The following is a 71,619-nucleotide window of genomic DNA, read 5'->3' as shown; positions in this document are numbered from 1 at the left end:
CAGCATGAATGATTTATAATGCTTGCTGCCGGCTCCGCAGGCCTCCCTTGGGCTGACTCTGATCTCAAGACCAGGACTGAAGAGGCCCCTGGCCCTGGAGGTTGAGAGAGATGACAGGCCCCTGTCTGGGGATATGCCACCGGAGAAGCCCTGGACAGTGTGGGTTTGAGTGGTTCCTGTTGGGCCCATTCCTCCTCAGGCTGCTCACAAACATCATTGCCTATCCTCCAAAGAACAGAAAGGAGGAGAAGGGCTGCACTGGACAGGTTCTGCTTTGTAGCAGACACTACTCAGAGTGGATAGGAGTTTGCAGTCTTCGTTTTCTGGATGATTCTTTGCAAGGAGGAGTGAAGAAAGAGGCGGTGGCCCTGGCATTGCCATCAGCACCCACTGGGGCAGGGCTAGTCACTCCTGCTTTATGAGCCTTGTTTTTTTGGTTTGGTTTTGCTTGTGTGTATGTGTGTGTCAGTACTGGGGCTTGAGATCAGGGTCTTGGAGCCTCACTTTTCACTCAAAACTGGTACTCTGAGCCAGGTGCTAGTGACTCACACCTGTAATCCTGGCTACTCAAGAGGCTAAGATCTGAGGATCCTGGTTTGAAGCCAGCCCAGGCAAGAAACTCCGTGAGACTCTTATGTCCAATAAACTACTCAAAAAAGCTGGCAGTGGCACTGTGGCTCAAGTGGTAGAGTGCTTACGTTGAGCAAAAGAAGCTCAGGGACAGCACCCAAGCCCCAGGACTGGCAAAAACAAACAAACAAACAACAACAAAAGCTGGTCCTTTACCACTTGAGCCACACATCTCCTTCTGATTTATTTTGGTGGTTAATTAGAGATAACAGTGCTCTTGGACTTTCTTGCCCTGGCTGGTTTTCATCCTCAGATCTCAGCTTCTTCAGGAGCCAGAATTACAGGTGTAAGCCACTTGATCATGAAAGATTCTTGAGAAACTAAGAACATCAATAAGGGTAAGTGGATGGATGGAGAGCATGGGGAGAAGGGGAACATTTCAGAACATTGTGTGTTTACATATTTTGAATTTTGAATATGTGGATACATTTTGTATTGAAAAGCTAAAATAAAAGCTCCTTGGTGAATGGGCATGCTTTAGCCAGTATTCTCCATTCCCCAGGGTTGGGCCACATAGGTCAGGTCTGTGCTGTGGCTGCTGGCCTACAAGTAGGAAGAGGGAGGCTAGTTGCAGGCCCAGGGCAGGAAGACATGATATCAGGTGGTTTACAGGTGTTCAGCCATGAACAACACAGACCAGACTTTTGTTTGTTTGTTTGAGAAATACAGTGGTTGTAACCCAGCATCCTTGCTGTTCTCAGAACCCCTGGTCTCTGGAGCCTTGGTGCTACCTGCTATAAGAGCAGGTTTTCCACCCAGAAGATAGGAGCCTTTGGGATTGAGGTGGGGACAGGAAAAGGCCCTGGTCCTCCATTCCCAAACAATGTCACTGAGGAGGCATGATACCACCCTGTTATCCTAACATCTCCAGTCTGCATGTCACACAGAGGAATAGAAATGAAAAATTAGAGCATAAATATGTTGGCTTGTGTATGGCCAATTGTGTGCATCTATGACCTACATCTATCCTTCCTTCCTTCCTTCCTTCTTCTCTCCCTCCCTCCCTCCCTCCTTCCTTCCTTCCTTCCTTCCTTCCTTTCTTCCTTCCTCCTTTCTCCCTTCCTTCCTCCTTCCTTCCTCCCTTTCTGCCTGCCTGCCTGCAAATATTTTGTTGAATACTTACTGTATTCTGGTCACCATGTGCCCTTGTGTTTCAGCCATGAACAACACAGGCCAGGTTCTATCCTCACAGAGCTTATAGTTCCACAGGAGAAACACACTGGTGGATCAGGGAGAGTCCTGTATCCATCTTGTCATCTCTGGATTTATATATTTTAGACTCAGCTTAAATGCCAGTTTTTGTTTGTTTTACCTATAGAGGAGGTTGAACTGAGAGCCTCATATTTGCCAGGCTGGTACAATACCACTGAGCTGTGGCTCCAGCCCTGGTTTTGCTGGTTAATTTTAGGATGGGTCTAAGCTGAGACCCACCCCCTTTTATGCTCCCTGTCCTTGTTGAGTCCACAGGTATGCACCACCACAGATACCTTCCCTCTGTGGAGACAGTCTCTCAGACATTTCTGCCCAGTCTGGCTTAGATCAGCAGCCTTCCCAATCTCAGCCTCCCCCGTGGCTTGGAATGATGGGTACATGCAACTGTGCATATATCGTTTAGGAAGGAGGTCTCATTAATATACTTGCCCAATTTGGCCTCGAACCCTGATCTTCCCATTCTCAGTCTCTCAAACCAGTAGGATTACAGTCTTGAACAACTTGGGCCCAGCTAAATGTCAGTTCTTGTTGTCAACCTTGCCTGACTTCCTAGTTTGCATGCCTCAGTTTCTCCTTATAATGGTAGAAATGAAGTTGTTTGTTTAAAGCATGAAGGTACTAGGGTTTTTCTCTCTCAAATGACTTATCACTCAAGGCTGGTGCTCTAACACTTGAGCGACATCACCATTTCCAAATCTGGTTACTTGGAAATAAGGGTCTCATGGACTTTTCTGCCCAGGCTGGCTTCAAATGGAATTTCTCAGATCTTAGTCTTTTGAGTAACTATGATTACAGATGTGAGCCACCAGTGCCTAACTTGAAGTAAATTATTTTATTTTTATTTTTTTGACCGTCCTGGGGCTTGAACTCTGAGCATGGGTGCTGTCTTTCAGTTTCTTTTGTTCAAGGCTAGCACTCTACCACTTGAACCACATCTTCAATTCCAGATTTTTTTGAGTAGTATTGGAGATAAGAGTCTCATGGACTTTCCTGCCTGGGGCTGGCTTTGAACCATGACCCTCAGATCTTTAAATGTTTTTGGAAATACATTTAAAATAACAAAAAAAATGGAGAAATAAAAACAATGCAAAGAATGTCTATGTTTGTTTTGCTCCGATGATCCACTGTTAACATTTGACCATATTTGCTTTATCAGGGCTTTTTCTCTTCATCTCTGTATTTGTGGGAGATTGGTTCCAGGACCTCATAGATGAAAAAAAAAAATCTCATATAAAATGTCATAGTAGCAGGTACGTGGTAGACACCTGTAATCCCAACTATTCAGAAAATTGAGGCTTGAATTTGAGTCTTTGAAACCAGTCTGGGGCAACACAGAAAACAATGAACCTGAAAACAACCAACTTGTAAACTGACATAGTATTGGTATATAATACAACATTAGACCATCTCTAGATTATATATAATACCAGGTGCGATGTGAGTATTTAGAAATAACCATTAGGAGAAAAAACAAAACAGGAAAGAAGAAGCCTGTACATGTCTAATACAGATACATTTTTTGGAAATATTTTTTATCTGCAGTTGAAACCAGAGGTACAGATCCTGCAGATATGGAGGTCTGACCACCTAGGCATGCATACACACACACACACACACACACACACACACACACACACACATACCATGTATTATACACACAATCTGAGGACACATTACAGGTGCCATGTCCCTGTACCACTAGCTCTTAAGAACCACCGCCCTCTCTAGGCTCAGCATGCCTGGAGGGCACAGCAGAGGGTCCACCCTGGACCCTCTCCTCTCTGGCAGTCACAAAGACCTGGGCACCTAGGGCACAACCATTAACTCCCTTTTTGTAAAGCTGTTCTTGGAATTTAGAAAGCAAAATGCAAATATTCATCCAGAGAGATGTCCCAGATTTTAAACCCTGCTGAAGACAGCCAGCCCTTCAGTCAGGCTCAGAGGGCATGAATGTGCCTGTGGTATTCTGAGTGTATGTGTACAGAGGGCTGGCCTTGTTTCCCTGGAGCCCCTCTTTGCTGTCAGGCAGCAGGGAAGACCAGAGCCTTGAAGACCACATTTCTGGCTTACCAGCTCTCCTCATGGCTCCCAAGAGGCATGGCAAAGGCCACTGTGGCTGCTGCTATAGCCAGTCGTTGTCCACAGGGAAAGGCTTCTTCGTTGGATGAGATGGAAGGGGGCTTGGGCAGAAACTTGCTTCAAGGAGCAGGACCTATACTCAGGGAGCAGGCCAAAGCTCACCATGTATGGTAAGTGGGTGTTGGTCCTCTCTGCAGGCTCTGAGAGTCATCCGGGTACTGGGAATGATACATTGACTTGTAGGTGGTTGCCAAGAACATTACTGATGCACTTCCCAGGTTCCACTGGCCTCGAGGGGGCCATGGGATCTGAGGAATCCATTGCTGGGCAGGGATGAGATTCAGACCTAAGTCTGAATTCTGAGCTCAGAGCCTGAGAATGCCGTAGTTTTTGTTTGTTTGTTTGTTTGGTGTGTGTGTCTATGTGTGTGTGAGATTCCTGGGGTTTGAATTCAGGGACTGGGCATTGTCCCTAAGCTTTTGTGCTTAAGGCTAGTGCTCTGCCATTTGAGCCATAGGTTTACTTCCAGATGTTTTGGTAGTTAATTAGAGATAGTCTCATAGCCTTTTCTGCTCAGGTTGGCTTTGAACCAAGATCCTAGATCTCAGACTGCTAAGTAACTAGGGTTATAGGTTTTGCTGCCAGCGCCAGGCTTGAGAATGTGTCTTCTTTTTAAAAGTTTTCCCAAACCAGGCGCTGGTGGCTCATACCTTCAATCCTAGCTTCACAGGATGCTGAGATCTGAGGATCATGGTTCAAAGCCAGCCCAAGCAGGAAATTCCCAGTGAGACTCTTATCTCCACTGGAAAACTAGAAGTGGGGCTGTGGCTCAAGTGGTACAGTGCTTGCCTTGAGCTGAATAGCTCAGGCCCAAAGTTCAAACCCCATGACCAACCCCCCCCCCAAAAAAAAAGTTTTCCTAGAGCTAGGGTGCTGGTAGATTATACCTGTGATCCTAGCTACTCAGGAAGCTGAGCTCTGAGAATTATGGTTTGAAGCTAGCCTGGGCAGCAAATCGATGAGACTTTTATATCCAATTAATCAACAAAAAGCCAGTTGAGGTGTGGCTCAAGTGGTAGAGTACCAGCCTTAAGCAAAAAAGCTAAGGGAGAACATAAGGCCAGAAAGAAAGAAAGAGAGAGAGAGAGAGAGAGAGAGAGAGAGAGGGGGAGGGAGGGAGGGAGGGAGGAAGAGAGAGAGGAAGGAAGGAAGGAAGGAAGGAAGGAAGGAAGGAAGGAAGGAAGGAAGGAAGGAAGGAAGGAAGGAAGGAAGGAAGGAAGGAAGGGGGAGAGAGGGGAGGGGAAAGGAAAGGAGGGGAGGGGAGGGGAAAGGAAGGGAGGGGAGGGGAGGGGAAAGGAAGGGAGGGGAGGAGAATGGAAAGGAGGGGAGGGGAAGGGAGGAGAGGGGAGGGGAGGGGAGGGAGAAAAAGTAAAGCAAACTAACTAACTAAAAAAGTATCCTAGGTGACCATCCAGGAACACAGTCTGTCCCAGAGTTTCTCCAGAGTCGGGCAGGGGAGGGGGGCAGGACATGCAGGTGGACAAACTTCAGTTACAGCTGCTTTGGGAGCACTGACTGCTGGTGTTCCAGCTTGGTGAGTGGACAGAGCTGTGGGCAGGGCCAGGCCCTGTCTCTCAGAAGCCACTCTGTGTTTCTGACTCCGTAGGCCCTCTGTGGCAGACCCAAACTACCCCTGCTGCCTCCACGCTGTTTTCCATGGCTCTGTGTGGCTAGTTTATTTTCTTTCACTCAGGTTACCCACATCCCTCTATGGGGTCACTCCACCTCACACTGGTGATTTCTTCTTGAATTTCTAGGCAAACACTGGGACCCTAAGGCCCTGCAACCCCCTCCCCTCCTACCCCCCACCCTCCCCAAGAACAAACCATCTCCCTCCACACCTCCTTAGTGCTCAGCACTGACTCAGGCAGAGAATTCAGGAGCTGAGGGACGAAGGGAGCAGGAGTGGACTGAGGAAAGAAGGCTGCACTAAAGCTGCAATCAAATCCTGTTTCTAATTGATGCCCTACGTCAGATTTTTCCCCAGGGACCATTCCAGGAAAGCTGCTTGTTCAAACCAATCAGAAATACTCTTCCTCCCACCCCACCCCCATCCCTCCGGACTCCTCTTATGAAGGAACTGTGTGCAAATGTGTCCAGCAATATGAACTAAACACACTTTACAGTTGATTCTCGAAGGAAGGAAAGCTATATGCATAGGTACAGAATGCCTCACAGACTTGAAGAGCAGACATCTCTAAATGTCCAACTATGGCCTAGTCGAGATAAAGCAAGGGTCACCTCCTCAAGGAAGGGTACTGGATTTTTCCAGTGAGATCTGGGTCCCCAGCTGCAGTTCTCTACCATGTAAAAAGGGTCTTCTGTGTACAGAGGGGGCCCTGGGCCACAGAAAAGAGCAAAGGCTTTGCACTCACTTCCCAGCTTAGCTCCCACAGGAATGTAGAGGAGCTGCTTTTCCTTCATTTCTTCATGAGTGTAATCGGGTTGTTGCAAGTTTGAGGATTAGCAATGAAGTAGTTTCATGGAGTTCACATTATTTCCATATTTCCTTCCCTAGAGGCCCAGGGAAGGAGTCCACTGGTCTGCCTTTACTTGAAGTTGGGTGTGGTGATGTATCATCTTCTGGCCAGAAGTGCTAGGTGAGCAGCAGGGATAGGTATCTTTTCCAGGCAGAAGCATTCTGAGCAGGTGCACAAATCTCCTCACCCTCTTCCCTTGATGCAATAGCTCCTACTGACTGTGTTGAGAAGCTGGTACCACACATTGGTGTAGCACTGTCAGGCTGACATTAAGGAAGGGATTCCTAGCCCAGAAAAGCAACTTTGAGAAGCTCGTATCTGTGAGAAATGGGCATTTATTGCTTCCAGCCATTGTGATTTGGGGACTTATTTGTTAATGCAGCATTACCTAACTTATCCTGACTAAAACAAGATATAGTGCATGCAGGGAGGGCCTTTAGCTCAGCTCTGATACATAGCACATATGTGATGCACATTTCATGGTTAAAGAAATGTACAAATAAATGTTTAGACATATGAGCAAATAATGGACTAGGAAGTACTTCCAAAGCAGAGCTCACCAAGTGTTTTCACGCCCAGTGTCCATCATGGTCCTGATGACAACTTGAAGTCTACTGGATTTTGTCACTCTCATCCTAAAGAGAAGGAAACAGAGGCTTGAAGCAGGGAGGCACAATTATCAAGACTCTTCTTGCATAGAGGAGGAAGAGTTAGTTATGAGAATTTTCCCTTGCCCCATTGTGGGAGAGGCCAAGAGTCCTTTGTGAGGTCTTCCCCTCCTTTTAGGTGCCCCTCTCCCTCCTGCTGACACCCACCACTCCATGAAGCAGGGAATTTGCCTTTTTCCCAAAAGATCTTCAAAGACTGCTCCCTACAACTGTAAAAGAGTTTGTCTATATATACCACATTTTCTTGATCCATTCATCTACTGAGGAGGCACTGGGTTGGTTCCATATCTTAGCTATGGTAAATAATGCTGCAATAAACAAAGTTGTCCTGGTAGCTTTAGTATGGTCTTGTTTGTGATCATTTGGGTAAATGCCCCAAAGTGGGATTGCTAGGTCATAGGGGAGCTCTATGTGGAGTCTTTTTTTGTGTGTGTGTCCAGTCGTGGGGCCTGAACTCTGGGCTTGGGCGCTGTCCCTCAGCTCTTCAGCTCAAGGCTAGCACTCTACCACTTGAGCCACAGCGCCACTTCTGGCTTTTTTCTTTTTGCTTATGTGGTGCTGAGGAATCGAACCCAGGGCCTCATGCATGCAAAGCAAGCGCTCTATCACTGAGCCACTTTCCCAGCCCCTATGTGGAGTCTTTTGAGGAACCTCCACACTACTTTCCAAAGTGGCTGAACAAGTTCACACTCACACCAACAATGCAGTAAGGTTCCCTTCTGTCCATATCCCCTCCAGCATCAGAAAGAATGACATTGCCCCATTTGTTAGGAAATGGAAAGACTTGGAAAAAATTATATTAAGTGAAGTAAGCCAGGCCCAAAGAAAAATAGGCCCCACGGTTTCCTTATTTGCAATAAATAGTATATGTCTGAGACAAGCAGAAAAGGTCAGATAAGTTGATGTTAGGTGATATGAAACCCAAGATAAGTATTCAAGTGTTTTTTCTTTCATGCAATTGTTTCTAACATATTTATAAGATGATTTCTTTGTTGCTTTGTATGTCCCCCATGGTATAACCCCTGCTCTCACTGTATTTGATGTTGGTATAATTTAAATAGGGATACAGGTGGACCCATTGCAACAATGAGATGTACAAGTCGTTATGTCAAAAAACGAACTTTGGGTGGGGAGGGGAAGGGATGGGAAGCGGAAACAAAGGAGGAGGCAACAATGCTTAATAAGAAATGTACTCATGGGCTGGGAAGGTGGCTCAGTGGTAGAGCGCTTGTCTTGCATGCTCAAGGCCCTGAGTTCGATTCCTCAGCACCACATAAGCAAAAAGAAAAAAGCCGGAAGTGGCGCTGTGCTCAAGTGGTAGAGTGCTAGAAGAGCTGAGGGACAGCACCCAGGCCCAGAGTTCAGGCCCCCACGACCAGACCCAAAAAAAAAAAAAAAAAGAAATGTACTCATTATCTTGCCCATGTAATTGTAACCCCTCTGTACAGTATTTTCACAATTTTTTTTTTAAAAAAAGAGTTTTTGTCAAAGGCCTAGCAATCAGAGGCATGAGCAGTTTTGAGATCAACTAGGCCTACATAGCAAGACCCTGTCCCCAAATAAATAAAAGGAAAAAGTAGGGGAGACAGGTCATTCTAGAAACTAACACAGCACTCAGAGAAAGGAAGTAGAAGAAAGCATTCTGACATCCTGGATCCCTCCAAAGAGAGACACAAAGAGAGAAGCTACTCAGAGTCACTGTGACTCGGATGGTCTCCGATTCACTGCTGATTAGACTATGTAGCTCAGGACTAGCAAGGGCCAAGTTCAAAGGGCAAAGCAAAAATGGAGTTAGGAGAGCAAACACACATCCTAGGATGGGGGTGAGGACAGGTCCAGGACACATGAGGGCCAAGGCTCCCTATTCTGTGGAGTTTGTGTGGGTCTGAAGATAGCACTAGTGGCCACAAGGCCCAGTAGGGTAGGTACTCTGGACTGCAGTTTCCTTTCTGGTAGATACGGGGTTAACACTGAGTTCCTTCACTAGTCCCCAGTTCTGACACTGACATGGCTTTGTGAACTCAACGCCTTTCAATTCTTCATCTGTAGACTGCAGAGCCTGCATCACACCCAGGTTCAGAGCTACCCAGCAAGCACACAATTAGCTCTAGTCTTCAGGACCCAGAGTTCACTCCTGCAGTGCAAATGGGAAAGCTAGGATTCTTTTTCTTTTCTCCTCCTTCTCCCTCCTTCCTCCTCTCTCCTCCCTCCTCCCTCCTCCTCCTCCTCCTCCTCCTCCTCCTCTTCCTCTTCTTCCACTTCCTCTTCTTTTTTGTGCTGGCACTGGGGCTTGAACTCAGGGCCTCGGCACTGTCCCTTAACTTTTTCATTCAAGGCTGATATGCTACCACTTGAACCTTCACGGCTGGCGTTTTAGTGATTAATTGGAGATTCGAGTTTCATAGACTTTCCTGTCCAAGCTGACTTCAAACTTGGATCATCAGATTTCAGCCCCCTGAGTAGCTAGGATTATAGATGTGAGTCACAAGCACTCAGCAGAAACTGAGGCTCTTTTAATAGGTGAGATACTTCCCTAAGTGTCACAACTAGTAAGATGGGGGCCTAAATTCAAATCCAGCTCAACCCGGCTGCCAGTCTTAAGCTCTTACACTGCATATTATTGTTTCCCTTCTTTATAGTTGAGATTCACCCAAAACAACAGTCCCCTTTTGGGGTCACCTTTTGAAACATTGTCCACCTACATCAATAGGGAACTGAGAAGGGCTGGTGATAAGGTGTCATCTCGCTTCTTTGCCCACACAGAATGAGCATGAATACTGAGAGCAGTGGTGCAGAAAGCCTCTTGCCCCCATGTCCTTGCCAGAGACACACATAACCTGTATGTGCAAGTCAGGTTAAAGATTAATTCTGCACCCAAGGGTGCTGTCCAATACAAGCAAAACAAACAGTCCTTGTCTTGAGCTCAGTTGCTGAGCACCAAGCAGAGGGAGTCTAAGCATGTGTCCCAGTATGGTCCTCCCTTACCCAACTGTGCCTCTCCTCACCATGAAGCAGTAACAACACAAGGTGAGGTGAAAGGTCCCCACCAGGCAGGCGGATGCTTCCTGCACCTGCTCAGGCTCCCATACCCAGAAGTGATGCATCTGCATATAGCCGTAGGGTACTACCCACTCTCATTCAAGGTCTTGCAGGCTGTGACTAGAGAGAGACTCCATGTTACAGTGGCCTTTCCAGAGATACAACCCCCATTGCCTTAGCTAGTCCCGGATGGGAGTGGTCTCTTGACAGAGCATTCCAGTTTTCATTCTCTTTACTCCTGGCCTCTGCACTCTGGTTGACAGCTGCAGGCCCTTCACTGATGCTTTGGATCCTCTGGGGGCTGAGGGGAACTGGTGGTGCAGAATGAAGTCTTTGGACATTAGCAAAACATGGTGACAGCACAATTCTCAGACACGATGGGTATCTTCTCGCCTTTCCAACTGAGTTATTCACAGAATTGACAAGAGACCTATTCCCTTCCTTGCCTTAACCCCAGTACTCATTTTATAACCTCAGGGAGAAGGGCATGGTACCTTCCACAAGCCTTGCTTGTTAGAGTACATGACAATTAAAAAGAAAAGAAAAAGGTATCTTCCTCTTAGGTAACTAGCAGTTTGGGCACCACAGTAGCTTTCTGACTGGTGGGTGGTTCTAACACAGGACTGAAACCTAACATAAACCAGACAGACGCCTGGCTAGGCAGCGAGGCCTTACTGGTCTGTATTTACTCATCAACTCATGACACCATTTGTAAATACACTGTTTCTTGCAGAATCTGGGACTAATGGCCAACACCGGAGCCCCACCCCATCGCCTCTCATAGCTCAGAGGCTTTGTTTAAACTCTGCTAGGGTGTCTTGGCCTCACTCATTCCTACAGAAGCCTAATGCCAGCAAGTCAGGAAAGCCTTCTCTGACCAGAATCAGCCATTGGGTCCCTCATCCTCCCCTTTTTGAACCATAGTTATCTGACAGTACTTACATGTTACATACTTAGTTCTTTTAAACATCCATCCTACTGAACACTTTAACTGTTCCTAAGCAGAGAGTATATTTTACAAACTGTAAATCTGCCTTCTAATAGCTGCTCAACAACTGCAGTTTGAATGCATGAGGGGGTGACTGGGTAAAATGCCTTCACAACTGTAAGCCACCTCTTTACTTGATCCTCAAAAGAATAAATATTACTGTCCTCATTTTACAGATGAGGACAAAGGCACAGGCTGCCTCCCACTGGTTCACTCATGTTTAGTCTGGAACAGAAGATTCTCACTGGGAGCCAGTGGTTTGTATCCATAATCTGAGCTACATTGGGATGATCAGAATTCAAGGCCATCTTAGATTTAGGAGACTGAGGTTGTGGTTTGATGCTAGCCTAGGCTGAAAAATTCAAAGGACCCCCTTCCCAATCAATTGTCAGGTATAGTGGCACACCTGTCATCCTAGTTAACATGGGATGCCGAGATCAAGAAAATCAAAGTTGCAGGCCAGCTCAAGCAGAAAAGGTTTATAAGACTGAATCTCAACAGAAGTTGGGTGTGGTGGCTTATGCCTGTCATCCCAGCTGGTACAGGAGCCCTGAAAATAGGTGAATCAAAGCCCAGGCATGTGTCCAGCCCAAAACAAGACCCTATCTCAAAAATAACTAGCACAATAAAGTTCTGGCAGCATGCCTCAGCAATAGAGCACCTGCTTAAGCAAGTTCAAGGCCCCAAGTTTAGAACCCAATACTGCCAAAAAAGAAAGTATTTCTCAGGCTTGAATGTGCATATCAATTTCCTGTGGAACATGGTAAAATATAAATTTTCATTCAGTTGATCTGGAGCAAAAGGAGGCTTAGGATCTACATTTTTATCAAACTACCAGCTAACATCCATTCTGCAGGCACAAGGGCCCCACTTCCAATCCACCTAGCAAACAGGGTGGACTGAAGAAATGCCTAGTTAGTTTCAGTATGTGGTTACAACTGGAGTATTTGAAACTTTAGGGAGGGGAACTGGATAGCATTGTGCTCATCTTACAGATGAGGAAACTGAGGGCTAGCTAGACTAAGTGACTTTTCCCAGGCATCTATCTTTCAGGCCCCAGTTCAGTGTCATCTAGACTGGCACCCCCTGTGTTGCATGCTGGAGGGGATTCAGAGATGAAGGCACCATTTCCTGTCCTCAGAGAGGTGACATGCACGATGCATGTGCTTCAGGGACTAGAACACAAAGCTGAATGGGAAAAGAGCCTGAAGTCCACAGGTGGGCAAACACGGGCCAGCCAGATAAAACACCGAAGCTGTGCCCCAATTAGAACTGGAGAAGGGGGTCTTCTTGAATCAACTCAGTCCCTTTCAAAGAAAAGAGTTGGGGGAGGGTGGGGTGGGGGGAGAATCTCAGTGGCTTTAGGGTTTTCCTTTTAAGCCCTGAACCTCTTCCGTGGAAAGTGCTGCCCTTCCGACCTGTTGATGTAATTGCCATAATTGAAGATTCCAGGCCCCATGTGGGTGGACAGAGCCCCATTCATCCATCAGGTCAGCGAAGTGTAAACCTGCTGAGTCCTTCAGATGCCCTGGCCACAACCTCCCCCTTCCACTCCCCTCTAGCCCTGCCGACTGGGCTCCCCACAAGGCCAGGCCAGCCAGGCCCAGGCTGGTCTCTCTCTCTGGATATGGGAATGGTGCCTAATTAAGGGGTCTCTTCTCATCTCCATGGGGCCGACTTAACGCCTCCTGACAGTAATGAGAGCCACACGTGTGGGGCTGGAGGTGGGAGGGATCGCCTCCCTGCCGTCCTAGCACCCTATTAAACAGCATGTCTCACACACACACACACACACACACACACACACACACACACACACACACACACAGCAGTTTTGCTGCAATTACAATCAGACCTTTACAGCCGCAAGGAACTGCCCCAATTCTGAAAGAGGAAGGAACCAGAGAGGTGAAATAACTTGTCCAAGAGCACAGTGAATCACTGTCACCAGGGCCCAGGTGTCCTGTTGCACCTCACAGCACAGACTTCCCCATGGAGGGTGGGGCCCTCCACTGAAGCCCCCAAGGGGCCCATCCAACGGTGGGAAAGAGAGCAGACAGGCTCTTAACTTGCTATGTGTGAAAGCAACCTGTTTTAGAGGCCCAGAGGCCAGGGCGAAACAGACAAGCACCTCAGGAACAGGTCTGGTAGGGGTTGAGGGCTGAGTGGTCTCTTGGACTCTAGCTAAGCCCACCCATACCTGATCTTCTTGTGCATTCTGCATAAGTATCTATCCCTTTCCCAGCACCTATAGCCCTAACTTCTAGCCTCCGCCACAAGCACCTTAACAAGCTGCTGTGTGCTGAGTCTTCTCTGCTTCTCCACCCTAGGGACTCAGCTCAGTGCCAGGAAATAAGTCACTGGATAGCACAAAAGGCAAGTCAATGTTTGCTCTGACTCTAGGTCCTTTTAGTTCACTGATTCCTCCCAGTTCTCCTTCTAGAGAGAGCCAGGGAAGCCCTCTGAGATGCAAGTATGGCAGGAATGCTGGAAGTAAGTACCATGGACCAGATTTCAGGAAAACTGGAACACTAAAGATAGTGAGCAAGATGTACTCTGTGGTGCATATCTATAGTTCCAGAAATCAAAGGATTCTTCATGTTTCTACTAATGGAACACCTATAATTCCTCAGCCCACACAGAGAGGAGAAATAGGATGAGACTGCCTTATCCCTCTCCCTGTGGGGAAGAGGAGGAGCCTGTGAGTATGAACAGAGTTCACCAGAAGGGGTCACTGAGAAGGAGACACTCCAAGGCAGTCACTGCCTTTTGATCCCTTGACTTCATTGGAGCAAGGCAGTCCCTCCTGTTGTCTGTCTCCTCTTGGACTGCAGTAACACTTCCTCAGAAAGTCAACCTTCACTACATCCCCACCAACAAACAAGGATGGTTTCCTCCTGCAGTGAAAATTCTTCAGCCTTCTAGAAGCAGGCTAGAGCAGCAGGGCCACCTATTCCCCAATGCAGGGGACAAAAGGGAGCTCTCTATTCTTAGAAGCTTGCCCTGCCATGCACGGGTGAGGCTCACAGGTGATATGCACTTGACCAGTGGTCTTGGACTATACTTGGTCACCCCTAAATAGGAATGAGGCTACAGGGCCCTCAGGTCAAGCATAGCCAAGCTATGAGCTTCTTGGCAGCAAGACATCATTACAGAAATGTGTTATAGAAAAATACACCCTAACATAAAGACCCCTTCCCCTCCCTGTTACACACACACACACACACACACACACACACAGTGACAATGGCATTCCCAGGGACAGTTCAGTAGTTTTGCACTGATTTGCAATTAAAGATAAAATATTAATCTCTACCACTTGAGCCACATACCCACTTCTAGCTTTTTATCTGGTTAATTGAAAACAAGAATGTCATGGACTTTTCTGCTCAAGATGAGTTTGACTCGTGATCCTCAGATCATAGCTTCCTGACTAACTAGGATTACAGGTGTAATCCATTGGTACCTGACTTCGATTCATTGTTTTGATCATTTTTTAAACAGAAAATAAAGCAGAAGATTGAAAATTAATCTTGTGTGCTCCTCCTATAAACCATGTCAACAAAAGCTAATGTATCCCTTTGAAAAATAATTCCATACTATGTATGCTCTTCTCTTTAACTAGAATTTCCACTTCCACAAATTTATACTGAGGAAAACAAACTTTAAAAAAAAAAACTGGACCAAGCCAGGCGCTGGTGGCTCATGCCTGTAATCCTAGCTACTCAGGAGGCTGAGATCTGAGGATCGCGGTTCAAAGCCAGCCCCGGCAGGAGAGACCGTGAGACTCCTATCTCTAATAAACCACCAGAAAGCCGAAAGTGGCGCTGTAGCTCAAGTGGTAGAGCGCTCGCCTTGAGCTGAAAAGCTGAGGGACAGCGCCCAGGCCCAGAGTTCAAGCCCCACGACCGACAAAAAAAAAAAAAAAAAACTGGACCAGAGGCATGTCTTGAGAGTAGAGTGCCTGCCCACAAGCTTGAGGGCCTTAGTTCCAACTCCAGACTTACCAAAACAAAAACGGTTATCCTTTAATATGTTGAGAACATCATAGTGCATAAATGATGAAAATGTATGCACTCATTTGAAATGAAGTTTACGAGGAGCTTATTCTTATGGTACAATGTTAAGTGACAGATTGTAAATCAACGTATTCATTGTACATCTAATGATCATAACCATGTCAAATCATAAAGAAAACTAAGAAAAATAAGAATGAGTAGTTAGTTATCTTTTACTTTTTCTGTATTTTTTTCAGTGATCACATATTATCTTGTTACAAAGTAAAAATGAACTTTATTTTTCAGTATATAAGTATACTACCTCATATTTTAGGGTCCAGCCTGGGAGTCAATAAGCCAACATTCTACTACAACAATGAAGAGGTATACTAAGTATATCACCCCAATGAGAGACACCTCACCCCCGTGAGGGAATGCCTCATTTCTACCCAGAGGGAAACTCGAGCTTAGTGAAGGGGCCTTGGAAGCAGCTGGACACTTTCAGCCATCACCATTGAGCTGTGGTTCTCTGAAGTTCCCCACTTCTATTTACCCACCAGTGCTTGATGATAGCTTGTCACCTGTCAGGGGACCAACCAAGACTGGTTGCTATAATCCTTTATGTAGCTGAAGAACACCATAGGTAGTCAATTACATAGCTACTGAATGCTTGGATGAACTTGATATCACTTAATGTAGGAGTGGGAAGTACTAAGAATGAAAACACCCAATGTATAGCTCCAAAGTCCAAGTTTCACCCCCATTCCTCAATGTCTCCTATAGGACTTCTGTGTCCTTCATCTTCTTGTGGCAGAGATAATACCTTATGTACTTCTCCCCTATATCAGATTCTCTTTGGACTTTGGAAGTCAGGATCACAGCCTGGATGTGAATCATTTGAGGTCTAAATTTCTTACCTGCTTTTGACTCCGGGATGGGATTTTGGAGCATGTATATTTTTAAGTCTAGGACACATTTATTCAACATGACACATAATAGGGTACATGGTACTGAAGGAAGGAATGAGTGAATCCAAGACAAATAGCCAGAGTACTGCTGTAGTCTGGCTAGCTGCAGTTTCTGAAGGCAAGAAGGGACTACAGTGGGGCATCAGCAGCTCATGCTGTAATCCTAGCTACTCATCTTTTAATGTTTCCTTGTGTTTGCTTTTTCCAATCTTGTACATTAGGACCAAGAGTCTAGCTTCCCTCTTCCTGTTTAGTAACACTACTCACAAGCACTTTGGGCTCAGCCAGACAATGGAGGCTCACCACTATAATTCTAGCTACTAAGGAGGCTAAGATTCAGGTTCAAAAACAGCCCAGCCAGAAAAGTCCCTAAGACTCTTATCTCCAATTAATCATCAAAAAAGCTGGAAATAGAGCTGTGGCTTCAGTGGTAGAGCACTAGCCTTGAGCAAAAAAGCTAAGGGACAGCACCCCGGTCTTTAGTGCAAGCCAGGATTCTCACACACACACACACACACACACACACACACACACACACACACACACACGTGAACTAATAAATAGATGTAATATAACATAGAATATTTCTCTCCCCCGCCCGCCCCCCCCATTCTCAGTTCCATAAAGGCAACTGAAGTGAGAGCCTTGGGTCATCTGCTAAAGGCCTTTTCCAATGACGCTTGCAAGGAAAATAGTGCCAGACTATTCCTTCCCTGCAGGGAGGTCCCACAGTGAGATCTGGGGGAAAGGAGGGCAGCTGGGTTGCTCTCCTGTGCAGTGAAGCCTTGGGCTGGAAATCCAGGAAGAAAGGGTAATGATGAATTTGGAATTCAGACACAATACACCCCTTCATTCTTTCCTCATTCACTTCTTCCATTCTTAGAGTTCAATACAAAAGACCCTCCCTGTCCCTCATACAAGACCGCCCCTGGCTTAATCAGAGCCTTAAGCCACTATCATTGGCAGTGTTGTAAGCTCAGTGACAGTGACCAGGTTAGGTTAGAATAGTATGATGAAAGAGTCACTGACAGACAGGGCAAGCCGACACCCTGAGAACAGCCGGGGCTATGAGGTCATGTGGTTCAACAGGTAGGCCCTTATGTTTTCTCAGCCCTGACATTCAATGCCCTGCCAGTTACTCAATAACCAGAAATGAGGCGGGGCCCGACAAATTCCTACATCTCCAGGGGGATGCTGGGGGAGGGCCATGCTTCCAGTCTGCTAGATTGTGGGTTTCATCAAGGGCACCCAAGGAGAACCAGCCCTGGAAATCTGTCCTGAGGAGGATGGGTGGCTGAAACAACACATAAGAAAGGCATTCAGAGGCAAGTGGCAGTGCTCCTGTGGAGAGACAGATGACTGCATCCAGCTGCACAGACTACAGTACCTGAGATGTAGTGGGGGTGGAGAAACTCCCCTGGACTGTACAAGTGTTCCAACTCTCAGGTGGAAGGAAGCAGCTAATTCTCAGAAATTTTACTTTTAAAAAGATGAGGGCAGCGTTCAGGGGTACAGCTCCGTGGTACACAAGTTCATTCTCATGCACAAACACCCAGCCCCCCAAAAGATAGGGAGACAGAGGGAGTTCTTGGAACTTTTTCTCCATGAGGGCATTTCTTCATTTTTCTCTTACTCAATACTTGCCACACATGTGACCCAACATGCAGAGACTTACAGCTTTAACCACATGAGATATCATAATTAATACTTAAAAAAAAAGTAAGTACAAGCCAAACATGTTTTCCTTTGAATAGTTCATGATTTTCTTTTTAAGCTTAATGTTAGAGGCAGGGGGATTTAATAGTATACCAGAGATTATTGGCCATAACAATACCACAAACTGGGTGTCTTGACATGATGGAAATGTGTGGTCTCACAGTTCTGGAGGCTGGAAATCCCAAATCCTTTGAAACCTGCCAGGGAGAGCCCCCCTTGCCTCTTTCTCTTTTCTAGTGATAGACAGCACTTGTTGGCTTTCCTTGGCCAACAGATGCATCACTCTAATGTCTGTTTCCATGACAGGACCATCTCCCTTCATGTGTCCATCTGTCTCTGTGTTGCTTCTATTTGTACGAACAATCCTATTTGTCTAAGGACTAATTACATCTACAGTGACCCTACTTCTAAATAGGGTCATGTTCTGAAAGGCTGAAGTCAAGGATTGACTATCACTTTAGCATGACACAATTTAACCCATAACATGTGACAGCTTCTAATAACTAGAACCAGATCAAAAGAAAACACCAAACCTACAGCCTCCATCTAACTCCTGTCCACCTTGGGGAGATCTTTTGCATACACAAAGCTAATGAGAGACTGCCAAGAGCAAAATAAACTATTCATCATTTATCTGTTCCTTCAGCAAACATTTCCTAAGTACCTTTTTAGTGTCCTAAGTATACTAGCTGTGGGTAAGAGAGCTAAGACAATGTCCCTGTTATTGATTAAAAATAATAGAGGGAGCCAGGCCCAGAAGCGCACGCTTTTAAGTTTAGCTACTTGGGAGGCTGAAATAGGAAGGTTTATCGTTTAAGACCAGCCTGGGCAAAAAAGTTCCAAGATCCCATCTGAACAGAAAAAGCTAGTCACAGTGGCACATACCTGTTATCTTAGCTACAGCAGGAAGCATAAATAGAAAAATCACAGTCCAGACTATCTGGGAAGAAGGTGAGATCTTATCTCAAAAATAACAAGGAAGGTAGGGCTGGGAAGTTGGCTCAGTGGTAGAGCGCTTGCCTTGCATGCCTGAGGCCCTGGGTTCGATTCCTCAGCACCACATAAGCAAAAAGAAAAAAGCCGGAAGTGGCGCTGTGGCTCAAGTGGTAGAGCGCTAGCCTTGAGCTGAAGAGCTGAGGGACAGCGCTCAAGCCCAGAGTTCAGGCCCCACGACTGTACCCAAAAAAAAAAAAAAATAACAAGGAAAAGGACTGGAGGTATGGCTCAAGAGGTAGAACACCTTCCTAGGAAGCATGAGTCTAAGTTCAAACTTCAATACTTAAAAAAAAAAAAGATGATTAGAAGGGTGATGTCACACACTTGTAATCCCAGGAGGGGAAAATGTGAGAATTTTTCAAAGACAAATTAACCAGACACTCATGGCTCATGCCTGCAATCCTTGCTACTCAAAAGGCTGAGATCTGAGGATCATGGTTAGAAACCAGGCCAGGCCAGTAAAAAGTAAAAAGCTAGAAACAGAGCTGTGGCTCAAGTAGTAGAACACTAGCTTTGAGTAAGAAAAGCTCAGAGTCAGTACCCAGGCCCTGAGTTCAAGCCCCAGGTCTTGTACCTCCCAAAATAAAAAATTCACCAAACTCCTGCTCATGATAGAGGCCCTGAGTTTAATCCCCAATATTGCTGAGAAAGACAGAAGTACAGACAGATAGACAAGACAAAGAAAGAAAGAAAAGAATATTAGAAAACTCCTTAATTTTATAATTCTTTGCTCACCTGCATCCAGATAGCAAGGAAGCAGTTTAAGGGGCCAAGTACCCCGTCCCAGTCAGCCACAGCAAGAAGCCTCTGTGAAGAGAGAAATAAACACACGATGACTGAAGACAAATGGCTACATGGTGGAGAAGACAAAGTCCTAAAGTCATGAAGACCCATAAGATTCTCAAGCTTGGGGCTGGGAAGGTGGCTCAGTGGTAGAGCACTTGCCTTGCATGCATGAGGCTCTGGATTCAATTCCTCAGCACCACATAAACAGAAAAAGCCGGAAGTGGTGCTATGGCTCAAGCACTTGCCTTGAACTGAAGAGCTGAGGGACAGTACCCAGGCTATGAGGACAGGCCCCACGACTGAAAAAAAAAAAAAGATTCTCAAGCTGGAGAGAACTTTTGAGAGTACCTTGGTTGGGGATTTTCTAATTGAAACACATGGCTGAGGGTAGAGCTCAGGGGTAGAGAACTTGCCTGGACATGACACAAGGGCACATTTTCTATGAGCAAATCTATGAGGATATGCAATACGTATACTAACAAAACCCAAAGGTTACTGCAGAAGATAGAGGTTTGTGAGGCACCCAGAGATTCAACACCACCTAGCCCCACACACCTGGAAGAGGGAACTCCAGACATGGTACAAAATCTTTAGACTACCACCAGGGAAAGTAAGGCTCAGAGAGATGCCTAGGATCAACCCATCAGGGCATACACAATGACTCTACAGCAGAGGCAGAACTGGAACTTGGGTCCTTTCTGATGACTGGGGTAGTATCCTGCACTACTTCTTAGGGTAAAGTGCACAAGAAGACAGACTTCCATGCCTCCTACTCCCCCTTTTCCACCAACAACTCTCCAGTTGCATTTCCTGGCAGGGGACACCATTCAGATGCAGCCCTCCACCTTTAGCTTGTGCTGTTGTTCTCACCCTTGGGAGGCAGTGCATGGACTCAATGACTTTCTGGCTCTTTTCCAACTTACTGAGGCTGTGGGGCCAAATAAGCTTCTAAATGCTGGCTCCATTCTGTAGCTTCCTTTCTCTGTAATCCTCATGAAACCTTCTAAACTCCCTGGGATTTACCCCACTCCTGCAGGCACCTTTCCATCCCACTCTGGAGCAGAAAAATTCAAGGGCATAAGATGCAAACAGAGAGAAGTTCTTTCACAAGTTTGCTTAGAATCCAGCCTTTTCTGATCCATATAAGTGACAGTGCTAAGTCACTGGGGGGAGGCGAAGATGGGGGGGGGGGGGGGAATGCATAGATTTTTCCAGAGAAAGTGAACCCTCTAGATGGCTTACACTGGGTAACAGTTTAGAAACTGATACCCAGTGTTTTTAGTTCAACCCACTCAACACATCTCAACAGAAGGAGGGACCTTCGGAGAAGGCAAGAGACACCCTTCCACATCTGAGGTCACTTTCACCTCCACTGATTAACAAAGACTCACGGTAAACGTAAAGGAAGTGGGCTCTGGAGTCTCCTTCCTGCCAGTCAAAGGTAGAGAAATCTGGAGGAGGGTGCCTAAAGGAGTCATAATGGGCTTGATGATGGTATTTAGCACATCTGAGTTCAAAGAGAAGCTGTTACTGACTAGCTGCTGGACAGTGATCTCCTGCCTATTCTTCAATTTCACAGCTGTAAATTGCAGTCCCCTCAACATCCATTCCACAAGCTCTCAGTGAGTGTCTAGCACACACATACCAGGCTCAGAGCAATGGTTTATTCTGCCCTGGCCCCACACCCCACTGTGAGGGCTGTTATGAGGATCAGCCCATTAGGAGTCTGAAGGTGGCCCCTCAAATGGCTGTGGTGTGTGTGTAAATATTGTCTCTACTTCCATGCTCCTCCTATGAAGTGGGAAGCACTCATTTTCTTACCGGGGCCCCTCTGTCCTCAGGAACTCATTGTCTGGTTTTCTACTAAAGCCATGAAATTAGCTCTCATGGTTTTTCTGAGACTTTTTTTTTTTCTATCACAGAACCAATTCTGAGGGCTACATTGGCACCTGGAAAACCATAATCCAGACAAACAGGCGATCTTCCAGTTTTCCTTTAAAAGGTAATCTGAGGATATCAAAAGGCCACAAATGGTATAGCTAAAGTGGTAGAGTACCATCCTTGAGTGGAAAAAGTAAAGCAAGAACATCACTCACACACACACACACACACACACACACAAAGGTGACACCACCTTTGCCTTTTCTCCTTTTGTAGCTAAATACATATCAGGCATTCAATTGAAAGGATGAACAAATGAATAATAAGCAAATGAACTGGAAATCCTGCCCCCAGAATCAAAGGGAATGACATTTTCTGAGTTCATTTTGCCCATATCCCTGTAGATCAGCATTCTGTGGGATACTCCAGGGACTGCTCCGAATTGCTCAAGATTGGCCACTCTCCCAGGCTATGGCATGAGAACTCTTGGATCTACTGGGTTTCTTGTGCTGTTGGGCAGCCAGGCCAGACATCAGGGCCCCAGCTTCCTGACATCTTTGTAGCCCAGAAGCGACACAAATAGAGTGGCGATGCGGGTGTCCTCTGCCACCCTCATGCTGATTGCCAGGGTAGAGGGAAATATTTTCATCCACCCTTTCTCTCTCTCCCTCTTTTTTCTTTTAAGCTTCTTCTGATGATAAAAGCTGGAGCAAATTGAAATTGGCAGCTCTGTGGTCTTCAAGCAATAGGAAAAATACTAGAGATCATGTGAACCACACTTTTGAAAACTTAAAAAAAAAATCTAATCTTGCCTCAATAAAAATGACATCATGTCACTGCAATCGGCAAGGAAAAGGCTTGAGAGTTGCTGGCAGTGGCCCAGCAGAGTTCAGGGGTTACGATGGTGGCGCTGGATTCCCACGGGAAAGGTAGATGAGGAGTGCTGCCTTTCAGGTGAACCTTTGGGGGCTGTCAGGTGCAAAGAGTGGGAAGGGATGACAAAGCTCCCCCTGAAACTTCTAACAGGGGCCACCTGCTCCACCCTTCTCTTCTACCTGCCTCCCTTTCCCGATGGGGCTTTTGGCTGTGTTCCTTTCATGGGCCGGCTTTGAGGGAGACTGAAGATGACAGGCAGTCTGGGGAATCTTAACAACAAATCTCCCTGTGAAAACACAGACCAAAGCCAGGGAGGGTGGCATCAGATACCCCAATTCCACTGGAGTGTGGAGTCTACAAACCCAAGCCAAGGTGGTCTGAGCCAAAATAACAAGAGAAAGGGCAGATCGGCCACCCTAGGGAGTGTGGTGCTGGGAGCCTCGGTCTAATTTAGGTGGGTACTGGGAGCCAGACTGCTCCTTGGCCACTCCTGGATAGGAATCTAAGAGCCGGGGAAAAGTGATTTCCTCCTGGCAGCACTTTTCACCATTTTTCAAGATCTATCTTTTGTATAGCTTGAAATTTTAAACGTGTACATATATTTTAAGTTAAACCATTGGATTTAACTTAAATACAGAATATTTAAAGTAGAATACATAACCAGGCATAGTGATACACACCTATAGTCCAGCACTTAGGAAGCCAGGAGTATTTCAAGATCAACGCTAGCTTGGACAATACAATGAGGTCCTATATTAAAAAGAAGAAAAGAAGGAAGAGAAAAAGGAAGGATGGAAGGAAGAAAGGGAGGAAGGGAAGAAGGAAGGAAGAAATAGGTAGGCCCCTCTAGAGGGATACAAAATGACCCAATAAAAGGAAATCTATAGTTTTAATTTTACTTGGAGGGTTGGGTAAAGAGAGAAGCAGAAAAGTACTTTTATATTAAAGGAATAGGAACATATATGGAGTATAATGCAAAATGAATTCTTAATGTGCAGAATACACACAAGCCAACACCCAGATGATGGTGTACAGACACCCTTCCTGTGTTTAGGGTTTCTGAGATCCCACAGGTATTTCAGCAACACAGAGCAGTGTTGAGTTAATGTCCCCAGCTAGGATGTAAGTTCAGAGAGCTGCCTTGGAGGGCAGAAAGGATCTTGACCAGCTCTTGAGAGTACTGCAGGGTGGGAAACTATGAGAGTTAGGTGCACTGGCCCAGGGGCCCAGGGAAGGAGAGAAGGCAAGTAGCCCAGATTATTGAAAGCCCCAGTGAATGTCTGCAGAGCTGAGCCTGACCATAAGGACCTGTGTTCCTATGGTCCACACCACAGGGAAGGGCAGGACACGACACATACCTGAGAGAACTTTCTTAGTAGTGGTTGTTCTATCTTCCCAATAGATCTCAATTCCACCTCTACTTTGCTACTTTTCTGGTCCAAACCACCTACATATCTATCCTGGATTACCGTTATAGGCTCTTTCTTTTCTTACTTCCTTTTTTTCTTCTTTTTTGTTTCTCTTCTCTTTCTTTCTATCTTCTCTTTCTTTCTACTCCTCCTCTCCCTCCCTTCTTTGCGTGTGGGCTTGTTCTGGGGATTGGGCTCAGGGCTTTGTGCTTCCTAGGCAATGGCTTCACCACTTAAACCACATCCCCAGCCCTTTTTGCTTTAGTTTCTTTTTCAGGTTAGGGTCTCACTTTTCCCCCCAGGCCTATCCTCAGACCTTGATCTTCCCATCTCTACTTCCTGGATACCTGGGATCTTAGGCATGCACTACCACACCCAGCCCTAATGTTATGATTTCTTAACTGATTTGTTTGCCTCCCTCCCTTTCTGTCACAAAGCAAGCTAAATAATTCTTCAAAAACCTGAAGCAGGGGCTGGGGGTGCAACTAAGTGTGGTAGTGCATTTCTTAGCATGCATGAGGCCCTGGGTTCAATCTCCAGCACCTCCTAAAAAAAAAAATAAGAAAAGGAAAGGAAAAAGCACAAAGCAAACTTTGCTCAAAACTTTGCAGTGGCTTCTGTTTTTATACCAACAAGAAAAAGACATAAATAGAAAAACTGGCATAATCCACATCAAGTTTGCATTTTATAGCGCTTTACCAAGATCATTTTCTTAGTCCCAATGATCCTTCTATGCTTACCTGAGACGCTAACATAGAAGAAGTTGGTTACAGAGTATAAGAGTTATGTGCTATCCCCGTACCTTCCCTGTATGTCCAGAATTATCTCAAAGTAAAACATTTTTTGTCAAAGGATCATCCAGGGAAAATGCAAATTTGTCCTTCTTCTTTCACTGAATTTTAGGCCTTTCTGAAGAGAGGAAGGAAATAAGCCCAGGAGTTTTGATTTAAAGTAGTCTGTGGAGAAGGTTCTAAAGTTGGTTGCTCAGATCTGGTGCCATCTTTGACTTTCACTTTCCATCATGGTTCAGTGCAGACCTTCTGGTCTCTTGGATCCACCTCTTCTCCAGCCCCACCAGCCCCACTTTCAGGCAAGCTTCCATCTTCCTGTGTGGTTTCCTACAAGAGCCTTCCTGGGAATAAGGAGAAAGCAGAAGGCTTTGGAGAAGGTACCCTAAAAAGACACTGGCATGGAAGCACCTATAGAGAAATTGGGGTGATAAATCGCCTCTAGTCTATAAACAAGTGGAAGGGAAAAATCTGTGTCACCCAAGAGCCTCTAGCTGGTTCATTCTACATAATTTCATTGTGGGAGAGAAAGCAGCACCCCTATATAAGGTATCAAATACTAAAATCTGAGTTTAGCTCCAGGTTTACCCAAAGAACTTAGCATGAGTGATTGTTATTTTTCTTTTTATCTCCCCCTTTCATTTATTGTCTCAGGGTAAACAGGTGTGATTCCAGAATGCCTGAAGAGTGAATCAGTATTCTCCTGTTTAAGTCAGAAGAGGCCACATCAAACAATAGCCCACAAGGGATTATTAATCATTAAATAGGCACACATATGAACACTCAGGCAAGGAAGCCATTTTTCTTTCCTTTCTTGTCTATTTTTTTAAATAAAATTAACAAAGCATAAAGCTTGACTCTGACCTTCTCAGAGAAAAGTGTCATTTTTTTTTTTAACCCACTGAAGACATGTAAAATTCAAGGCTAACAGGACAAATATTTCAGGTGGAAAAGTACTTATTCCTTTGGGGGTCTCATTCAACCACTGAACAAAGGCCTGGGTTTCAAGTTGGAGCACCTGCCTTTCCACATGCACACACTGAGGGAAAAAATAGGTGTTCTCAACCATGTTTGGGTAGATATACAACATGGTAGGATTGAGACACCAGGACCACACCTGGGTGCAATCATGTGAAATAATTTTAAGTACAACTACCATGGCCTTTCTTTCTTCTTCTCCCTTGCCCTGTACGTGTGGAATGTGGTCCTTCCTCAGTAGAATCAGTAGATCCATGACATGACCTCCCTTAGGTGTGAAGGTACTAAAACATTAATAACTTCTCCATAACAGGTCCCTTACTTTCCCTCAGGAGACATCTAAAGGGCAGAATGAAGAGATGAACCATCTAGCACATGCAGTCACAGGCCACAGAATTAGGATGGTCAAGTGCCATGTTACACCACTTCTCCTGATGTAATTGTTAAAAGCACTAACTTCACCTTCAAAGTGTTCAGGCTGAAGCCATAAATTCTGTGGCTGCAGGACTGCAGGTGAACCCAGGGCCTCAAACTTGCTAGGCTGGCCCTTTACTGCTGAGCCATACCTCTAGTCCCCTTCCATTCCCTCCCCCCCTCCTCCCCATTTCTTTGGATTCGTTAATTTTTAGACAGAGACTCACTTTTGCATAGATGCATGCCCAGACCACAATCTGCCTGTGTTAGGTTTTCCATTGTGGACAAAAGGCATATGCTACCATAACCAGCTTCTCTGTTAAGAGGAAATCCTAAGAACTCTTCTGCTCAGGCTGGCCTAGAAATATGATCTTACCAATCTCAGCCATCCATTTAGCTTAGGAAGGTATGATAGGCTGACACCACTGCATTTAGGCATGGCTTGAGAAGAGGGACTCTCAAACTTTTCAGTCTGGGCTATTAAACCACTAAAGTCCCAATCTCAGCCATTAACACTCAGCTTTTCCAACTACTCTTACCCCAACTAAGTAAAACTAGGATCCAGACAGTATCTTCCCTTGTTGTCCTTTGGGTGTGAAAGTCCTCTGAAGCCCTTCTAGGCCCTCCTGGCCCCCCCAGGCAGGGTGGAGTAAAGGAAGAGTGCCCTACATCCTGAAGTCTAGGCCCTTATCAGTGCTAATGTCTTTGGTTCCATTCAAACCTCTCTTTTCTGTGAATCTGAAAACTCATTCCAATTAAATGGCCGGGCCACACCAAGTTAAGGGCTCGATGATATCTGCAGGCAAACAAAGTCTAACCACAGTGTGTGAGTAGTAGAGACCTCCTCCCTGGAAAAAGAGGTGGAGTCAGGTAACTTCTTAATGTTTCTCCTAGACCCACAGTCTTCAATGCAGGAAAAAATGAATAAATGCATAAATTAGTGCGTGACTGCCGAAGCCATTCACACTTCGGTTTGTTAAATTCATTCATATATTTGGCTGGTCAAATATATTCCATCTTTGTGCCTATCTACTTGGAGAATATTAACATCTTATGGGGTACTTTAACTAGATGAAAGTAGTGATATATCCAAGATTTACCATAAAGAAAAAAAATAAAGTGTTTAAGAATCTATGTTGTACACATGGTTTGCCAGGCAAATTCTAGGCAAGGTACATGTATTAGTCCTCAGAAGAGTCCTACAAAATAAGTATTGTGAATTTCTTCCCAGTAAGTAGGCAAAGAAAACAAAAGTCCAGAATTGTTGATGCACACCTAGATACTAAAAAAAAAAAAATCTGGAACACGGACCAAGGTAGTATAGATCCGGACTCTGCTTCTCAGCCACTTGATCCTATTTTTCTATATGTGGATGTGTGGTCAACATTCCTAATAGAAATAATCACTGGGTCTGTCAAATCTCAGCTGCAAAGCACTGACGCTCACAGAGGAAGGCTGTATTTAAATATAAGAGGACATTGCACCCCAACTTTATAGCCCCCTTTACTGATATCATTCAGCATCATAAAACAACAGGTGTGTTGGGGTGCTCCATAAAAACTGGTGTTTTGTAGGCTCCACTGACAATTATTTAACCCAGTGTGTCCGAGCATGATTACTATTTGTTTCTTGGCTACACTAAATCTTCCATGAGAATCTGGAATACAATGACTGAGACATGTACAAACAGGAGAAGGAAGTCAGGCCTTGCCTTCTGACCACTTGCTGGGCAACAGTCCACCAGTGTCACCTGTCCCAAGTGTCCTCCTCATTTTCCAGTCTCTCAGAAGGAAAGACATGGCCTGCTTACTGGCCTTTTCACCCTTCCCATCTGCTGCCCAGTGGTGGAACTTGTCTGCTTCAATCTTACTTATTAACTATACATAGATATGGCAGGCTGCGATTACAGTAGGGTTGTTTGAGAGCACAGTATCTTGCTTCTTCCCACGTACCTTACCCTGGGAATTGCTTTGTACTCACATATTGCCATGTGGTAGTGTGTCTTTAATAACCATCAATAAAGATAGGCCTGGGAAAACTCCTCTAAATTCACCTGATTGCAACAGAGAGGAGTTGTCCGCAGGGCTGACTTGGCTGCCCAGAGGTGGTCACCAAGAGTGGTCAGAAGTAAACCCACCCCTTGATTAAGCAATCGAGGAAAATTCAGAAAAAAATACGTTGACTTCTGAGGGTTCCTTGAATCAGAAGTAAAACCTAGTTCCCTAAGTTCCAGTTCATTCATTTATTGTTCAAATATTTGGGGTGTCTGTTTTGCCAGACATTCTAAGGAGAGTTGTAGCTTTTTTGGAGAAGCAAGAGATGAGGAAGAGGTATAGGGGGACCTTTTTATGATGTCACCGCTCTGCTTACATGAATGTAGCATTTTAACAACAGGCAGTGGTGGAAGTAATTGTCAAAACAGGTACATAACTGACTTGCACATCAGAGGTGCTCAAAATATTATTAAGCAAACAGTTGGAACTTGATGGTTCCAACCCTTGCCAGTATAGTCTGATGATCATCAACACAGGTTTCATTTGACACTGAGCAAACAAAATGGGACTCTACCCCCTCTGTCAGGTGACAGAGAAGACTCAGACATCAAATCTAAGTCTGTCCTGCATGCAGGACTTTGACTTGAAGAGGGTATAAAGGGTTGAATAAACACCCACGAAAGAGAGATCAAATAACTAAACTTGAGGACCAGGGTCCTACAGGATTATAAAAGCCAGTTGAGATTGACGCAGCAGCTGGATATATGTATGATGTGTACACAGCTTGGCAATTTACTCAGGAGCCAACAAACATACTAGGGCCTTATCAATCCAGCGTAATGTACTTCAATGTGCTTCGGGAGCACCTTCAACAGGCCCTACAGATTTTAGCCAAAGCTGGACTGTAGTAGTCCAAGTCCTCGAAAGAGAGGTTCCTCCCCCTACTTTGTCTAATGTCTAAATAAGTTCTGTTAGGCAGCTGCCCACAGTGGTTGAGGGACAACAGAGATTAAGGCTTAGTCCTGCCACACCTTACCACCTCCTCTCTAGGGCCACCACCCTCAGACTGTCAACTGCCTTCATTCCTGCCATCATGTCACCTTTTCCAGGCTCTGGGATTTTTTTTTTTTTTTTGTCTGTCATGGGGCTTGAACTCTGGGCCCAGGTGCTGTCCCTGAGCTCTTCAGCTCAAGGCAAGTGCTCTACCACTTGAGCCACAACACCACTTCCAGTTTTCTGGTAGTTAATTGGAGATAAGGGTCTCACTGGGAATTTCCTGCGTAGGCTGGCTTTGAATCTCGATCCTCAGATCTCAGCCTCCTGAGTAGCTAGGATTAGAGGTGTGAGCTTACTGGCACCCGCCGTCTCTGGGATTTTTATGTTACAGCTACAGCAATACAGGACATACAGAACAAAACAATTAATTAGTAAGGAGTGATACCTGGGCTAAAATTCTCCCAAAGCTGGTATTCCTTTCTAACATCTTCCCAGGGAGCCTTTGGAAGGCACTGGATGCTGAACTAAAAAGTCTAGCCTCTGGGCTGGGAATGTGGCCTAGTGGTAGAGTGCTTGCCTAGTATGTATGAAGCCTGGGGTAATTCCTCAGTACTATGTAAGCAGAAAAAGCCAGAAGTGGCACTGTGGCGCAAGTGAGTGGTAGAGTGCTAGCCTTGAGCAAAAGAAGCTTGGGGACAGTGCTCAGGCTTTGAGTTCAAGCCCCAGGACTTGAAAAAGAAAAAAAAAAGTCTATTCCTTAGCTCAGGAAACTCTAGACCATCACTTCTCTGTGCCATTTCTAGAACCTGTTATCTTTCTAGTTTTCTTTCACAAGAGAAGATATTTTCTCTTTGGCCTTTCCCCTCTAAAAAGAAGATATCCTCTGAATTCCTGGCATCTTATATCAAAGGGATAGCCATCTTCCAGTCTTCTCTGTTTCAGATCCTAGAAACCTTACTCTTACCTAAGGTTCTCCCTGACCAAGAAGTCAGTACTGCTTGGTCTCCAAATCCTTCCCCTGTCTTGTCATAGAAGTACTGTTTTCCTGAAGCCTGTCTGCCCCATATCCTGTGTTCACAACAGCTCATAATACCACCAAATGTCTTCTACCCTCACCATATAAATCACTCTCCCTCCCCAGCTGACTCTACACATCCCTCCAGGTTGTATAGGCTGTAGCACTGAAGGACAAAATGCAAAAAGGGATGTGAAAGTAGAAAACAATTCTTTTCCTTCCCTCCCTTTCCTAAACATGACAGCCAGCAGCTCCAAGTCTTTGTGTTCTTCCATTTTCACTGCAATCCTTATCAAGTGTTCTGGTCCTGAGATCAAAGCCAGTTTAAGAAACTAAAATTATTCCCTCCAGGTCTTCTTTTTACTGCATATCCAATGACTGGAGATTATACAAAAGCAGGAAGGACATGTCCCTTGGTTTGGTGTGGTAGACCTGGAGGTGGGCTGTCTATTCTGTGTGGCTCCTGCAAAAGGTTTCATATACCCTGGAAATCAGAAATCAAAATTCCTTCCCTTCCAGAGTATACAGAGTGAGGAGGAAATTCTAGAGAGATTTACAGTGCTGCAAATCAGGGACTGAACTGTCCTCATCAGTAGACAACTCAGCTTCTCTGCTGTCAAAGCCATCTTTATGGTAATGGTCGTACTTGCTGGAGATTATATTTCAAAATGTTTTTCTCCTTATATAGGAGAAAAACTCCTAGACTGGCAGGTGGGAAAATGGGAGCTTGACTGAGGGGGGAAACGTTGATTTGTATAAGACACTTTGTCCTAAGCTCAGTTTCACCATCCATTAAATGTGTGGGCTGTATGACCTCTCAGGTTACATCTCCAGCCTCTCAGGTTACATCTCCAGCCTCCATTTTTCTTAATTTGTGTGATAATGCAAGGAGGAGGAAGACTGCAATTTAAATACACATACATACATACATATACAATCAGTCCCATATCACTTTCAACCCCTAAGTTTTACTCAAGTAATTTCCCTAGAGTAGCTATGTTTTCTTGGCTTTTATTTTGGAGAAATTTGATCTGATGACACAATTTGAATTGGCTTATCAGCAAACCACATAATTGCAGGCCCGGAGTCTGCAGTGACTAGGCTTCACCCTCACATTCCTGAATTTTCCCTTGGCCCCAGGGCCTGCCCTCACACGCCCTAGCCCTGAGCACAGCTCTGAGCCTTTCCTGTAAAAGCCCAGAGGTAGCTGGCATTCCAGTGATCACAAGGAATACCCTCCTCCTCCTCCTTCTCCTCCTCCTCCCTAGGCCAGATCTGCATCACAGAGGCCCTGCAGGGATGTTGGGGAAGGGGGAGGTGGGGGTTAGCTAAGAGCACATTTAGAGCCTTCTCACCTCTCTGCTGTGGCCTGGCCACGTGTGGGAGTACAGCCATTCCAGGGCGCCCCACCCCCACCGGGCCTGAATAAGGCTTTCTTGGCAGCCTTCCTCCTTTAGAGCCCATTAGTAGAGTTCATATTCCCTTGCTCACCAGCTCCAATCAAGTGCTGGGGGGTGGGAAGCATCACAGGCTGCTAGGAGCCAATGTTGAAAGCTTCTGCTTTCCACCCCACCCCCACTTTGCTGAGCACCATTCCTAGCTTGGCTAGAAATCAACCAGGCGTTTTGTTCAAAAGTGGCAACTTATTTTTATCGAAGATGGAATGCAGCCGCAGCATTGAAGTTGCTTCTAATGCCTCAGCATGGCAACCGTGTGCCAATGCTAAGCGCTCCTGAGCATTCTTTTTCCTACTAGACACTTTTACCCTCTCCCCATCCATGCATTGGGCACAGCACTGCTCAAGTGCCTCTGAATTAAGACAAATAATGTTGCATCATTCTAACTAGCTTTATTAATGCCTCTACTTTAAATGGAGGCGTTGGCTAGTGAGCTATGAAACCGTTTCCTAAAACTACCAGAGGACCAGGGCATTGTGGCATCTCCAACCTTATGTTGCTATGGACCCTTGAACCAGTCCCCTTCCCATCTCAGGGGAAGCACAGAGTGGCTGGATCAGCTTTCCTTAACCCTTTCGGTCACACAGAAACTGGATCTGCTGAAAGCTGTAGACCTTATCACAATGGATTGAAAGGCGGCAGAGAGGAAGATGTATTTGTTCATTTATTTGAGAAGTATTTATTTATTAGACTCTTGCTAAAGGTATGCAACATAAAATTCCATTTCAGGGGCTTTACAGGCTCCAAAAATCCTGGCCATGAATTCCATGATGAGCATATACAGGCTCTTATCTAGATAGACTATGATAATATTCTAGTAAAGGATCATAAAACCATGAGCCAGCCAGGTGCCAGAGGACAGAGACAGGAAGCCGTCACCAGGAAGGTGATCTCCAGTTCCCCTCCCACCCCAGTGTCGCCTGACACGCGCAGGCAGACATGCATGCACAAGCAGCCTGGAATGTACTGTTTCTGGGTACTCAGGCTGCAAAGAGCTAGCCACAGCCCTGAGGGATAACAAACATGGCTCTTCCATCCTGTGCTTTATTTTTCTCACGGTCTTTGAAAGGGCGGTGATCAGGTGATATGTGTGGGACTGCTCCCGGTACAGGTGCAGAGCAGGTAGGAGAGGGGAGGAGAAAACACGCCCAGTGTGTGCTTACTCAAGGCTCTTTCAATAGACTCCCAGGATAGCTCTTGGCAAGGCAGCTACCTCGTCTCTGGCAGGCTGCAGGGAATCTGAGTGTGAGAAAGTCAGTCAGGCGGAGAAAAAGAGGAGAAAAAAAGAAAAAGAGCCCCAAGTCCTCAGGCAAAATACCTTTTTTCCCCCCTTCCCTTCTTCTCTCACTCTCTCCTTTCTGAAGCTTTAAATCAAACCTATAGACCATTCAGATACCTAAGGAACAAAGGAGAGTCTCTCTGGAGATGCAGGTATTTGTGTTGTGGTTTTAAAGAAAACAAGTAATACCATATGACGAAGAGAATCACAGTGGGGGAGGAAGGAGGCCAGTGTTGGAGCCCCTAGATGCATTTATTGGGTGTGAAGCACTGGGATCAAATAAGTAACCTCCACGGACATCCAGGGCACAGTGTTCTCTCTGCTAGGGAGTAGGGGTAGAACAGTAGGAAAGAAGAAAAAATACATAAAGGCTGTTCCTAAAGGGAGCCTTTCAGATCTAGAAGACTTTCTAAAACTCCATTTATAGTCCCATCGGAGAAGGATGGAGAGTCCCAAATTGATCCTGACCAGAATAAGGACTCTAAAAAAAAAATGATATGTGTGTGTGTGTATATATATACATACACATATATATATGTGTGTGTGTGTATATATATATTCAGGAAAAAAAGAACCCAAAACCATTCTTCTTAATATTTAAAAGATCAGAGACCAAACAGATTTTTATTTTTTTGCCCAGGTACAAATTCATGAATAAATTTTGGATACTTGAGCCCTCTGTCCCTCATCTAAAGGTGTTTCATGTATGTGTTCTTCCAGACTAAGCACTGCTGAAGTGGTGATAAATGAGTTGCTGGTTGCTCAGTAACTGACTCATGAGATGCTTGAGACCCTACAGGGAGACCCTTACCTAACTAAATTCCATCCTCTCTGAACCTTCTGGGAGCCAAAGACTGAGCTGGGATTGGTGCAACAGAATCAGATAAGAATGGGTTAGTTTAGGGAGGGAATGACCCAACCACAGACAGCAGCCAAAGTCCTAGCAGAGCACGGTAGAGAAAGCTTTAGGGAAAACCTAGAAAGGGTTAACAAGCTCTCTGGGAAAGGTTTAGTTCCTCAGGAGAATCTGGGTCAGTGTATTTGTGCAAGTTTTTGTTTTGTTTTGTTTTGAAGTCAGATGCTGGGCAGAAACATTTTAAGAAGCTTGGGAAGTTACTGGGGGGCGCAGCAGAAAGGAGAGTAACATGATAGGCTCATTGTCTTTCACCAAGAAAAACTTTTTGTTTGTTTGTTTTAAAGACAATTTTCTGCCATCACCATTTTTGCCATCTTTTTAAAATAAGAAGTCTTACCCCTTTGGCCTAGGTTGCCAGTCAACAAAAGAGACATTGTTCATCATTTCTTCTGAACATGATAGAGCAACCCATTCTGTGATATGTTAAACACACACACACACACACACACACACACACACACAGTCTCAGTGAACAAGAGTGAGTAAATCAAGCCTTCAATGAGCTAAAGATTTGGCTGCCAACTCTAGGGCTGTCGAGGAGATGGAAATGAGCTTAGCAGGTAAATGGGATCAGAGCCATAATGATACCTTAGTTGTGACTCCAGGTGGTAAGATAAACAGAGAGCACTAAGCAAGTTTCTGATAAACTCAGGTCTCTGGGCAGTTGGAAGTCAATGCCCAGATGAGTTGGACTGCAGCAGGTGTTTCCAGATGATTGTCAGTTCACATCTGCACTTGAGAACTTTCTTTACTGGCTTGAGTGTCTGAGATGGCCTCTCTGCCTCCAAACACTGCGATCCCCTCTCCATGCTTTGGTGTGGACCATCTTCCTGAGAACCCCCTTGGTCCCTTCTCTCCATGAACACACTCTGGCTCTGCACCATCTAGAAAAGGTCAAGATGTTTACAGGTCTTGTGTCCACCTTAAACTTCCTCGTCTCTTTGGGGTTCCTGGACACTAGTAAATGTTCCCTGAATAAAGATCTCAATCTGCCCTAGATACTCCCTTCCTTCAGCCCCATGGCACACATTTCCAATGTTCCAGTCCTACCTATTTTCCAAGGTACAAAACACAGGCCACTTCCTCAAGGAAGGTTCCAAAGCAAACTAACTTAAAAGCAACTTAACTCTGAATGTTCATAGCATTATTATCTCCTTTCATCTATATAGAATCACTGCTCTTACACATAAGACCTCCCAGTGAAATCTTGTGTTGGGGGGGGGGGGGTGGAGGGGGGGAATCCAACAGATGCCAACTGTACTAAGTACAGACATCTAGAGGCCATAGGTTTGTAGAGGTCATAACTGTCTTACTCCCTCCCATAGTCCTCAGGTTGACTACCAATATTGTTATCCACACAGCAGTGACCGCCTACGTTGTTTAGCTCCTCCTGAATCCTCTCAGAAATAGAGGCATATGCCCAGTCATCAGACAGAAAACCAAGAGTTGTCTACCTGGCAGCTGACTATGTGAAGCCTCCTTACAGGCTGCCACTGACCTTCCCCTCTCCCATCTTGGTAATTCTGGGGTTTAACCAAGTGTCTGGCAGTGAGCTTGCGTTCCATCCTAAAACAAAGGGCTTGCCCAAGGTCACGCAGAGTCAAGGAACCTCGGAATCCCATCCGGGATGAGATCTGGTGAAATCATTGACAACATGCTCGCAGTGGGGAGCTCCGAGGAAGGAAGGAATGAAGTGTCTGAGAAATGTGTGCCAGGCCTCCGCGACGCGGGAAGGGCTGGGGGAGGGGGGAGTCGACATCAAACGAGACGCCGGGATCCCCGATTGCTCCAAGCCGCCGGAGCAGTGAGCAGAGCTCTCGGGGGCGGGTGGGAAGATGGGAGGGTGGGGGAGGGCTGGGGGACACCAGGAGTAGGAACAAGGGGCTAGAGACCCCGGCAGGCCCGAAGGAGGGAGGCGGCGGTGGCTGCAAGCCGGCCGGAGCAGTGCGCTCCGCCCGCCCCGCGCGGCAAATCCCCCAGGGAGGCCGCCGCCAGAGCCCTGGCGCTCCCGGCCCGGCGCCCGCCACGTGGCACCCGGCGGCGGTGGCGGCGGCTCCTCCCGGCGCGCGGCCCGGGCCAGCCGGCAGCACGCAGCCGCCCGCGCCGCCCGCCTCTTCCCGGCCGCCCGCCGGCAGCCTCGAGGGCGCAGCGAGGGGGAGCTGCCTGGCTGCCCAGGACCCGGGGAAGGGGCGGGTGGCGCGAAGCCGCCTTAACCACAGCCGCCGAGCAGAGGCAGGAGGCTGACCCGGCCGCTTCCTAAGTGCGGTCAGGCATCTTGTGACCGCGGCGGGCGCCGAGGGCCCCGCGGGGGGAGGCAGGGCGGACGGGGCCCGGGGGCCGGGCGGGCTGGGGCAGGGAGCAAACAGGGAGTCCTTCCCCACCCCGCCCCACCTCTCCTCTGGGCTGTTGAAAGCGAGGCTTTTGGCCACTGTAAAACCCCACACCCCAAACTGGGGACAGGGTGGGCTGATGATTCCCTCCCCCCCACTCCAGGGCGTGTGCACCCCGCCCGGAAGGGCTGACCTTGGCGGGTAAGCGCCGGGGCCCGGGCTCCCAACCCACCGCCCCTTCGGATTCCTGGCCCCGCGGGGCCGAAGGAGGGGGCCCCCGGACACACACACACCCCACACGCAGCGCGCGCCAATGAGCCCGGGCCGGGCGCAGGGGGCGGGGTTTTCCCAGGCTCTAGCACAGCAGCTGCTATTTACCTTCTTGGCTTCTCCCGGGGACTAGGAACCAGCCCCCGCGCTCCGCCGCCCGCCGCCGTCCCCCCCCGCCTCTCTGCCCCCGGGGCGCGCGCACACACACTCACACACGCACGCACACACACATCCTCCCCGGCTCGGCCGCAGCCGCGGCGGCAATAAAACATCCTGGCACGTGCTCCGGCTCCAGGCGCGCCCTCGCCGGCCGGCTGATGTCAAACTGCAGCTCGGCTGGTGTACCTCTTAAAGGGCCCGTGCGCGCGCGCCGCGGGGACCTGAAGCTGTGTTGGCTGCCCGCGGGGTGAGAAGGGGCGAGGCTGCCTCCTTTACCCGCCACCTCCACGAACAACGGAACACAAGACCCTACGGGTGGAAAGGGAAAAAGCAGCCAGCGCAGGAGCGCGCGTGTGTGTCCCTGTGGCATTGCCATCAAAGCTCCCCTTGTTCGTTTTTTTTTTTTTCCATTTGAAATTCCATTTCCTTTCTACCCAGTTTGAAATGCATTCTGATTGTTTCCTAAGGAAGCTGGAGGGCCAAGGTTCCAACGCCAGAAGACGACTGAGGGGACACGGTTGGGAAGGGAGGCATTCAACAACCATCTTGCGTCCCCAAACCTGCAAATATAAAGGGAAGGCATCATCGCTCTCAGGAAAAAGGGGAGGGGAGAAAATTTAAAAACAATGTCTTCTGTATGATCTATTCTCATTCACTGAATAGATAAAACTGGAGCAGCAAATCACTTCCATGTTTCGCGCTATTCTTTAAACACTCCAAATTGTCTTTTTTTTTTTCTAGGCCTTTTCTAATTATATCTCAACTTATTACAAAACACCCCTGCATAGTAATAGAATTAAGAGCAAAGATCCTTCACCCCAAAAATTTCTTCACCTGAAGTGGAGAAATCCTCTCCAAAGCAAAGCCCAGAGGGGGTGAGAAGTAAAGGGTTAAAATCCTTTTGATTGACGTTGTAGCCTCCGGTGCCCTAGGCTCAGGCGCGCGCCATTGGCCGCCAGACCTTGTGCCTGGCGGCCAATAGGGGGGCGCGGTCCACGAGCGGTGCCGCGTGTCTCCTCCTCCCATTGGCTGAAAGTTACTGTGGGAAAGAAAGTTTGGGAAGTTTCACACGAGCCGTTCGCGTGCAGTCCCAGATATATATAGAGGCCGCCAGGGCTTGGGGATCACACAGGATCCGGAGCTGGTGCTGATAACAGCGGAATCCCCAGTCTACCTCTCTCCGTGGTCCTGGAATAGCGCTACCGACCACAAGTAATCATAAAATACAATAAACCCTCAGCACTTGCTCAGTAGTTTTTATGAAAATCTCAAGTAAAAAGAACGCAAGCAAAAATTTTATTTTTCGCGAAGGACTTCCAAAATAAAATTCTCTAGTAATCTAGTAGGGGATTAAAAAAAAAAAAAGGAAAATGCCAGCTGATATAATGGAGAAAAATTCCTCTTCCCCGGTGGCTGCTACCCCAGCCAGTGTCAACACGACACCGGATAAACCAAAGACAGCATCTGAGCACCGAAAGGTAAGGGCAATACCTGTCTGCCTCTGCAGCCCTAAGAAATTAAGTCGGATTAGGGGTGGGGTACAGCAGGGCTTCTTTTTCGCTTAAATCTCCGGGGTGAAATGGCAGATCTCATGAGAACACGGGCCTTTTTATAATTATCATTTTTTTTTGCAGTCATCAAAGCCTATCATGGAGAAAAGACGACGAGCAAGAATAAATGAAAGTCTGAGCCAGCTGAAAACACTGATTTTGGATGCTCTTAAAAAAGACGTAAGTGAGGAATGGTGCTTTTTAAAAAAAAATAAAGATAAGAAATGTTCTCAGTCACAAAGAATGAATCCCTCGCCTGCAGTGCGTGGATCTTATCCCCACCAGCCCTGCGCTGTCCTAGGAGGGAGGGCTAGTCTGTCTGGCTTCCTGGGAGGTGGGCCTGTGGCCCGCGTAAGGAATCCCCCGCCACCCCCCGCACTCGTGCGACGGACTGGGGTCTCACGTTCCCCGCTTGCTTCCTCTCCTACGCAGAGCTCCCGGCATTCCAAGCTGGAGAAGGCAGACATTCTGGAAATGACAGTCAAGCACCTCCGGAACCTGCAGCGGGCGCAGATGACGGGTAAGGGCGGCACGCGCGTCCCCTTCTGCCGGCGTCCCTCTCGCCCCGCGGTGATTTCTTCCAGACTTCCGCCGCAGTTGTGAGAGGCATTGAGCTACATTTTACTGCCTTGGCTCCCTCTCGAGTTCCCACGGTCTGGGTCTTATTTATAGCCATAACTCCAAGTTGTTACTGTTCCGGAAAAGGAGGGGAGGGAGAGAGGTTGTAGCCGCAAGGGTGGAGGGTGGCTTGGCTGTGGGGGAAATTGATGGGGTGGGGAGGGCCCCGGTGTAGGATGGCGGCGGGTTTGAGCCGGGTGGAGGTTAATAGTCATCTGGCTTAGCAGTCACACACCGCCGCCCCCTACTGCAGGAAGGGAAATGAGAGTCGGATGCCGGGGTGGGTGGCATTGCCCAAGGTCACATCGCGCGCGTGGGTGGGGGTGGCCGGTCTGGAGCTGAGATCAGTTTAAAGAGAACCTTCGAGAATTGGGAGGGAGTGTCCGCCTCGGCGGCCCCTCTTCGTGGGGAGAGGTTTCTGAAGCTACCCCACCCTTCTAGCCGGCGGTAGTTCCGCAGGCGCGCGGTCAGGGAGGCGCGCGGCGGGGACCTCCCAGGGCGGGAGGCTGTGGCCACCGGGCCAGCGCCGTTCGGTGACCTGTGTTTGTCCTTCTGGCCTGCAGCCGCGCTGAGCACAGACCCCAGCGTGCTGGGCAAATACCGAGCCGGCTTCAGCGAGTGCATGAATGAGGTAACCCGCTTCCTGTCCACGTGCGAGGGCGTTAACACCGAGGTGCGCACTCGTCTGCTCGGCCACCTGGCCAACTGCATGACCCAGATCAACGCCATGACCTACCCCGGACAGCCGCACCCCGCCTTGCAGGCACCGCCGCCGCCGCCGCCGCCAGGACCCGGCGGTCCCCAGCACGCGCCGTTCGCGCCACCGCCGCTCGTGCCCATCCCCGGAGGCGCGGCGCCCCCTCCCGGCAGCGCCCCCTGCAAGCTGGGCAGCCAGGCTGGTGAAGCCGCCAAGGTGTTCGGCGGCTTCCAGGTGGTGCCAGCTCCTGATGGCCAATTTGCCTTTCTCATCCCCAACGGGGCCTTTGCGCACAGCAGTCCGGTCATCCCTGTCTACACCAGCAACAGCGGGACCTCCGTAGGCCCCAACCCTGTGTCTCCTTCCAGCGGCCCCTCGCTCACTGCGGACTCCATGTGGAGGCCCTGGAGGAACTGAGAGACTTAGGCCCCCAAACTCCCCAACCCACATCTTCCCTTCGGACACTAAAACAAGAACTTGGCTACTAGAAGAGACTTTTGTGATTAAGCTGATTACTTTCTAAAAAGTTACTTTTTTTGTAGAGAGCTGTATTAAGTGGCTGACCATGCACTATATTTGTATATATTTTATATGTTCATATTGGATTGCGCCTTTGTATTATAAAAGTTGAGATGACATTTCGTTTTTTACACGAGATTTCTTTTTTATGTGATGCCAAAGATGTTTGAAAAAAATGCTCTTAAAATATCTTCCTTTGGGGAAGTTTATTTGAGAAAATATAATAAAAGAAAACAGTGAAGGCTTCTTCATGAATTAAAATTGATTATTTCATAATAGGCAATGAGAGATTCTTGGTATAATATAAATGACATGTATCCTGGGGATTCAGAAATTAGGTTTTTTTTTTAACCCATCAAATCTTTAGCCAATATTCCATGAACTAAAAAAAAAAGTTGTACCCAGTTAAACCCCTTATATAGCTTGCTTAAATACTTGTTATTCTCTAAAGGATTTCAAAAAAATTGTTCATAGTTCTTTAGTCCTTATCCCCATTGCTGGTACTGGGGCTTGAACTCTGGGCCTAGGTATATACCTTAGCATTTTTTGCTCCTGAATGGCACTCTACCACTTGAGCCAAAACTCCACCTTTAAGTTGGAGATAGTCTCACTGACTTTCCTGCCTGATGTGGCTTCAAATCATGATTCTCAGATCTCAGCCTCCTGAGCAGCCAAGGGCTGAACTTAAGTTCATAGATAGACTCTCATTGCCCACTAAGGGCATCTCCTGCAGCGCAGCACTGCTCCTTAACATAACCACCAACATCCAGAGTAAGAATAGATTCAACTCCAGCAGCCTAAAAGTGGGGTCTTCATTAATTAGTCTATCCTTAGGTTCAGCTACATATTCCCTAGCAGCAGCATCTCAAAGTTTGAAATGCCTCTGTGCACACTCTTCAAGCAAGCTGCAAAGGTCAACAGATTCCTTCTGCCAAGGGACAGCTTGTTAGACTCCCAAGTGGAGCCCCAGCCCAGATGATTAACACCAGACATGTGTTTCTGATAAGTTTCTGTGCTTGGCTCTAATAGAGAAAACATGTGGGGGCTGTGCTGGCAGGCACATAGGCCATCTTCCCCTTTTAATACAAACAGCAAGCGACCCCTTAGCTTGGTCATGCCCCATTTCCAGGCAAGATGTGGGCTCCAGATAGAAGCAAAAGGGTTGTCTCGGGTTTCAGCTCACATAACCCTCCTTAACAAGTCCTAACTCAAAGCGGACAGCTTTAAACTGTGCCAGGATCTGCAGGGAATTTCTTCCAAATCCCATCACAAAGGCTTGTCAGATTTTGTCAGATTTGGCCAGGTGTTTGACTGCATCCAGGTGTTGGGGAAATGAAAACCACGAGCCCTGCGAGACCAGACACATCAGCCTCGCTGTGGGTCTGGCCGGCGTGCCCTCCTCCCCCACAGCCGGCCAGCTCTCCTCTCCCACCCACCACTCTCGCCCTCCCCCCCCCCCCCTTAGGCTTCTGGGAGGAGAAGGATGAGGCGGGAGAGATCAATCTTTGAAGCTTTCCTAACAAAGATAAAGCCAACGATTTTCTGTCTTGTTTCAAAAGCTTTACTTCTCCCCCGCCTGGCTGGGGCCTTTCCCACAGGCCAGCGTTGAGAGCAGCTATCATAGGAATGATCTAGCAGACAGAAGCCGGTTTTCTCTCCTATACTTTGGGCTTCCGCCTCAGAGGGCAAGGTTTAAAAGATACTTTTAAAAATGAATTTGGCTCCTATTGCTTTGTGTGCCTGAAAGGTGCCCAGCACACCTTTCACCGAAGAAATACACACACACACACCCTTCTTTATCCTATGGTTTTCCCTTTTGCTTAAATACAAATTTCGTAAGAACTGCCTGTCCTTGATCCCTACTAGACCTTCTCAATACTGTCTTAACAGAAAAAAAAAAAATCCATACATCAGGATCTCACCTTTTTTTTTAAAGCAGTGAATAATTTTTCAAACTAATAAGTGTTCTTATAACATTTTCATACATGCATCTCCTATTAACTCCCTCCTCATCCCCTCATCCTCCTACGTCCTCTTGGTCTCAACTTTAGAAAAGTAATTCTTTTCCAGTACATTAAAAAAAAAAAGTACATAGATGTTATCTTCTTGGGGAATGGTGATAGAGTTTAGGAAAGTAAGTCATTTGTTCTTCTGAGAGAAAAAAAAAGTGATATATTACCTGTCCCGCACCCCGAAATTTAGTCGTTTTTGTCTAATAGAGGGGAGGGGAGACCCTAGGTCCTGGATGGCGACTTTTAGGTTCCAGTGAGCCATTACACTCAGTGTCCCCTTGGATAAATCATTTCCTTCTCTGGGACACTTCCAAGTGTATGAAAGTGAATGGGCTTATTTCTAAGGCGCCGCCAAGCTCTAGCAGCTGGCTGTTTGTGAAGTAGCTGGGGGAGAGGTGAAGTGTCGCAGACGACTTTACCAGGTCCTCCCCGGAGGTCCTTTGGCCTAATTATCCCGCCTGGGGGGCACTCGGGGCCGTCCGCCCGTCCCCCCCCAGCAGTTTCTGATCCTTCTGGGAGATAAGGTTTGAATCCGGATGTGGGCCTTGGGCCCTTTAACCTCCTCAGGGAGACCCTGGAGGGGAGGGGGGGAGAAGGGTACTCCCCCCCCCCACACACACACATCCTGCACCTAGACGTGTCTCCTGACACCTCAGGAACCAGGAAGGCTAGGCATGAGAGGTGAGGGTCTCCCCAAACGCCAAGGGATACCCCCCACCCCGCCCCCATACAAGCCAGGCCAAGGCTGGCTCCCCTCCTCCCGCCCGATCCCGTCCCATCCCACCCGACGTGTTTCGGCCTAGGGGACCCCAGGGTTTAAATGGACCCCCTCCGCGTCGCCACTGTCCCGGGGAACCTGTCATTAAAGTCAATTAACTTTTCCCACACCCCCCGGCCGGCAACAGCCCGCTGCAAGCTTCCTCCCGGCTCCTAAGTGCAACCAGATGGGCGGATGAGTGGCCCCCGCCGCGCGCCCGCCGGGGGCGGCTCGGGGTTCCCGGGAGGCCCGCAGGGCCGGTGGCCGGGCAGGAGCGGGCCAGGGCGGCCACGCCGAGCCGGCCCCGGCGGCCCTGCGGCCAAGGTGGCTTGCTCAGCAGGCCCGGCTGCTTTCTGGCAGGAAATGAATAGCTCCCAGATGAGCTCAGGCAACCTGAGAGGTCGTGAGAACGGCGCGAACCCCCGCCTGTGCAGCCGGCAGCCTGCCAGGCCGCGGGGGGAGCGGGCGGTGGCGGCGGCGGCGGGAGGCCGGGAGGCCCCGCGGGCGGCCGGGCGGCGGCGGCGGCGGGGGCCGCAGGGAGGAGGGAGCGGCTGACACACGAGCCCGCGCCCGCTCCTGCTGACAGGCAGGCCGCCTCTCGCCTCCGCCCGCGCGCCCGCCTCCCTCCCGCGCCCCGGCCTGCGCGCGCGCGCGCTCGCCCGCCGCCCTCCCCCCCGCTTCCCCCGCCCGGGGCCCAGCGCCTCCCAAGCAGCAGGCCCAAGCCGCAGAACCGCGGCCGCCCGCCCGCCCTGCCGGCCCGCCGAGACCTGGCGGGGGTGGGGGGTGGGGTGGAGCCGCCTGCCAGTGTTTTTCCAGTTCCCCCGGTAGCTCCGGGCCGCGTTTAGAAGAAGCCAGAGAAACTGGGCCGAGGCCAATGTCAGGGCACCAGAGGCCCCGGCGGCCCGCAGAGGCCTGCCAGGCGTGGGGCCGAGCCGGGGCCGGGGCCATCGGAGCCCGTCGCGCCGTGGCCAGAAAGACCTTTCAACCAGACTGGCACTGCGGCCATCCAGAGGGAAAGACCATTTCTCCACAACTCCTAACACCTACGGAGTAGCCAGTCATCTGCAGTAGGCACTGAGACCGTGCTGATGGCGACCCCCGGCCTCAGCCCGGAGACCGCTGGGACACACCAGTGACTCCCCCCCGACCCGGCTGGGTGTGCTGAATGCCGGGACTGGAGTTTAAACAAAGGACACGCACAACAGACGTGAAGGCCGATTTGAGAGGAAACTAGGGGTGTTTGCAGAGTGGCCCCCCCATGGAAGTCCCAAAGGCTGAGAGGCAATACTGAGAAGAGCCAGCACAGAGACTATGAAAGTGCTGGTCAAACAATTTAGGGTAGGGTCATTGTGATCGTGAGTTGTTGTAGTTCAAATGTTAAGATACTGTGCAAATCGGCTTAAAAGTCAGGGAGGAAAAACCTAGGTGCCAGTAACTCACATCTATCATCACAGAGGAGATCACAGTTCAAAGCCAGCCTGGGCAGGAATGTCTGTTGTGACTTTTTTTTTTTTGTCGGTCATGGGGCTTGAACCCTGGGCCTGGGTGCTGTCCCTCAGCTCTTCAGCTCAAGGCCAGCGGTCTACCACTCAGGCCACAGCTCTACTTCCAGTTTTTCTGTTTATGTGTTGCGGGGATTGAACCCAGGACCTCATGCAATCAAGGCAAGCACTTTACCACTGAGCCACATTCCAGCCTGCGAGACTCTTTACCTCCAGCAAAAAGCTGAACGTGGAGCCGTGGCTCAAGTGGTAGAGTGCCAGTCTTGAGTAAAAATGTTAAGGGTTAAGTGCCCAGACCCTGAGTTCAAGTCCTAGTACTGGCACCAAAAAATGAGGTGGGATGAGGACAAGATACCCACCTTTGTCCTTGGCTTTCTCAAGTTAGAAGCACCAAAGTCAGCTCCAGGTTGCTTAACTTGTTGAGCTCAAGGCAAATTATTTAACCTCTTTGTGCTAAGCTACCCAGGCTGGCCTCCAGTAATCCTCTTGCTTTAGCCTTGGGAGTAGCTGGGACTACAGACCTTGGACATGGTATGGCCTTTGTAACTGGTCTGTAACTTGAAATGAATAGATGCACTTAAAACGTTTAGAATGGCTCTTGGCCCTGAGCCCTCAGTGTTTGTCAGCTGTTATGATTCCTAAACAACCACAGTGAGGATGTTCACCAGACCAGAAAGTCTTAGGGTCTGCTTGTAATTGAACCAGGCCCCTTGGGAAAGGACCACAGCGTCTTCCTCAGTTTCTCAACTACATGCATTCGTGGGGTAATTATTGAACCAGGTACCACAGGAAGAAAAGGAGAGGAAAGAGGGGATTTCTGTAGCTATAACAAAGAGTACAGCCTGGTACATGAGACAGTTGGGTAAAAGATTTTTAAAAGTACCTTGGTAAGTCCTACAAAAGAAGTATATAGTGGGGTGCTGATGGCTCATACCTATAATCCTAGCTACTCAGAAGGCTGAGATCTGAGGATTGCAGTTTGAAACCAGCCTGAATAGGAATGTGTGTAAGACTCTGATCTCCAATAAAAACTACTTTAAAAATAAAAAAAAAAAACTGGAAGTGGACCTGTGGCTAAAGTAGTAGGGTGCTAGCCTTGAGAAAAAGAAGCTCAAAGAGCAGTCGGGTCCAGTTCCTGAATTCAAACCCCAAGCCAGCACCAAAAAAAGAAAAAAAAAAAGGAGTATTATTCCAGATTGTTACACAGAGAAAGTTGTATATCACAACCAGTGCATTTTCAGTTCTATAAATTATGATTTATTTTTTGTGACCATAGAAATTGTTGGCATAGGGCTGGGAAGGTGGCTCAGTGTTAGAGCGCTTGTCTTGCATGCTTGAGGCCCTGGGTTCGATTCCTCAGCACCACATAAGCAGGAAAAAAAAAGCCGGAAGTGGCACTGTGGCTCAACTGGTGGAGTGCTAGCCTTGAGCTGAAGAGCTGAGGGACAGCGCCCAGGCCCAGAGTTCAGGCCCCATGACCAGACCCCCACCCCCCAAAATAAGAAATTTTTGGCATAGCCTAATTCCACCTACAAAAACATATTGTTAAGTGTTTCATTTGCATATGAGTAAGTTTAGGGGCTGCAGGCACTTTCCTGGTATACATAAGACCCTCAGTTCAATCCCTAGCAAATCCCATGCACACTGACATGCATGTGTATGCACACATAACTAATATCGTATAAAGAAGCACAACTTCCTTGATGTGGTCAAAAAATAGAATTAGCAATCAGGCAATATGGCTGCTACCTAGGAGATACTGCACAAGTCCTCTTAAGGACTCCAATTTCTCTATCAGCAAGGCAAGAAAACCAAACCAGGAAGTCTCTGAAGTCCTTTCAACTCTAGTGTGTGCACATGCTTTATGGCTGAAACAATCTGTACCAGGCATATTTTTGAAATTTCATGCAAATGTCCTTGGGGTTATTTTAAGTATTATTTTATATTTATACAGTATTTTATCTACCTTAAAACATGTAGAAACTAGCTGAGTACCCTTGACTTATTCCTGTAATCCTAACTACTCAGGAAACGGGATCTGAGGATCATGGTTTGAAGCCATCCCAGTCAGGAAAGTGTGAGATTCTTTTTTTTATGTAGGTTGTAGCTCTTGAACTCTGAGCCTGAGTGCTGTCTCTGAGCTCTTCAGCTCAAAGCTTCCAGTTTTCTGGTTATCAATTGGAGATAAGAGTCTCATGGACATTCCTGCCCGGGCTGGCTTTGAACTGTGATCCTCAGATCTCAGCCTCCTGAGTAGCTAGAACTACAGGTGTGAGCCACTAGCACCCAGCTATGTGAGGATTCTTATCTCTAGTTGACTATCAAAAGGCCAGAAGTGGAAGTGTGGCTTAAGTGGTAGAGCACCATCCTTGAACAAAAAAGGCTAAGGGCCTAGGCCCAGGTCCTGAGTTCAAGCCCTGGTCTGACACATACACACAAAAAGATGTAGAAGCTGAGGCCTAAAGGATGGACATTATGATTTGCCATTGTAAGAATTCAGGCAACACATTAGATTTTTGGAGACTTGCCATTCTGATGAGAATTGTGTCCACTGCAAAGCATATCAGAGGAAACTTGAATCTCACAGGATTTGCTCACAGATTTGCTACTGAGACTATTCTCTGCTGTTATATCGGAACAGGAAAAGTTAAAAATAACACCATTTTTCCTTTTCATTCTAAAGCATTTGTCTCCACCATCTTTATCTGCTCACTTCTGAATAGAGAATGTGATCTGCTGGTTTGATAACCAGGATTCTGTCTATCTAGGAAGCATATTTCTCCAACTGGGTAGGGTTCTTCCCCCCCACCCCCACCCCTGCCCCCCGCCCCAGTACACTTACTGAATTAAGTAAACTTACTGAACTTGTTTAGCCAAACAAGAATATCAGTCTGAATTAGTGGAAAATCTATAATTTAAATATCCAGGAGGAAATGCAATAATTCTGCAAATACTTGTAGTGAGACTGAATTAACAGTTTATGGAAGCACTTGGTTTCATAAAACTGATACATTAAATTCATTTAAAGAATGTCAAATATTAAACATGGCTCTAGTGATATTACTTATAAAACCTTATAATAAAAAATAAGAGGAGCCATGACTGCAGCCAAGTAAATAATTCAATCTAGATTAATAATAAGGCATTAGGGGGCTGGGAAGTTGGCCCAGTGGTAGAGCTCTTGCCTTGCATGCCTGAGGCCCTGGGTTCGATTCCTCAGTACTACATAAGCAAAAAGAAAAAAGCCGGAAGTGGCGCTGTGGCTCAAGTGGTAGAGCACTAGCCTTGAGCTGAAGAGCTGAGGGATAGCGCCCAGGCCCAGAGTTCAGGCCCCACGACCGGACCAAAACAAAAAAAAAAAATTAAGGCATTAGTGTGGCTATGCTTTCTTTTTTTTTTTTTTTTTGTCGGTCGTGGGGCTTGAACTCTGGGCCTGGGCACTGTCCCTCAGCTCTTCAGCTCAAGGCGAGTGCTCTACCACTTGAGCCACAGTGCCACTTCCAGTTTTCTGGTGGTTTATTGGAGATAGGAGTCTCACGGTCTCTCCTGCCCGGGCTGGCTTTGAACCGCGATCCTTAGATCTCAGCCTCCTGAGTAGCTAGGATTACAGGCGTGAGCCACCAGCGCTCGGCTTTGTGACTATGCTTTCTATTGTTAGATAAGTTTGCAGTTCTAAATTATCTTTAGTCAAGCAGGGATCAGTGCATTTTTCCCCTCAAAATTCCGGTGATAGCTATGTTACTTAAAGAACACTGCTGGTTTAAATATGTTGTTTCTCATAAATGTAATCTGTTTTGATAATTTAGTTACTGATGTTAGACATGAAATTTGTAAATCTAGCCTACAGAAACAGCTAGCCTATTAAAATGGACAAACACTACCAACTTCATGGTTTCTGCTGTGTAGTTTCTCTTCCAGCAGTTTTTCTCCCAAGCTGAATGGTTATAAATTTGTCCTCAAAGCCATCAAAATGTAAAGCAAGAATATTATCTCATAACAGAGGTAGGGGAGACCAAAGGTAATATATGTTAAAGCAGTTCTAGAAATGCTGGCCTGGCTGGACATGCCAGTGACTCACACATGTATTCCTGGGAGGCTGAGATTTGAGCATTGCAGTTCAAAGCCAGCTCAGGCAGGAAAGTCTGACATTCATATCTCTAATTAATCACTGAAAAGCTGGAGTGGAGCTGTGGCTCAAGTGGTTGAGTACAAGTCTTGAGCAAAAAAATTAAGAGATAGTGTCCCCTGAGTTCAAGCCCCAGTAATGGTGTACTCTCACATACCCACACTATGTTGGCTTCATAAGACATGTAAGATCTATAAACAGATACCAGAATTATTTCCTAGGATGAGATAAAGGCACATCTATATACGTTTTCATGTTTTTCTTTTTTCCTTTCCTTTCTCCTAGATAAGTCATTGAGTCATTTCTTCATCTCCAGTGGAGATCTAGGGTGGAAAAATGGGATTCAAAGCTTAAAGAAAGGTTTCACCACCTAAGATTTGGGAAGAACAAATGTTGTCTAGGACACCCAATTATTCTCTCCTCTTTCTCTTCTTTCATGATCACCCATGTAATTGTTTAGGATCAAATATATACTTCTCCTAAACCTCTGCGTTAGTACTATATTGTTTTATTAGGTAACCATGGAGTTGGCTATTAATATCTTGTAGAGGAGAACACGCCTCTAAAACAATAAACAACTAAGGACTCATTTGTATTAGTATTGTTTTTATTTGCTTGGTTCTTCTATGTGTGTGTTGTGCATACTGTTGAACTCAGAGCCTACATGCTGTCCCTGAGCTTTTTTTGCTCAAGGCCAGTACTCTATTCAATTTCTGGCTTTTTTTTTTTTTTTTTGTAGATAATTGAAGGTAAGAGTCATATGGATTTTCCTGCCTGGTCTGGCTGGCTTTGAACTGCAATCTTCCTGGGTAGCTAGGATTACAGGTGAAAGCCACCAGCACCAACCAGGCTGTTTTCTCATTTTGGAGTTGGGGAGAGAGACAAGAGGGGAAAGATTGAAGGAAAATAATGTATAGTTGTCTAGGAAACACTGAAACTGCCTTTATGTGACCTGTTTGAGATTTTATTTTGAGTTCAGAACAGGTTTTCTTTCTCCAACAAAGAGAGTCTTTTGTGTCTGGAAACATTTCAAAAACAGTAATTTCAGCAGGTGGCTAACACCTGTAATCCTAGCTACTCAGGAGGCTGAAATCTGAGGATCACTGTTCAAAGGCAGTCTAGGCAGGGATGTCTTCAATTAAAAACACCAAAAACCAGAAGTGAAGATGTAGCTCAAATGGTAGAGCTCAAGCCTTGAGTAATAAAGCTCAAGGACAGTGCCCAGGCCCTGAGTTTAAACCTCAGGACCAGCAAAAACAAACAAAAATCAGCTTAATATCAAACACAGCCATCAGTTTCTAACAAGATATTGAACCCAACTTAGTTGGATTTTTTTTTCATTAAAAAATGTTATTAAAGAACCTAAGCACTATCCCAGATCTGATAGAAGCCTGCTCAGTCTTTTCACTCTACCCTCCGGATGTTTGTTGCGCTTAAATAAATGCACCTCTAACAAGGCACTGGTTGCTCATGCCTGTAATCCTAGTTACTTGAGGTGGATTTGAGGGTCACAGTTCAAAGCCAGCCTGGGCAGAAAAATCCATGAGACTCTTAGGTCCAATTAACAAAAGAAAAACTGGAAGGGGAACTGTGGCTCAAGTGAGTGCAAGAAACCCCAAGTTCAAGCCCAACTACTGGAACAGAAAGAGAGAAAGAAAGAGAGGAGAGATTGAGAGGGGAGAGAGGGAGAAAGAGGAAAGAGAGAGAGGGAATAAGGGAAAGAGGCAGGCAGAGAAGCAAGCAAGACTCTCTACCTGCAGTCTCTGTATAGACCTCCAACAACTGGTTCTTTCTTTAGAGCTTATTGGGTTGATGACGTTGAGAAGCAGGTGCTCTGCTTGGTCTCCAGCCAGTGGTGGAAATTTTAAGAGATGACTTCGTGGGAGGGTTTAGATCCTTGAGGGCATGCCTCAAAGGACACAGTGGGGATTCAGCCCTTTCCTCTCTTTCTCACTTGACCAGATGAGTGGGTCCCTGCCCCCACTCACTCCCACAATGACGTGCTGTTCTCCCACAGACCCAAGGCAATGGAGCTAATGGGCCAAAACCTCCAAAATTGTGAGACAAAACAAACCCTTCTGCATTTTAAGCTGTTTTTTTTTCCCTGGTATTTGTTATAGTCACAGAAAGCTGACTAACACACTCCCAACATAAAAGCACATCTACTTCTCTACACTCTTTAAGATCTACCCTGTGACCTCTCTCATTTCTTACCAAGAATGTCTGAATATTGCTCAGAGCTGACTCTCTCTTTCTTGCCTCTCACCCTCTCCTTTCTACTGACATGTGTTAGTTAGGGCAACTCAGAGAACAGGTGGTCATTATCTGACAACATGTGTTTTACTTTTATTTTTTTTTTTTGGTCAGTCGTGGGGCCTGAACTCTGGGTCTGGGCGCTGTCCCTCAGCTCTTCAGCTCAAGGCTAGTGCGCTACCACTTGAGCCACAGCGCCACTTCCGGCTTTTTTCTTTTTGCTTATGTGGTGCTGAGGAATCAAACCCAGGGCCTCATGCATGTGAGGCAAGCGCTCTACCACTGAGCCATCATTTGACCCTGTAAAAACCTCATTCTTGAAATTCCATCTGTCCTTACTTGCTGAGCATCTCTTTTTTCCAAGTACTTTCAACCTCTCAGCCAATTTCTCAGTATCTGTCATGGGATTGTTCCTTCTGCCTTCTACCCACATCTCTTTGCTCATAACTCAAGCCTCCATGGCAGTGACGGACATCTCTATGAAGACAGTGCCAACCTGGCATCTTCAATCCAGAGTTCTTTCCTTAGCTCCCAAACCATGGACTCAACTGTCAATGGGACGTCTCTGCATGGCAGTTACTGTTTCTCAAACTCGATTTATGACCCTCACACCATGTCTTCCCTCTGTTTTCCCTAGACTCAGTGTGTCTTTCTCAAGCCCACCACCTGTTTCTTCCTTGTATCTTTCAGGTCAGGTTACCAGGAGCCTTCAAACCTCCCTGCCTGATGACTCCCCTTATTGTGGTTGCCATGTTGGTATAGGAGTTTCACGTATAATACTTTTGTCTTCCCTCAGAGACTGCTTTCCTTACCCTTTGTTCTCAGTGTGGCCCCTCTGCTATCCATAGACCATGCTCCAGCCTCAGCCCATCATGGTGGCTAGAAAAGTTCCCCAGTGTGTCCTGTTGCTTTCATGCCAGGGAAAACTTGCCTTTGAAATCTCCTGACTGACTCCCCTGCTTCATTCCCTGTAGCAGGCATTGTCTGCTCTTGCTTCCCCAACATAGACACACTCAAAGCTGCTCCAGTACACCTTCAGCCTCTGTCCCTTTGTACACACTGACCTGGGCTGAAAGTTTCCCGCTGCTGTTTCCTACTCACGCACCTCCCACTACATGCTCTTGGCATGCATCTGCTTCAGGAAGGCCATCCTGATGCCTCCCAATCCCTCTGTGACCCCTCTTGCCCCTCCTGTCCTCTTTCTGGGGCATCTAATGTGACCCTATTCACATGGACTCAGGGAGACAAGAATGTTGTCTTTCTTGTGACCTCAGCACCTGGCATGGGCACTGACCTGCAAAATCCATTCAAGGAGCTGCATGTTACTGGTATAGGAAGAAGGCTGATAAAAATAACAGTTCACATTTGGCAAAAATACCTTAAGGATCCCCAAATGCTTTCACAAATATCACCTCATTTGATTCTAAAACAAATCTAGGAGGGTAAAGAGGATATTGTCATCTTCACATCCAGTGTGAGGTATTTAGATTCAAAAAGGGTAGGTGACTTGGCCAAGGTAACAGCTGAGAAGTGCCAGAAGTAAAAGTCTCTGGACCCCACATGTCTGGCTATGAACATCCTAGTAAAGCAGGTTTCTATGGTGACGCAGGCAAATGCCCCTCTCCCTTCCTTACTGCTTGCCAGGGGCAAACAAACCTAGTTACAGTATCTGTATTCTGTGCACTTTTGCTGCTTATATAACCAGAATCAATTTGTTGGAAATGTGTTCTCATCTCACTCTGCTTTTGCTGTGACACATGTATAACTAAAATCTCAGACTAAAATCACAGAGAACTGCAGAAATTCCTTCCTGTCCCTCAAATGGCATGCTATTAATGCAATCAAGTGCAATCTTTTTTTTTTTTTTTTTGCCAGTCATGGACCTTGAACTCTGGGCCTGGGTGCTGTCCCTCAGCTCTTCAGCTCAAGGCTAGCACTCTACCACTTGAGCCACAGCACCACTTCTGGCTTTTTTTCTGCTTATGTGGTGCTGAGGAATCGAACCCAGGGCCTCATGCATGCAAGGCAAGCACTCTACCACTGAGCCACCTTCCCAGCCCAAGTGCAATCTTTTGTAAGCATAAAAATTAATAATTTTCAGTACCAATGAATTAATGGGATTATTTTTTCAAAATAAAAAATGACTTAGGACGAAAAAAAAGAACTCAAACTTTAAGAAATAAGAAAAGTATTAGAATCTGAAATGCCATTTGTGAGGCTGGTGAATGAGTCACACTGAGACCCAGAGAAACCAGCAGGAAAATGCTAATAAGAGAGAACCGGGTGCTGGTAGCCCCTGCCTGTAATCCTAGCTATGCAGGAGGCTGAGATCTGAGAATTGTGGTTAAATGAAACACTTCTTAAGCCAGAAGGGGTGCTGTGGTTTAACACGCTAGCCTTGAGGAAAAAGAGCTCAGAGACAGCGCCCAGGCCCTGAGTTCAAATTAGTAATATCATCAGGAGTGATTTCAAAGCCATAGGTGAGAAAATCCAAATGTGGCTGTTTCTGACAAGATCCATAAAAGTTCTGTAAGCAAAATGTTTCTCTGGAAGGTAATCACTGACTATACTATTGTGGGATTTTCCTTCCTGTGTCTGCTGGTGTTTTGTGTTCCAGTTTTGTGGTAGATAAAAGTGAACAGAAGCCAGGCAGCAGTGGCTCATGCCTATATTCCTAGCTACTCAGGAAGCTGAGAACCGAGGAGCTCAGTTCAAAGCTAGCCTTAGCAGACAGACCTTGAGACCCTTATCTCCAATTCACCAGCAAGTGGCACCACATGTGGAACCCACCAGAAGCAGAAGTGTAGCTCAAGTGGTATAATGCCAGCCTGAGGCGTGCAAGGCCCTGAGTTCAAACCTCAGTACTGGCACAACAAAAGAAGAAAAAAAAAATCATGCAGGCAAATAGACAAATATACTTAGTATGTGGGCACTGCCCCTCAAGCCACCTTTGTCTTTGCTTTTCCTATTTCCCTTTTTTCCTCTCCTTCCTTTACTCACTTCCTAGATAGTCCTTAGACCCTGGCACCTGTTCACCTCCTACAGCACCACTAGAGCTGCTTTCTGAGAGATGCCCCAAACACTACTCACACTCTGCTCATCTACCACCCTGTCTGGGGGATTCTGATTTGTTGGGACCCATCTCTTCCCAGATTGTTTCTCTCAAGCTAGATCCCTTTGCAAGGATTGGAATATTCTTTTCATTATCTATACACCCAGATTGGCCCCACAAGCTGCTGGTCTCCTAGCAGTTTTCCAAGTACCTTGCCAATATCCATTCATAAACAGAAAGGAGGGAACACCTGTCTGGGTTAGGATAAGAGAGCTCAGATGATAGTTTTTTCTTTTCCTCAGTTTCCAAAGTAGTTAGACTACTTTTATAGCCTAAATATTTATATCTTTTAAAAATGAGTCTTGGACAACACCTTGGAGAAAATATTTCTCCCTACTGAAAGAAAAATCATATTGCTAGATCGGCAAAGCATTTATTTAGTCGAATCTGATTGGCGAAGCATTTATTTACTCTCTTCCTAGGTCCAGAGTATCCTTGTCAGGTCTCTTGCTTCTGGGATGGCACACAGAGACAACTTGCTACTTTTCTCTGCATCATAATGGTTGGCACCTCAACTCATGCAGTTGTTAAGAGATAACCCTAGGGCTTCTGCCCAAGGATGGAGGATGGCTCTTCTTTCTGACCTGACTGGCCTTAAGTTCCAGTCTCCCCAAATCATCATGGTTGACAAGTATGTCAGTCCACAAATTCAGCTGTCACTGCCTTTGCTTCTAAGCTGGTCCTGTGTCTGTTTTCACAAATTGAAAGTGGCATAAATGACTCAATGCCATTTTAGGCCTAAGCCTTACAAAGAACTGGGGTTTTTCGCTTTTGCATAGTGGGGAGCTCAATCGGTGAACTAAGGAAGGAACTGCATTGATAAATGATCATGTGAAGCAGCCAAATAGAGAAAGAGTAGCCTGGACTACATGTAGAGAATTGGGGACTGCGGCTTCGTGATAGAGTGCTCACCTAATATGCACAGAGTCCTGGGGGTTCAAGGCCCACGAAATGGGGGGGGAGGGAAGAGTACATGAAGAAAAGAGTAGCCTAGTCATCCCATCTTCCCAGCTGAGCCCAGATGTCACCTCTAGAGCAGATTTATGAAGGAGCCATCTTGAAGGTTGCTGCTGGTGAAGGCCCAAGATGACTACAGTACAGTCAACATCATTCAGAGCAGAAGATTTGCCTCACTGAGCCCAGCCAACCTCTGAATTGTGAAGGGAATAAAGTAGTTGCTGCTTTATGCTTATTAAAAGTGTGTTCCCAAAGATCACCAACACTATCCATGAAACAAAGCTGAGATTATTGCTCATTTGAAGTAAGGAAGACCAAACCTTGCCCGGGCATTATCAATGTATCCAAGAGGGAAAGTCAAAATACATTTATAATTGGAAAGTTGGTTTAAAATGGTCTTTCAAGATAGAGACTTCATTAGAATTGTGCCAAGACTATAAGGCAAGAATCCAAAATTAGTGGAAACTTCAAGGCAAGGATTTCAAGAGGCGAAACTAAAAGAAATATAAGGCATACATTGATGTGTCCCAGTGAAGAGTTAATAAGAAGTACCTTTAATAAAAATCAAATAATTTGCTTGGGCAGGCAACTCCTGGAAAAAATAAAGTCACAGGAATGAAGACAGAGAAATAACATGAGGTCATGTTAACATAGGCAATGAAATGTGGTTTATGTTCCTAGGTCCAGGCTGAGTATGAATAAAGCCAGTTGGTTTGGGCTCACAAGGCACTGGACTGTGAGATGATTTGTTACACATCAGTTCACAATGAAGACATTCCCTTCACTTTTTCCATCTCAGTACTTTTCTCAATTCACTCACTCATCAAACACTTATTGTGTACCTGTTAGTGTACCTGTTATGTACCAGTCACTGTACTAGGTCCTGGAGGTATGTGCAATATGATAGATCAGGTTCACTCTGTTTCTTTTTTTTCTCCTTAGTTGAAATATCCAAGTAACTAAATACATATTTCCATAGATTCCACTGTAAAGGAGCCATCAATAACACATCCAGATAATATCCACATACCAGTGCGTGTTATGAGTTATTCTTGATTATTTATGGATGTGGGATTTTCACTCCTGAATTAGGCTACAAGTGATTCCAATCATCAATTGTTATTGAAGGAAGCTTATGCCCGGATTTTTAGAAAGTAGGTGTTAAAAGGCAAGAGACTCCCGAGTGTGCTCCAGCCAAAGTCCCCATTCTGTAAGTTTTACCTAACTACTTGATTTGGCTTCATTTTAATTTGGTTTGAGAGTCTGCTCACATATCTCCTGACAAGTGAAGGGCTAACAGCAGGCACTTTTTGCTGGGCAAAAAAAGGTGCAGATTGCCAGACCACCCAGCTTAGGTCTTTGCTAAGAAAACTCTCTGAATATCCTAAAGATCACAAGGAGTGATGGGTGAAAATGTTGTCAGACACTTTGTATTCATATACTGTTTTGTAGAATGGGAACATCTTTGTACAACTATTTTTAAAAGATAATAATAATAATAATAAATGTTAAAAAAAAAAGATCATAATTCTCCAGGCTGCCTGGATTTCTGTTCTCCATCCCGATACTTACACTCTTACAGAGCAGCTACTTTGTGCTCTGACTATAGAAAGATAAATAAATGAGATGCTGGAATATCATTCCTTTGTCTATAGTCAGAACACTCAGTAGGAAATTTCAGTATTCCTAAGAGTAAACAATTAAAAAAAATTGGCTTCTTAGAGTTATTTAGACATATAAAAGGTTTCTTCTTCAAAAGGCTAGAGATTCTTGGGGGCTAGCAGATGAGAGTGTTGGAGAAATGGAGGATAGGTTAGAAGAGTGTCTCTGGTTGGGTACAGTTGAGAGAGGGCAAAGCCAGGCCTGGTCTAACTGGTTTCAAAGACTAATGAGTCATTGCCACCAATCAATCTTCACCCAGGGAGAGCTGTCTCTTGTCTCTTTATAGCTTTTGTGGAGAGCCAAGTGGAGAGAGTAGAATCAGATCTGGAGATAGGCCCCATCCCAAATCATTGTAACCTTGACAATGTCATTTGCTGTCGTTTAAAAATGGGAGCATTTAGCCAATTGCTGGGGGTCACACCTGCAATCCTAACTATGTAAGAGGCTGAGATTTGAGGATCTGGTTCAAAGCCAATTTGGGCAGGACATTCCATAAGACTCATATCAAATGAACAGACAAAAAGCTGAAAGTGGAGGTGTGTCACAAGGCTGGCTGGTAGAGTCTGGAATGTAAGAAGCCAAGTGAAAGCATGAAGCCCAGAGTTCAAGCCCTAGTACCATCACAATAGATAGATAGATAGATAGATTATAATGAGAGAGAAAGGAAGGAAGGAGGAGCGAGAGAAGGAAGGAAGGAGAAAGAAAGAAAGAAAAGCATTGGCTCTTGTGGCTCCTCCAGCTTGAGACAGGGCCCTCTGAACATCAAGCCATTAGACTCTGCCCTTGCCTGGGGTCAAGGTTTACAGACAATATGGACTAGGGAGCCCTTGATGCCAAATGCTGCGATGACGGGTGATTGTTATGGTCCCTGGTTTGCAAGCATACATGTTCTGCCCTAATATCAGAATCCCTTTAAATGTCCATCATGTGTCTGCTCTAAGCTCTAGTCTGCTGATTTCTACCTCCTTTTCTCCCTATATTCCGTTCTCTAATCGATTCATGTTTAAATCATCCATTCATTCAATGAATACTTCACTATCTTGGACACTAAGACCTATCCCTGACCAGGCTTTGGGGTGAGGTTTCCAAGTGGAAAGGCCTATATAAGGCCAGGGCCTCTTACAGGTCGGGCTGGTCTAGGAAAGCTTGAGAGCAGCAAGTTGCTAAGTGGGAGGCTGTCCCCACGTGGGGATGCCTTCAGAAGCACTCGGCTTGCTTTCTGGATTTTCTCCAGATTTCCTAGAGTAAAGAGTGAAGGGACTTACAGTCTAACCACACCTTTAACTCAACATTTCCCAATTAAAATGTGATTCCATCCCCTAGACCTCTCTATCCACTTCTGGGGAAAACCCTCCCATTTTTTTTTTTTTTTCCTCTCCTGGGAGGCCCCAGGGCAAACTCAGCAATAGTTGAGTAATTGGGTTGTTGAGTAACTTGAGTGTCTGAGCTCAGGTTACCTGACTGTTTAACACCTCCAAGCCACTCTCTGTCCCCTTCCATATTTGCTATGAACTGAAGGAGTCTGCGATGGAATGCAACCCACATCAAGGAAGACAAGGCAAACTCCCCAGGCCAGCAGCAGCAGGGCAGCCAGCCCCCTACCCCCCACCCAGCCTGGCGGTCACCTTTTCCTTCTGTCCTTGAGAAGGCCATAGATCTTGTCTGACCGGCAGAATGTTCATTTTTGGAGTGGTGAAGGCAGGAAGAAGTAAATCAGGAGACCCACAGCAATCCCCCAAAAAGAAAAACTAAAATTTCAAGTTGGAATGCAGAGGACTGTAAAGGCAGAAAGGACTACTCCAGAGGCTGAGATCTGAGGATCCCATTTCAAAGCCTGCCCAGGCAGGAAAGTCTGTGAGACTCTTGTCTCCAATTAACCAGCAAAAAGCCAGAAGTGGAACTGTGGCTCAAGTAGCAGGGTACGAACCTTGAGTGGAAAAACTAAGGGACAGCACTCAGACCTTGAATTCAAGCCCAAATACCGTCCCCCCCCCCCCCAAATAATGATGATGATGAAGGCAGAAAGGAGGGGTGAAACCATGAGCCAGTGGGTAGAGGGAATGAGACTGACAGTGGACAGGATTCTAGAAGCCCAACATGTCCTTGTTCTCTAAAGCTCAACCTGATAAAGTCAAGCAGTCAGTCTGTCTGCCTTTTTCTAGCCTCTCCCTTCCCAGTGCCCTCTTTTTCCTCTCTGTTCCTCTCTCTTGGCTTCTTTTGCTTCTGTTGTTCAAACTCTCATTTGCCAAGCTTCTCAGGACCTGGTATTTACTTGGGTCCCAGCTGTAAGTTTTTCCCCCACTCCAGGAATTTCAGTAATAAATCACAGAGAACAAAGCCCTCCTCACAGAGATAGCACTCGGGTTTCTGCTCAGCCTCTGCGGCCTTGGACAGGCTTCTGAGAAGAGCCCTTGCCTGGTTACAGGCACAAACAGAGCCCTGCCTTTCACAAACACAAGGCGCTGAGGAGAGGCCTGAACTCCAGGTGAATGGGCCCCGGCCCAGAAGGCAAGGGCAAGGTCGGGCTGTGTGCAGGCCACCGCCTTGCTGAAGCTGAGCCCAAGGCGAAAGGCTTGCTTCCAAGGGACCAAACCACTCAAACCAGAAACCTTGAGAAAGTTATTTTAGCCTCCCTAGACTTCCCTTTCCCTGTTTTTACATAGACAGGAGATTTATGCTGCCTAAATCACAAACAAACTGCATTGGGAAGAAGGAGAAGAAGAAAAAGACAGATTGGTTTGGAAGCTTTTTTTTTTTTAAATTCCTGAGAGGATACAAGGTTGTGGGTGATAAACGGACCTGGGTACACTTGTGCACACACTGCATCCAGTGGGACTGGCTGGCATTTCCCCCAGGTACAAAGCTGCTGGCTGCATGGCTGGACTTCCTACAGTATCCCATGTGAACTCAAGTGAATGATCAATAAATATTTATCAAATGAAGGCACTAAGTAACATTTGCTAAGGTTCTCTGTTGTGCCTGTCACTGTGCATACAGCTTAGTGACAGTCCTGTTTCTCCAGTCATTCATAGTCTAAGTGGGAGACCTACATGGAACACATATAACTGAATATAGAATGTAAATGATAGGTATCAGAACGGAAGAGAATGGAATGGTGGCTAGCTAGTATCTTCCAACAGGGAAAAAACACATTTAAAAGCCCATTAAAAGCCGGGCGCCAGTGGCTCACACCTGTAATCCTAGCTACTCAAGAGGCTGAAATCTGAGGATTGTGGTTCAAAGCCAGCCCAGGCAGGAAAAGTCTGTGAAACTCCAGAAAACCTGTAGTGGCACGGTAGCTCAAGTGGTAGAGCTCTAGCCTTGAGCTGAAGAGCTGAGGGACAGCGCCCAGGCCCAGAGTTCAAGCCCCACAACTGACAAAACAAAAACAGAAACATTAAAGAGCCTTGAACCCACAAGCAGAGTCACAGAATTGAGAATTGGTGCTCCTAGTTGAACCATAAGAAAGAGGGGAAACAAATAGGAAAGGGGTGGTTGTAGGTAATATGTACCTATTTTCAGGTAATTCTTGTCCTCAACTTCAGTATTCTTCCTAAACCTTTATAAAATGTTGTGGTTTACTTGCTGATTGAGAAACTATGCATCCATGCATGAGTTTATGTGTGTAACAGAGACACCCTCAGCCCATATTGTTCTCTACACTGGAGTGTATAGGACAGAAAGTCTTACTTTTCGTGACCATGTAAGTTATCATCTCACCTGGTCCATTTTGGAGAGTAAAAAGAATTACATGCAAGAAATAAGTAAGAACTAGAACTGTTCTGGGAAAACAACATGTCTGCTCTTAGGTTGTCCCTGAAAGATTTTTATAGCGGTCAGTGGTGTGGTCAGATTCTCCATATTGAGCTTGAGTTACTTTTACTCTATTTTGTAGAACAGTGATACTGAGAGGATAAGGATGGTTTCCATGGTTTCTGAGGCCTGTTCTAGCTTCAATATATTATTAGCTGATATCAGGTAGGAATTTGGATGGCAAGAAGGCTTGAACAAAATGTAACCACAAAGAAGATTTGGGGGTGGATTGCAATTGAACCTAAACCAAAAGGATCCGTACCAATATCCTGTGTTTTTTCTTTGTTGTTGTTGTTGAAATCCAATAAAAGTGCCCAAGAAAAACACTCCCAAAGACCTTCTGCTCATCCACCCATCCAGGAAGAGTAAGGTGATGCCCATGAAAACAATCCATTGAAATTAAAGGCTAGCTGCCAATCAACCACTCCCAGGGCCCTATCCCTCCTTTCTTTCTCTTTCCTCCTCTCTCCATCCTCCTGTCTGCTCAGGTGAAATGGTTGGAGATGTAAAAAAGGTGAGAGCACAAGTTAGTGCTACGGACTCGATTCCCATACTTGTCCCATCCAGATAGGAAATGCAAAGAAATAGAATAAGAGCCAAACACGTGTGAAAAGGAAAGCCAGAGGATTTATGTAATCTGACTTCAAGATTTATTTTATTTTATTTTATTTTATTTGGGTCCGGTCGTAGGGCCTGAACTCTGGGCCTGGGCACTGTCCCTCAGCTCTTCAGCTCAAGGCTAGCACTCTACCACTTGAGCCACAGCGCCACTTCCGGCTTTTTTTTTCAAGATTTATTTTAAAGGTACAGTAATCAAGATTGCATGGTGTTGATGTGACAAGGGCAAATAAACAAATGCAATAATATTGAGAGTCCACAATGGGGTATAAATATATGGTCAGTTTTTTGTTTGTTTTTGAGTAGAGGGGAAAGTACTGGGGATTTAATTCAGAGTCTCTTGCTTTCTAGGCAGGTACTCTACCACTTTAGCAATGTCTCCAGTCCCTTTTTGTGTTGATTATTTTCAAAGTAGGGTCTCAATTTATGCCCTGGCCATTCTGGCCTGTGATCTTCCTATTTGTGCTTCTCCATACACCACTGAAGATGACCGGCATCCATCACTGAGCCCAGCCTTTGGGTAAGATGGAGTTTTGAAAACTTCTATTTGCTTGAGTTGTCCACCAACCACAATCTCTTGATCCCTGCCTCCCAAGTAGGTAGGATTACAGGCTTGAGCTGCCATACCTGAATAGTCAGTTGATTTCTTTCTTTTTTTTTCTTTTCTTTTTTTGTCAGTTTGTGGGGCTTACACTCTGGGCCTGGGCACTGTCCCTCAGCTTTTCAGCTCAAGACAAGTGCTTTACCACTTGAGCCACAGGCCACTTCTTGTTTTGAGTGGTTTATTGGAGATAAGAGTCTCATGGACTTTCTTGCCCAAGCTGGCTTTGAACTGTGATCCTCAGATCTCAGCCTCCTGAGTAGCTATGATTACAGGTGTGAGCCAATGGCACCTGGCAGTCAGTTGATTTTTGACAGAGGTATTAGAATAAGAGAATTTGTTCATCAAATTGTGCTGGGAAAAAACTGAGATAGATAATGAAAAAGAAAAAAATAAACCCTTCTTTCTATACTTCGTATTATATTCAACAAATAACCCAAAATAGATCTTAGACCTAAATATAAAAACTAAAACTATAAAACTTCAAGAAGAAAATAAACCATCTTTATAACTTAGGATTAGGGAAAGATTTCTTAGATATAACACCAAAAGCACAGTACTATACAATTTACATTTGTAAATTGTACTTCATCAACACTAAGAACTTCTCTTCAAAGAGCACTGGTTTTAGTTTGTTGCTATTGTTTTGTATTTTTTTTTTTTTTTTTTGTCTTTTTGTGCCTATTCTGAGGCTTACTCGAGGCCTGGGTACTGTCTCTAAACTTTTTTTTTTTTGCCCAAGGCTAGCACTCTACCACTTGAACCACAGCTCTACTTTTGGCTTTTTGGTGGTTAATTGGAGATAAGAGACTCACCAGACTCTTCTACGCAAGCAGTCTTTGAACCTTGATCCTCAGATCACAGCCTCTTGAGTTACTAGGACTACAGGCATGAGGTACCAGCACCCAGTTCAAAGAGCATTCTACCAACTGAGCCACACAGCCAAGCCTCAAGATTTTTTTTAAACATTAGAGAAAAAGAAAATAAAATGAAGAAATTTGCAAATCACAGATCTGATAAAGGACCTGTGGCCAGATTATGTAAAAAGCTGCCTTCACACCTGTAATCTTAGCTAAGTAGGAGGTTGAGGGTTTAGGACTGGTTTGAAGCCAGCCCCAACAAAAAAAGATCCTAAGACTCTTATATGCAGTTAACTACCAAATAAAAAAGCTGGAAGCAGAGCTGTGACTCAAGTGGTAGAGTGTTAGCCATGAGCATAAAAGCTCAGGGATAGTGCCCAGGCCCTGAGTTCAAGCCCCAGGACTGGCACAAACATACTCTCTCTCTGCCTCTGCCTCTGTCTCTCTCTCAAGCATTCTTCATTTACTCTGTGTTATTTTAACAAAATACCTGAGATGGAGTAATGTATAAAGAGAAGCTGTCTATTCAGCCTATAATTGTGGTACCTGGACAAATCCAGTGTGGTACCACACTCACTGCATCACAATATGGTGGAGAAGTAGAACCCTCCCACTCCTCACCCCCATTCTTGCAGGTACAATGTGTAAGCAAGGAAGCAAGGGAATGGAGACCAACCCACCAGGCTGGCCCTCTTATAACAACTCACTGTCTCAGGAACAAACCTGGTCTTTCGTAAGCTACATTGTTGATCATTCACTGTAGTTGACTCCTCTTGATCAAAAGCCCTCACAACCTCAATGCTGGTCACATTAAGGACCAAGTTTCCAGCCATATGCCTTTGGAAACCAGATCACATCCAAACTAGAGCACAAACTACTTACAAAAGGTTTCGATACATAATTCATCAATGAAGAATATGGATATCCAAGAAACAAGCAAAAAGGTGCATGACCTTAGGAAAATGAGAATTGAAACCACAAATACAGCAGGTTCTCATGGCTCATACCTGTATTCCTAGCTAACTCTGAAGAACATAGTTTGAAGCCATCTTGGGTACACAAATCTGTATGACACTTATCTCTAATTAACCAGTAAAAAAGCTGATAGTTGAGCTGTGGCTGAAGTGGTTGGACACTAGCTTTGAGCAAAAGAGCTAAGGCACAGCACCTAGGCCCTGAGTTCAAGCCCGGATATCACACAAGCAAATAAAAAAGAAAGAAAGGGGCTGGGAAGGTGGCTCAGTGGTAGAGCGCTTGCCTTGCATGCATGAGGCCCTGGGTTCGATTCCTCAGCACCACATAAGCAAACAGAAAAAAGCTGGAAGTGGCGCTGTGGCTCAAAGTGGTAGAGCGCTAGCCTTGAGCTGAAGAGCTGAGGGACAGTGCCCAGGCCCAGAGTTCAGGCCCCCCCCCAAAAAAAAAGAAGGAAAGAAAGAAAGAAAAGAAAAGAAAAATACAAAGAGACACAAATAGATAAATATATGTTCTTTGACTATGATGGAGAAGAGTTTGGATTAGAGGGAAGTTTGATGGGTTTGGTGAGACTAAAGTTTGTAAAAAATGATTTATTAAGTTTTTGCATTTCTCACTAATGAGTTAATTCAGTTAGGTTGAAGTCTCTTGTATAACTCTTAGCTCTGATTTAATTTAAGCACCTCTTAATGTTTCATTGCTTTTGCTTTTCCAACCTTGTATATGAAAGACCAAGAGCTTGGGTTCCCTCCTCCTGATTAGCAACAAGACTTATAACTGGATACTGGGGGTTCACATGTATAATCCTAGCTACTAAGGACCTTGAGATCTGAGGATCCAGGTTTGAAGACAGCCTGGGCAGAAAAGTCTGAGAGACGCCTATTTCCAATTAACCAGCAAAAAGCCAGAAGTGGAGATGTGGCTCAAGTGATAAAATGCTAGCCTTGAGTGCAAAGCCAAGCAAGATAAAAACAAAACAAAATGAAACAAAAAAACCCGGGTGTGGGGGCTCATGCCTATAATCCAATCTACTCAAGAAGCTGAGATCTGTGGACCATGGTTCAAAACCAGCCTGGGCAGGAAAGTCATTGAGACTCTTATCTCCAATTAGCTACTCAGAAAAAGCTGAAAGTGACGCTGTGGCTCAAGTGGTAGAGCGCTAGCCTTGAGAACAAAGAAGCTCAAGGACAACTCTTGGGCCCTGAGTTCAAGCCCAAGTTCTAATATACATAGGAAGTCTGTGAATCTTGGGAGGGGACCCAATAACAGACCAGAAATGCCTCTTCCTGCTGCTCTTTGACATTTTTTCAAGCGTGGTGATCTCAGCTACTTCTCTGAAGAGAATAATTCTTTAACTCTCAACTGGCTCTGCTCTAGGGAGTTTAAACTCTTTCCCCATGGAGGTTTATCAGACAGATCTGGAATCCTTTTTTTTTTTTTTCAGGAGGATGTTTACAAAGGACTTCTAGTACTGCCAAGAAAATGGTGAATGGGAAAGATAGAGTTTCTGAGGGCATTTTTCAGAAGCAGTGAGCTTTAGATATAAAAGAGCCTTTCTTTACCTTCTCACAGGTTGCCCAAAGGCCAGGAGTGTACAGAACAGATGGCCACAGAGGTGAACAGCTTCTTGTATATAGGTTCCTTTCTAATCCCTGGCATCAATGGAGACTACCTGTTAGGGTAGAGTCTTATTCTTGTTTATTGCCAGATTGGTTCACTCCAGAGATTGAAATCCATCAACCCATCTCTCCCAGTATTCTGCTTCCTTTAAAATGGTTTTATTCCTCCAAGGAGGAGGTACTTTTTAAAAGGTGATGTCTTGCTTAGTAACAGTGTCATAGTTACATAACTGCATAGCAGTAACTATATAAGAGTAAATTTGACTTTGGGGGAAGGAAAATTCTAGAATGTGGCAACCACCGCATCTAATCAATCTTCTGACATAAACTTAGGGCATTTTTTGAGAATGTGTTCAGCAACAGAATGGTTTTTAAATTGACAACCTGTCCATCTTAATACGTTTACTACTCTGAAAGTAAAAAAAAAACAACTTAAATGTGTTTGGTTTATTCAGTTTGGATTGATTGCGTGAGACATTTTCCAGCATATTCAACATGGATCCGTGCATCGCTAGTTCTAGAAGACAACCTATTAATGAGCCCCTTTAGAGCCTTTTCTTTGATTTCTAGAAAAACAGTCTTTCTGTAACCAGCCTAAGGAGATGCTTCTTTTCTCTCTGATAAGAATGACTTCATTTTATCTCAGTAAAAGACAAGTTTTCATCATCGTAATTAAGCAAAAAAAGAATGATTCTCAGTGAGCTGCATGACAAGTTGTGTAATTATAGTTAATTTTCATTAGCAAGCTCCATTTTAAAATTCTTCATCTCCATTCTGTTCATTTTTGTCAAGACTACCACTAAATGGATTTCAACAATGAGCTTCCCCCTTTCAATGAACCGTTACATTGCAAGTGTCTTATAGAGAAGAAAACGAATTTATCCCCCTTTAAAAAAAAAAAAAGCTGTACCAAAGGTGGAACTTGTTATTCATAGCCTCTCTGTGGGATGACAAAGGAATCTTAAAAGGGACTTTCTACAGGCGCCCTTGCAAGCATGTGAGGTTGTATATTGGGCAGAAGGGAGGAGGGTGACATTTAGCAGGACACGTCTACAGTGGCCCAATAAAAAGAGAGAAGCTCTCACCTTCAACTTATGAAACACATTAACAGGAAAAAACCTGAAAACCAAATTTTATGTTCTGTGGTCTTATTTTCAACATAATACATGTAAAACTTTAATAGGTGTCTCTGTGTGTGTGTGTGTGTGTGTGTGTGTGTGTGTGTGTGTGTTTGCTAGTACTGAAGCTTGAACTCAGGGCCTCTTGCTTAGCTTATTCTATTAAGGCTGGTGTTCTACCACTTGAGGCACACTTTCTTTTCTGGCTTTTTGCTGGTTAATTGGCTATAAGAGCTGGTAGGATTTTATCTGCCCAGGTGAACTTCAAACTTCAATCCTCAGATCTCAGCCTCCTGAGTAGCTAAGATTACAAGTGTGAACTATCAGCATCATGTTTTAATAGATTTTTAGAGCACTTTTTGGGACTTCAGGGGGGAAAAAAGTAGTAGGAAGATTATTGAGAAATAAACTAGTTCCTAGAATAAGATTCATCCACCCAAGTGACTTCTACCCACCGTTAGGTAATGGTGTTATGGAAAGCTTCATTCCTAGGAAAAGTGACCTCAGACCTCTTCCGGTCCCTAGTCCCCCAGATCACTGAGGTCATTGTCCAGAGAAAGTGTGTGTGTGTGTGTGTGTGTGTGTAACCAGTTTTAAAAAACTGTCCTGGGGCTGGAGTGTGGCTTAGTATCAGAGTGCTTGCCTAGCATGCATGAAGCTCTGGGTTTGATTCCTCAGTACCACATAAACAGAAAAAGCTGGAAGTGGTGCTGTGGCTCAACTGGTAGAGGACTCGCTTTGAGCTGAAGAGCTCGGGGACAGCACCCAAGCCCAGAGTTCAAGCCTACGACTGACAAAAAAAAAAAAAGAAGAAGGAGGAGGAGGAGGTCACCACAGGGTATGTGGACTGAGCTGTGGTGCTGGGCTTGAATTTTATGTCATCAGAGGATATACAGAGTCCACCCAAGGGAATCAAATGAGGGTTTCCTAATTAAATGAGAAATCTCGGTCTCATCTGGTGCCAAAGATCTCAACCTTTCATCATCTCCAACCCTTCTGAGCCTCCAAGTTATGAGAAACTGCCTTTATTCAATAATAATTCAGTTTCTCATTTGTCACTAATCAAAACCATCAACCACAGTAGTTAACTTTTATTGAAGGCTTACTATAGGCCATTCCCAAGGACATTCTGAAATAGAGGTAATTGCCTATATGGTATGTGTGTGTGTGTGTGTGTGTGTGTGTATGTGTGTGTGTGTGTCTGTCTGTCTGTCTGTACTTACATGTGTGTGCATGCCAGTACTGGAGCTTAAATTTAGGGTGTAGGCACTGTACCTTAGCTTTTTCACTTAAGGCTAGCACTTGACCTACAGCTCTAGTTCTGGTCTTTCTTCCTTCCTTCCTTCCTTTTTTTCTTCCTTCCTTCCTTCCTTCCTTTTTTTTTTTTTTTTTTGGTGGTCAATTAAAGATAAACAGTCTTATGGAAGCTGGGCACTGGTGGCTCAAGACTATAATTCTAGCTACTCAGACACTGAGATCTGAGGATTACAGCTCAAAGCCAGACCAGGCAGGAAAGTCAGTGAAACCCTTATTTCTAATTAACTACCAGAAACCTGGGAGTGGTGCTGTGGCTCAAAGTGGTAGAGTGCTATCCTTGAGCAAAATAACTCAGGGACAGTGCCCAGGCACTGAGTTCAAGTCCCATGACCAAAATAAAAATAAAAAGTCTCATGGACTTTCATGCCCATGCTGGCTTTGAACCACAATCCTCAGATCTCAATCTCCCAAGTAGCTAAGATTGCAGGCATGAGTGCAGGCATGAGCCATGGGCACCTGGTTTAAGTAATCATCTTTGTGTTACAAAAGAGAGGCCTGAGGTTCACTGAGGTGAAGTTGCTCCACCAAAGTCCCCTGGCTAGGAATTAGATAAGCACAGGACTGACTCCCCAGCTCTGTCTGCCATCATAGTACATGTGATTCTTCACAATTCTGTTTGCCTGGGCAGAGCTTCTGTCCTTAGGAGAAACCACTCAAGTTACACCAGATCTTGCAATGAACAGCTCACAGACACCCTCTCATCTCCCATGCCGTCAACACCACTAATGATCTCTAGAAATCTTTGGATTCAGAGATGGAAGATGGCTTTCTAAGTTTCAAGCAAGAGCTCAGAGAGTAAGGCTTCTAGCCCCTCCTCTGGTGGAGAAGCTGGGGCTCAAGCAAGACGTTGTGTCTTGTCTTCTTCATGTTTCTTTTCTGCAAAGTCACTTCTTCACTGTTTCAGCCTTCAACCAACAAACACCGGAGAATTCGATTGTTTTTGTCAACTCTTTCAGGTATACGATTGTCCTACCATGTGACCAGATGCCTCCAAGATTTTAGAGATGCCACCTGATGGCTGCTTCTTGCCACTTTGAACTAATCTGGGGTCTGAAACTACTTACTAAGGAATACAAAATGAACAGCAGAGCTGTCAATCATGAGAGGCTTTTTCATACTTCTGGGTGGGGGTGGGGTCAGAGGATGAGAACAATCTAAACTGCTCTTACTGGGGCTGAATGAATTGATGTCCAAAGATAGTTTTCTTTGAGTCTGATAAATGTTGAAAATAATATTTGAAGGGCACTGTGAACCTAGCTTTTCTCTCAGGTGAAGGCTGACACTGAATTGACACTGATCAACTGGGTACTGGCCTGTGTCTGTCCATCCCTGTGACCCTCAGGGTTCTAGGTAGACCACCTGGCACACTAGCATAGGGCACACTGGCTTTATCATTAACAAGAAAGCCTAAGACTTCTAGCGTTGGCACTGGAAGAAGACTGGGGCTCCCAGAGGTGGCCAGAAGAGAACAGAAAGAAGGATCCCCTCTCCCTGGAGTCTTCTGGGGCCCACCATACCCACCTCCATGGAGTCTCAGTGGAGGATGTACTTCAGATAGCATAGGGTTCTTGGAGTCTGCTGAAGGGAGGCAAAAGCAGTCAGGAATAAAAAATAATTTTACCAAGGGAACAAGAGGTAATTGAAGGCTTCAAATGAGGCTTGAGACCCTCATGGAAGTGGATCATCTCCTTATGGTTCATACTGTACCTTTTCCCTACCTGTTTATGAATATAGACCTCCAAATACCCCCATAGGCTACCTCAGAGTGCTCTCTCTGTCTCTCTGTCTCTGTCTCTGTTTGTCTGTCTGTCTGTCTGTCTGTCTGTCTCTCTCTCTCTCTCTCTCTGTATGTGTTTTGTGTGTGCAAAGACTCGAACTTAAGGATCTCTGGTTCTTTCTTGGCTTATTCCACTCAAAGCTAAAGCTCTACCACTCAAAGCACACCTCCACTTCCAGCTTTTTGCTGGGTAATTGGAGATAAGAATCTCACAGACTTTTCTGCCCCAAGGTGGCTTTGAACCTTGATCCTTAAATCTCAGCTTCCTAAGTAGCTAGGATTACCAGCATTAGCCACTGGCATTCAGCTGGAAGAATTCTTCACGTACACAGTCCAAAGACATTCCTTACAAGTGACTCACATTGCTGTGGAGTCCATATCTGTATTATATAGTTAGAAATATTTTAGTTAAAATAAAGAAGAAATACTATGCATGCTCAATTAAATTATACTAAATTATTAACATCCGAAGCCAATCACATGTGCGTCTGTAACTCATTTCAGAGCTGACCTTAGGATTAAGTTTGCATTCTGTGTCTTTGAGGAGTGTCCCTGCTTGCCTGCTACGCACAAGAGAAGCTTCCTGTTTGCATCCTGGAAGGTGCATCAGTGCACAGTGCATTGATAAGCCAGCAACTGTGACGTGATCCATAGTTGACTATTTCAAAACTTTGTTAGTCAAAATAAATACTCTGGGTAGGTATCAGTGACTCATTCCTGTAATTCTAGCTACTCAGGAGGCTGAGTTTTAAGGGTTGCTGTATAAAGCCCAAGCAGAAGAGAAAGCAAAATCCTTATCTCCAATTAACCAGCAAAATGCCAGACTGGGGGCATGGCTTAAGTAGTAGAGTATCATGAATAGAACAAGCCAAGTAAAAGAACAAGGTCTTGAGTTCAAAGCCCCAGTAGCAGGACTAATTTTTTAAAAGCAAATAAATACTCCTGTTCAATATAATGTTATAAACTTAAATGTTACAAAATAAAGGTATGCCAGCTAAACTCTACTTTTCTTTGTGTTATGTTTTGGGTCCCATATAAAGTTAATATATCAGATTTCATTTAGAAAAGGACTTCTAAGCCTCAAAAATTTGAACTCTTCTTCATGTCATTACAGAGAGCTAGACAACTAGTGTGTCAGCCACTCAGGAGGAAGAGGCAAGAAGATCACTTGACCTCAAGAGTTTGAGACCAGCCTGGCACAACATAGCAAGATCTGGTCTCAAAAAGAGAGACTTTGGCACTGGTGGCTCACATCTGTAATCTTTGCTCTTTAGGAGGCTAGACCTGAAGGATCTCTGTTCAAGTTGAGCTTGAGAAGAAAAATCCTTGAGCTTCCATCTCCAAAGCAAGAAGCTGAGCTGGAGGCATGGTTCAAGTGGTAGAGTGCCAGAAGACAGGGAGGGAGGGAGGAAAGGAAGGACGGGAGGAGGGAGGCAGAGAGGAAGGAGGGAGGGAGGAAGGAAGGAAGAAATGGAAGAACACTGAACCCTTTCACCTGTTCTCCAGAACCCCAGTAAACTAACCTATAAACAAGTCCTTCCTCTTGGGTAACCACAGAGAAAGTACGGATCTTCCAGCATCTGGGCCTAGGAGTCACTTGAGCTGGGGCTATTTGGAAGCACGAAGAGGGAGGAGTCATAGAAGTTTCCACTTTGAAGCTCTCAGTTCATGGCAATTAAGTCCTGTATTGACACCTGACCTGTCTCTCTTATTATTTCCTTTAGGTCTGAAGAATCCAGTGAGAAAATCTTGTGCATAAACCAGAGAGGGATGCAGAAATGCTTTATGGGATCATTTTCTCTCCCCCAGCATCCATGACTGCTGAGATTCTAGACAGTACCAAGGCCTACCTTACTCCATTTAGACTGCCATTACAAACTGCCTCATTCAAGTGGTTTAGGAACATCACAACTTTATTTCTTGTGGTTCTGGAGATCAAGACCAAGGTGCCAGCGGATTCAGGGTCTGGTTTATCAGGTTTCTCCTCTCTGTACCCTCACAAGGTAGAATGGGAGAACTCTGGTCTTCTCAGCCCTAAGAAGTACACATGAACTCTGCCACATGAGCTAGCACTGTGTTTTAAATGTTTACATCACCTCCCCAAAACATGTTTGTTCAAACTTCATCTCTCATCTAGTAAGAAGAGGTGGGGAAGTGATTAATCTGTGAGGATCTGGCCTAATGAAGGGAATTAGTAGCTTATAAATGATTGTAAGGAGATAGCCAGATCTTTTTGCGCTTCCAGTTTGGTCCTTGTGAGGACATAGCAATCATGTACTGGTTGGAAGTAAAAAGCAGTCCTCACCAGACACCAAACTGGGCAGACTCTTACCAGTCTACAGAAATGTAAAGGAGGAGTTTGATTTGTTTTGTTTTAAGTAAATTACATAGTCTCAAGTCTTGTGTTTTAATATCAAGAGTAGACTAAGATACCTCCTAAGACCGCTACATATGGGATTAGGTCTTAGCATCTGAATTTTGAAAAGACACAAACATTTATTCTTCAGCAAGGTCAAAGGCCCTTCTGAGTGACTTAGGCCATCTCTATATGAAGGAACAGAGGCCTGCAGAGAGAAAATGACTCACCCAAGGTCATACCATAGACGATCCGTTGACCCCATGTTCCTGTCTCTCCATCGTGTCTCACCTTGTCACTTGGGATGATACTCAGCTTGGAGGTGAGAGGTTATCCTCTACTCCGATAAATGTAAGCAGTGATTTATATTCCAAATGTGGCTAATGGTAGAAATAAAATCATAATGAAAAGGCAGCACATG

The 71,619-nt window shown here is 45.8% G+C and overlaps 1 protein-coding gene across 1 annotated transcript; it reads left to right on the top strand.

The window, feature by feature from the left end:
* Window positions 1–37,496: 37,496 nt before the first annotated feature.
* Window positions 37,497–40,012, top strand: Hes1 (hes family bHLH transcription factor 1). The gene is made up of 4 exons (XM_042668125.1): window positions 37,497–37,860; window positions 38,017–38,112; window positions 38,365–38,452; window positions 39,114–40,012. Exons 1-4 carry the CDS (start codon window positions 37,753–37,755, stop codon window positions 39,662–39,664), a joined length of 843 nt encoding a protein of 280 aa, XP_042524059.1. The 5' UTR covers window positions 37,497–37,752; the 3' UTR covers window positions 39,665–40,012.
* Window positions 40,013–71,619: the final 31,607 nt, after the last annotated feature.

Source organism: Dipodomys spectabilis, unplaced genomic scaffold, assembly GCF_019054845.1.
Source record: "Dipodomys spectabilis isolate Male_0828 unplaced genomic scaffold, ASM1905484v1 ptg000017l, whole genome shotgun sequence".
In the NCBI taxonomy this organism is placed as follows: domain Eukaryota; kingdom Metazoa; phylum Chordata; class Mammalia; order Rodentia; family Heteromyidae; genus Dipodomys; species Dipodomys spectabilis.
Note: the sequence above shows the minus strand (reverse complement) of the source record. Positions and strands in the feature narration are given on the sequence as shown.

Bases quoted from the DNA above. Each gene is read 5' to 3' on its own strand.
- Hes1 (XM_042668125.1), top strand. From the start codon at position 37,753: ATGCCAGCTGATATAATGGAGAAAAATTCCTCTTCCCCGGTGGCTGCT. The intron at 37,861-38,016 runs GTAAGGGCAATA...TTTTTTTTGCAG, and splicing joins CAGCATCTGAGCACCGAAAG to TCATCAAAGCCTATCATGGA. The intron at 38,453-39,113 runs GTAAGGGCGGCA...TCTGGCCTGCAG, and splicing joins GCAGCGGGCGCAGATGACGG to CCGCGCTGAGCACAGACCCC.